The sequence below is a fragment of the Neoarius graeffei genome, chromosome 3, assembly GCF_027579695.1.
Source record: "Neoarius graeffei isolate fNeoGra1 chromosome 3, fNeoGra1.pri, whole genome shotgun sequence".
Classification (NCBI taxonomy): Eukaryota; Metazoa; Chordata; class Actinopteri; order Siluriformes; family Ariidae; genus Neoarius; species Neoarius graeffei.
The window spans coordinates 14,910,661-14,982,749 of record NC_083571.1 but is presented as its reverse complement, the minus strand read 5'-3'; positions in this window follow the sequence as shown (position 1 = coordinate 14,982,749).

Here is a 72,089-nt window from a genome sequence, read left to right as displayed (position 1 = left end):
AGGAGCCTGGTGAGGGACTTTGCTGTGTGGTGCAACAGGAACCATCTGCAGCTCAACACCTCGAAGACCAAGGAGCTGGTCACTGACTTTGGGAGGTCCAGACCAAGGTCACGACCAGTTCTGATCGAGGGAGTCGAGGTGGAGGCTGTGGATTCCTACAAGTACCTCGGGCTGTGGCTGGACAGCAAGCCGGACTGGACTTGCAACACCAATCACTTGTACAGGAAGGGACAGAGCAGGCTATACTTCCTTAGGAGGCTGCGGTCCTTTAACATCTGCAGGAAACTCCTGTGGATGTTCTATCAGTCTGTGGTCGCCAGTGTCCTGTTTTACAGCGTGGTGTGCTGGGGGGGCAGCACACCACATCCAAGAAGGACACATCCAGGCTGGACAAACTGATCAGGCGGGCCGGCTCTGTGGTCGGCATGAAGCTGGACTCTTTGGTGACAGTGGCAGAGAAGAGGTCTATGGACAAACTATTGAACATCATGGACGATGCCAGTCACCCTCTGCACACCGTCATCAGCAACCAGAGGAGCCTGTTCAGTGACAGAATGCTCCTTCCCAAGTGCAGGATGAACAGACTCAAAAACTCCTTTGTCCCTCATGCCATCAGACTGTACAACTCCTCTCTGGGGGGGAGGGGTAACAGGAGGACAGAGGACGGGAAGGAGCAGTAGCCTAGCCTAACAATAAGCAATACTGGACAATGAGCAATATAAAGTTCAATATCTGTCCTGCTGCCCCCCTTCTCCTCCCTTTTTCCCCCTCCTCTCTCGCCCCCTTCCTCTCTTCCCCATATCTTATTCTTTTTATATTTGTATACGTAAATACTTAATTTATTTTAATTTATCTAGAAGTTTTCTCTATTTCTTTTCTCTGTTTATCTGTAATGATGCTGCTGGAATCTTAATTTCCCTGAGGGAACCCTCCCAAAGGGATCAATAAAGTTTTATCTAATTTAATCTAATCTAATCTAAACTCTCTAGCTGAGTGTGACACCAGCCTTCCCTTATTTCACTATTATTAAGGATAGGTTGTACCGAGTGACGCAGGACACTCAAACTGGAGAACAGATAACTCAATTGTTGATCCCAAAGAGCCGCAGGGAACTCGTATTCCATGCGGCTCAATTTAGTCCCATGGCTGGACACTTGGGGCAAGATAAAACACTAGCCTGAATAATGGCCCAGTTCTATTGGCCAGGGATTCACAAGGATGTCCGTCGGGGGTGTGCGGCATGCCGTGAATGCCAATTAGTAAATCCCACGGCCACTCCAAAAGCGCCTTTGTGCCCTCTCCCTCTAATTGAGACCCCGTTTAGGGAAATTGGGATGAATCTCGTGGGGCCATTAGATCGGTCAGCACGAGGATATTGCTTTATTTTAGTTCTGGTGGACTATGCAACATGATATCTGGAAGCAGTGCCTCTCTGTAATATCTCAGCACACAGTATTGCAGATGTGCCCTTCCATATTATCTCCCAGGTCGGGATTCCGAAAGAAATCCTGACAGACCAAGGCACTACATTTATGTCATGCACACTATGCGAACTGTATGGGTTATTGGGGATTAAGTCTATTCACACCAGTGTCTATCACCCACAAATGGATGGCTTAGTGGAGCGTTTTAATCAAACACTCAAAAACATAATTCGGAAGTTTGTAAATGAGGATGCACGTAATTGGGATAAATTGCTTGAGCCCCTGTTATTTGCAGTACGAGAGGTCCCGCAAGCCTCCACGGGGTTTTCTCCATTTAAATTATTATATGGGCGTAAGCCGCATGGCATTTTGGATGTGCTACGAGGAAATTGGGCGGAGGGACCTTTGCCAAGCAAAAATGAAATTCAGTATGTTCTTGACTTGCACGCAAAACTCCACACCCTCACACATTTAACCCAGGAGAATTTGTGGCAAGCACAAGAACATCAAATCCGGCTGTATGATAGGGGCACGTGCCTTAGAGAATTCACGCCAGGAGACAAAGTGCTCGTATTATTGCCCACGTCGAGTTCTAAATTAATCGCCAAGTGGCAAGGGCCCTTCGAGGTCACACGGGGATTCGGGGATGTCGACCATGAGGTGAGGTGAATGGATAGGGGCGGGCCATTGCAAACCTACCACCTCAACCTTTTAAAACGCTGAAATGAGGGGGTCCCCGTGGCATTGGCGTTGGTAGTTCCAGAGAAAGTGGAGCTGGGGCTGGAGGTAAAAAAGGTAACATATCAAAACACTCCGGTCCCCTGTGGAGACCACCTCTCACCGACCCAATTCATGGAGGTAGCCAAGTTGCAGGAGGAATTTTCCGACGTGTTCTCGCCCCTATCCGGCCGCACCCACCTCATAGAACACCACATTGAGATGCCCCCAGGGTGGTGGTGCATAGCCGCCTTTACCACCTACTCGAACACAAAAAAAGGTGGTTCAGGAGGAACTCAAGGCCATGCTCGAGATGGGCATAATCGAGGAGTCCCACAGTGACTGGAGCAGCCCAGTGGTCCTGGTTCCCAAGACCGGCGGGTCGGTTTGGTTCTGTGTGGAATATAGAAAGGTCAATGCGGTGTCTAAATTTGATGCATACCCAATACCTCACATTGATGATTTGCTCGATTGGTTAGGCTCTGCTCGCTTTTATTTGACACTGGATTGAACAAAGGGATATTGGCAGATCCCCTTGACTCCTCTATCCCAAAAGAAAATTGCCTTTTCCACACCATTTGGATTACACCAATTTGTCATGCTCCCTTTTGGGTTATTTGGGGTGCCCGCTACATTCCAGCGGCTCATGGACAGGGTCCTCCGCCCTCACACTGCCTATGCGGCCACATATCTCAATGATATAATAATCTACAGCCATGATTGGCCGTGGCATTTGGAACATCTGAGGGCCATTCTAAAGTCACTGAGGCGTGCGGGCCTCACAGCTAACCCAAAAAAGTGTGCAATTGGGCGGGTGGAAGTACGGCATCTGGGGTTCCACTTGGGTCATGGGCAGGTGCATCCCCAAATTAACAAGACTGTAGCGATTGCGGCCTGCCTGAGGCCCAAGACCAAAAAGGGGGTGAGACAGTTCCTGGGGCTGGCTGGCTATTGTCGTAGGTTTATACCTAATTATTCGGATGTCACCAGCCCTTTAATCAATCTCACTAAAAAGGGGGCTCCAGGTCTGGTCCAGTGGACAGAGCAGTGCCAACAGGCGTTCTCTAAGGTAAAAGCTGCATTGTGTGGGGGGCCACTTTTGCACTTCCCTGACTTCTCTCTCCCCTTTATTTTACAGACAGACGCATCGGACAGAGGGCTGGGGGACATTTTGTCCCAGAAGGTGGAGGGCGAGGAGCGCCCCGTGCTGTACATCAGCGCCCCGTGCTGTACATCAGCCGTAAACTCTCGATGCATGAAAGCAAGTACAGCACCATCAAAAAAGAGTGCCTTGCCATCAAGTGGGTGGTCCTCGCCCTCTGATACTACCTGCCGGGGCACCCTTTTACCCTCTGTTCGGACCATGTGCCCCTCCAGTGGCTCCACCGCATGAAGGATGCCAATGCGCAGATCACCTGTTGGTATCTTGCCCTCCAGCCATTTAAGTTTGAGGTGGTCCACAGGCCGGGGGTGCAGATGGTGGTGGCAGACTTCCTGTCCTGTCGGGGGGGAGAGTCTGCTTCAGGCCAGACGGCTCCCTGGTCTGAGTCGGGCAGTGGGGGTATGTGGCAATGGGGGCGTGGCCAAGCGGCAGTTTGTGAATGGAGGGCGAGGTCGGGGAAGGTAAGTGGCTAAGTCATTACACCTGGTGTCAATTAATGTGTGTGCGTGTGTGTTTGTTTGTTTGTTTGTTTGTTTGTTTTAGGGATGGAGCATAAAAGGAGGGGGAGAGCAGAGAAGAGTCTCTCTCCCCAACCACAACGTATGTACAGTATATGTGTTGCGTGTGTGACTGAGTGAATGAAGCTGAAAAGCTAAAATAAGGAAAATAAAGAGTGTGTATGTGAACATCAACTCTTGCCTGCCGTGCATCTGTGTTCCACCCACATCAGGAACTGCTACACCCCATTAAAATGATAGGTTTTTCTGATGTAAAAAAAAAAGAGACCATGTGTAGCAACTCGGTTGGGTGGGTGGAGCACAGAAGGACGGCAGGCCAGAACTGAGTTCACAAAGACGTTTATTAAAGCTTTTCAGCCTTAACTATACTTCGATCCACATATACACATACGACACACACACACGTGTTCTGGTCAGGAGAGAGCCCGCTCTGCTCTCGCTCTCTTCCTTAAATAGGGCGCGGCTCCTGGGAAGACACACAAACACAGGTTAATTCACATCAGGTGTAGTGATTCTGCCACTTACCTTCCCTGACTCCGCCCTCCGGTCACAGACCGACGCTTGACCATGCCCCCACTGCCACATACCCCCACCGCCCGACTCAGGCCGGGCAGCCATCCGGCCCACAGCTGACTCCCCCCCCTTGACAGGAGAGGAAGTCCACCACAACCATCTGCGCCCCCGGCCTGTGGACCACCTTGAAGTTAAAGGGTTGGAGTGCCAGATACCAACGGGTGATCCGCACTTTGGCATCCTTCATGCAGTGGAGCCACTGGAGGGGTGCATGGTCCGAACAGAGGGTGAAAGGGCGTCCCAGCAGGTAGTAACGGAGGGCAAGGACCGCCCACTTGATGGCCAGGCACTCCTTCTCTATGGTGCTGTAGCGCCCCTCACGCACCAACAGCTTCCGACTTATATACAGCACTGGGCGATCCTCCCCCTCCACCTCCTGGGACAAAACAGCCCCCAGCCCTCTGTCCGACGTGTCCGTCTGCAATATAAAAGGGAGAGAAAAGTCAGGGGAGTGTAACAGTGGCCCCCCACACAGTGCAGCCTTTACCTCAGAAAAAGCCCGCTGGCACTGCTCCGTCCACTGGACCGGATCTGGTGCCCCCTTTTTAGTCAGATCAGTCAGCGGGCTGGTGACGTCCGAATAGTTAGGTATAAACCTATGATAATAGCCAGCCAGCCCCAGGAACTGTCTCACCCCCTTTTTGGTCTTGGGCCTCGGGCAGGCTGCAATTGCCGCTGTCTTGTTAATTTGGGGACGCACCTGCCCGTTGCCCAAGTGGAAGCCCAGATACCGTACTTCCACCCACCCAATCGCACACTTCTTCGGGTTGGCTGTGAGGCCCGCCCACCTCAGCGACCTAAGGACGGCCCTCAGATGTTGGAGGTGCCTCGGCCAGTCATTACTATAGATAATGATATCGTTGAGATAGGCGGCCGCATAGGCGGCATGGGGCGAAGGACCCTATCCATCAGCCGCTGAAACGTACTGGTAGCGGGCACCCCAAACAGCCCAAAAGGAAGTGTGACAAACTGGTGTAAGCCGAACGGTGTGGAAAAGGCCGTTTTTTCTCGGGATAATGGAGTCAAGGGGATCTGCCAATAACCCTTTGTTAAATCCAGTGTCGAGTAAAAGCGAGCCATGCCTAGTCGATCGAGCAACTCATCAATACGAGGCATTGGGTACGTGTCGAATTTAGACACCGCGTTGACCTTCCTATAGTCAACACAGAACCGGACCGACCCGTCGGCCTTGGGAACCAAGACCACCGGGCTGCTCCAGTCACTGTAGGACTTCTCGACAATGCCCATTTCGAGCATGGTCTCGAGTTCTTCCCGAACCACCTTTTTCTTGTGTTCGGGCAGTCTGTAAGGGCGGCTGCGCACTACCACCCCCGGGGGCGTCTCAATGTGATGTTCTGTGAGGTGGGTGCGGCCGGGCAGGGGTGAGAACATGTCAGAAAATTCTGTTTGCAACCAGCTCCGCCTCCTCAGGAACCACCGACACCAGCGCCACGGGGACCTCCTCGCTCCAACATTTTAACAGATTGAGGTGGTATACCTGTAACGCCCCACCCCTGTCCGTTCGCCTCACCTCATAGTCGACGTCCCCGACTCGCCGTGTGACCTCAAAGGGTCCTTGCCACCTGGCGATTAATTTTGAGCTTGGCGTGGGCAAAAGTATGAGTACTTTATCTCCCGGTGCAAACTCCCTGAGGCGCGTACCCTTGTTGTACAGGCGGGTTTGTCGTTCTTGGGCCTGACGCAAATTCTCCTGGGTTAGGTGGGCAAGTGTGTGGAGTTTTGCGCGCAGGTCAATAATGTATTGGATTTCATTTTTACTTTGTGAAGGTCCCTCCTCCCAATTTTCCTGCAGCACATCTAGAATGCCGCATGGCTTACGCCCGTATAACAATTCAAATGGGGAGAACCCCGTGGAGGCTTGTGGGACCTCTTGCACTGAAAACAACAAGGGTTCGAGCCATCTATCCCAATTACATGCGTCCTCACTTATGAATTTTTAAATTATATTTTTGAGGGTGCGATTGAACCGTTCAACTAAACCGTCCGTTTGTGGGTGATACATGCTGGTGCGGATCGGCTTAATACCCAAGAACTTATACAGTTCGTTCAGTGTACGTGACATAAATGCGGTGCCTTGGTCAGTCAGACTCTCTTTCGGGATTCCAACTCAGGAGATAACGCGGAACAGCGTCTCTGCAATACTGCGTGCTGAGATATTGCGAAGAGGCACTGCTTCTGGGTATCGCATTGCATAGTCCACCAGAACTAATATAAAGCGGTACCCTCGTGCTGACAGATCTAATGGCCCGACGAGATCCATCCCAATTCTTTTGAACGGGGTCTCGATTAATGGTAGAGGCCGCAAAGGCGCTTTTGTAATGGCCGCTGGATTTATTAACTGGCATTCGCGGCACGCCGTACACCACCTACGGACATTGCCACGAATCCCTGGCCAGTAGAACCGGGCCATTATTCGGGCTAGTGTTTTATCCTGCCCTAAGTGTCCAGCCATGGGATTAAAGTGAGCCACCTGGAATACCAATTCCCGGCAGCTCTTCGGAATCAAAAGCTGCGTGACTCGCTCTTTAGTTTGAGTGTCCTGTGTCACTCGGTATAATCTATCCTTCATAATCGCGAAGTAGGGGAAGGACGGGGTGGCGTTCGGCTGGAGCATTTGACCATCGATTACTCTCACTTGGTCAAATGCATGCCGCAGAGTCTCGTCTCGCGACTGCTCTAACAGGAAATCCACGAGGGATTCCCTGAGAGAGAGAGGAGGGGCCGGCAGCTCCTCACTCCAACACGGAGCTGACGTAGACAGCTCTGTGACAGCTGCTCCCGCCAACGCGACACCGGGACCTCCCCCTGTTAAAGTATGGCAGGACCCACTCTTCACTAAATGACTCATTAATTCCCAAAATCCCGGCCAATCAGTCCCCAAAATTATAGAGTGCGTGAGGCGAGGATTAACCGCCGCCTTTACTATAAATTTCTCCCCTCGAAACAGAATGTGAACTGACACTAAAGGGTAGCTGTGAATATCCCTGTGCAAACACAACACCTTCACCAATTGTGCTCCCCCCAATGCCTCTTCTTGCACCAGGCTTTGGTGGATTGAGGTCTGATTACAACCAGAATCCACCAACACCTGATACGTATCCCCTTGGATACTCACTGGTATGCGATACGCTCCGGCCCGATTGAGGGTGGCTCCTGGCGCGTCAGGGATCCGAACCACCGCGCCCATCTCCATTACCGAGCACTGCTGTTGGAGGTGGCCCGGCTCCCCGCAGCGCCAGCAAACCGGCCCGGGCTCCCTCTCTGCACTGGTGCTCTGGGGCTCACTCACCTGAGGGGGGGGGGAGAGACAGACACAGACGGGAGGAACGGGAGGGCACCGTGGGTGCGGCGGGCCGGCTGGGGTGGGGCCGGCCCCCGCCTCTGCGGTGGGGGAATGGGGTGAGGACAAGACACAGGAGGAGAGGGGGAGAGAGAGAGAGAGGAGAGGGTAGAAGTGGTTGTTTGCTGTCCTGCCATCGGGACAGCCGCCAAATGGTCCTCCGCCAGCTCGATTGCCTGATCCAGCGATGCCGGGCGGTAGCACTGGACCCACTCTGCAGCTCCGGCTGGTAGACGCGCAATGAACTGCTCCAGCGCCACCTGGTCGATGATCCGCTTGGCGTCGCGGTTGTCGGCCCTCAACCACCACCCGCAGGTGTCCCGGAGTTGCTGGCCAAACGCGAATGGCCGGCCAACTTCCTCCAAGCACAATGCGCGGCAGCACTGCCATTGTTGCTCGGGGGTGCACCCCACACGCTGGAGGACGGCCCGGCGAAGGTCCGCGTAGGCCAGCCGGCGGTCGGCGGGGAGCTGTAGCGCGGCCAGCTGCGCCTCTCCTGTTAGCAGGAGGAGGAGGCGCGCCGCACACTGTTCCATCGGCCACCCCGAGCGTGAGGAAGGCCTCGGGGTCATCCTGTGGGCCCATCTTCATCAGGGTGAAGGGGGCTGGTCCCACGGCGGTGGACCCCGCCGACGTGAAGAGGTGCCAGAACGCCTGTCGCTCCTCCTGTTGAGCCAGCATCAGGGCCTCGAACCGCTGTTCCTGTTCCCTCCAGAGGGCGACTAGTGCCTGGTGCTGGCTTTGCTGGGCCGTGGAGAGGGCGTGGACCAGCTCGGCGAAAGGGGAGGACTCCATGGGGCTGTTTTCTCCTGCGCTCCGTCCCAGGTTTCGGCACCACTGTAGTAACTCGGATGGGTGGGTGGAGCACAGAAGGACGGCAGGCCAGAACTGAATTCACAAAGACGTTTATTAAAGCTTTTCAGCCTTAACTATACTTCGATCCACATATACACATACGACACACACACACGTGTTCTGGTCGGGAGAGAGCCCGCTCTGCTCTCGCTCTCTTCCTTAAATAGGGCGCGGCTCCTGGGAAGACACACAAACACAGGTTAATTCACATCAGGTGTAGTGATTCTGCCACTTACCTTCACTGACTCTGCCCTCCGGTCACAGACCAACGCTTGACCACGCCCCCACTGCCACACGATGATAAATAATTTCAAAACTTTTCGCACCTTTAATATGGCCTATAACCTGCACAATTCAATTGAAAAATATACAAATCTCTTAGGGGGAAAAACATAACAAATAAAAAAATGTATAATAAGCTGGTTGCATAAGTGTGCACACCAGGGCTTTACATTAACTTTTTTGCTCGCCGGGCACTGTGGCTAGTGGTTTTCCCGAGTCACTAGCCATTCAGCCTTTTCACTAGCCACAATTTTGTTGCCAGGAAATTGCATTTTTTTCTTCACCATGATACATTAAAGTTTGGAAGATCTAGATTTAATTATGAATGGCAGTGTATTATGTATCTCTACAGTAGCACTCAAGTATTCAGTGCTGTGAAGGTAGCTCCCTATATGAAAACATGCAACCAATTCAGACAAAAATATAAACAGAGTATTCTGTTTATTGAACTCAAATTCAAGCCACTTACAATATGAAATATCGTATAATATGAAAAATAATAGGGCGGCACGGTGGTGTAGTGGTTAGCGCTGTCACCTCACAGCAAGAAGGTCCTGGGTTCAAGCCCCAGGGCCAGCGAGGGCCTTTCTGTGTGGAGTTTGCATGTTCTCCCCGTGTCCGCGTGGGTTTCCTCCGGGTGCTCCGGTTTCCCCCACAGTCCAAAGACATGCAGGTTAGGTTAACTGGTGACTCTAAATTGACCGTAGGTGTGAGTGTGAATGGTTGTCTGTGTCTATGTGTCAGCCCTGTGATGACCTGGCGACTTGTCCAGGGTGTACCCCGCCTTACGCCCGTAGTCAGCTGGGATAGGCTCCAGCTTGCTTGCGACCCTGTAGAAGGATAAAGCGGCTACAGATGATGAGATGAAAAATAATATTCAGTACAACTGAACAGATTCTAATATTAAAAGTCCAATTCAAAACATTTATAATTGAAAAACATTTGACGTTTTGATATGCAAGTATTATGTGTATTATCAAGTATTATTATGTATATTATGTATTATCTATTAATAGTGTGTGTGTGTGTGTGTGTGTGTGTGTGTGTGTGTGTGTGAACATGTGTAGAGAGAGACATTAAATGTCTTCATTACATTCATCATCAGAGGAGTCTGAATGGTCCATGAAAAATGGTCTTCGTGACCTGAGGCTGTCTGTGTCTATGTGTCAGCCCTGTGATGACCTGGCGACTTGTCCAGGGTGTACCCCGCCTTTCGCCCGTAGTCAGCTGGGATAGGCTCCAGCTTGCCTGCGACCCTGTAGAAGGATAAAGCGGCTAGAGATAATGAGATGAGATGAGATGAGACCTGAGGCTTCCAGCAGGCCATAAGGTGATAGCTGGGGCAAGATCAACTTCTTTCCAATCACATGAACGTTTCTAAACAGCAGCTCCATCCTCTCCAGCTCAGCCAATTTCATGACAGCCAGGGACTTGAAAGCAATGCTATCCTGTAGTGAACCAGCTGTCTTTGCCTGTTTTGATGTTATACTACCGATGTGTGCATGTGACTTTTCGTGGTCCTTTATAGTTTCGAGTTTAAAATTGCTGATGCCTGTCTTTGCCAGACTTTCTACAGTCTTCACAGTACATGGTATTTTCGGTTTTGCTATGAACTAGCCAATCTCGCCCTAACTTCCATTTGTCATTGAACTGTCTTATCTTCCTATTAACGTCTTGTTCATCTCCATGGCCGTAGCCAGCTATGAGGCCCCCGAGGTCCGGACCTCGGTCATTTTTAAGAGCTGAAAATACATTTGTATGCTAAATATTCAACTGGATAAAAAAAATAAAGAATAACATTAAAACGTCTCCGTAAAAAGTGCATTGTTAATTATTTTCAATGTTGATTCTATCTTCTGTGTGTGTTTGGTGCACACAGCTCTGAGACCAAGAAAAACGAATGAGCGCGCGACTCGGGGGAGGAACGCAGTGCAGGAGACACAGGGTTTTCATGGTCACCATTAGCACACTTTCATGAAGCTTTTAAATTGACATTTTCGAAGCAGCGCAGTTGTAGCCTGCCCTGTTTGTGATTTAAAAAATAAATCATTCGATAAGCCAAAGCAATAGAGTGGAAAGTTTCAATTTATGTTTGCCTTGATTAACTTTGCCTAAAACATGGTGGTGTATACTGATTTTTTTTTCCCAGAATTTTTTTTTTGTGTGTGTGGAGGTGTAACGGATGCCAGATTGTTAATGAATCTCAGTTCCATAGGCTGCATGGTTAGGGTATCTTTTGTCCTCATTGCTTGGGCCAGATCAAACCATTAAACAAGCTTAAATTATTCTTACTCTTGCTACATACATTTTTTTTTTCAAAACTGATGATATTCAGTTCAAACACCATTAAAAGTAATTTCAGGAATAGATCTCTTGTGTGATGTGTAATTCACCCCTCTCATTTAAATATGGTGAACATTTTTCAGTGCACGCTTTGCACATCATGGACCCCGGTGATTTTAAAATGCTGCTCCGGCCCTGCTCATCTCTGGCCCTTTTTCCTGAGCAGCAGGGTTTGAAACTCCAGCTATATGCCGCCACATAGTGTACTTGTCAGTAACTTTGTTACTTCGTTCATTAACCACAGGTTACCGTATCATTGATTTTATCTGAGACGTTAACGAATGTTCTAAACAATTCTAACATGTTGTCAGAATGTTTATGTAGGTGCTCATGGGAGTTGTAGGCGCGTAATATTACATTGCAATGCGTTTATTATATCAGACGCCTTCAGAGAAAGCTACAATTAAAATATATTGTCATACCACAGAATAAACCACCCACCAAAGTGGCTAGTGGGACTAAAGTCATTACCCGCCAAAGCCGAATTTTACCTGCATTTGGCGGGTGGGCGGGTGCTAATGTAAAGCCCTGGTGCACACCCTTAAACTAATACTTTGTTGAAGCACATTTAGATTTACAACCCTGATTCCAAAAAAGTTGGGACAAAGTACAAATTGTAAATAAAAACAGAATGCAATGATGTGGAAGTTTCAAAATTCCATATTTTATTCAGAATAGAACATAGATGACATATCAAATGTTTAAACTGAGAAAATGTATCATTTAAAGAGAAAAATTAGGTGATTTTAAATTTCATGACAACAACACATCTCAAAAAAATTGGGACAAGGCCATGTTTACCACTGTGAGACTTCCCCTTTTCTCTTTACAACAGTCTGTAAACATCTGGGGACTGAGGAGACAAGTTGCTCAAGTTTAAGGATAGGAATGTTAACCCATTCTTGTCTAATGTAGGATTCTAGTTGCTCAACTGTCTTAGGTCTTTTTTGTCGTATCTTCCGTTTTATGATGCGGCAAATGTTTTCTATGGGTGAAAGATCTGGACTGCAGGCTGGCCAGTTCAGTACCCAGACCCTTCTTCTACACAGCCATGATGCTGTAATTGATGCAGTATGTGGTTTGGCATTGTCATGTTGGAAAATGCAAGGTCTTCCCTGAAAGAGACGTCATCTGGATGGGAGCATATGTTGCTCTAGAACCTGGATATACCTTTCAGCATTGATGGTGTCTTTCCAGATGTGTAAGCTGCCCATGCCACACGCACTAATGCAACCCCACACCATCAGAGATGCAGGCTTCTGAACTGAGTGCTGATAACAACTTGGGTTGTCCTTCTCCTCTTTAGTCCGAATGACATGGCGTCCCTGATTTCCATAAAGAACTTCAAATTTTGATTCGTCTGACCACAGAACAGTTTTCCACTTTGCCACAGTCCATTTTAAATGAGCCTTGGCCCAGAGAAGACGTCTGCGCTTCTGGATCATGTTTAGATATGGCTTCTTCTTTGAACTATAGAGTTTTAGCTGGTAACAGCGGATGGCACGGTGAATTGTGTTCACAGATAATGTTCTCTGAAAATATTCCTGAGCCCATTTTGTGATTTCCAATACAGAAGCATGCCTGTATGTGATGCAGTGCCGTCTAAGGGCCCGAAGATCACAGGCACCCAGTATGGTTTTCCGGCCTTGACCATTACGCACAGAGATTCTTGCAGATTCTCTGAATCTTTTGATGATATTATACACTGTAGATGGTGATATGTTCAAACTCTTTGCAATTTTACACTGTCGAACTCCTTTCTGATATTGCTCTACTATTTGTCGGCGCAGAATTAGGGGGATTGGTGATCCTCTTCCCATCTTTACTTCTGAGAGCCGCTGCCACTCCAAGATGCTCTTTTTATACCCAGTCATGTTAATGACCAATTGACCTAATGAGTTGCAATTTGGTCCTCCAGCTGTTCCTTTTTTGTACCTTTAACTTTTCCAGCCTCTTATTGCCCCGTCCCAACTTTTTTGAGATGTGTTGCTGTCATGAAATTTCAAATGAGCCAATATTTGGCATGAAATTTCAAAATGTCTCACTTTCAACATTTGATATGTTGTCTATGTTCTACTGTGAATACAATATCAGTTTTTGAGATTTGTAAATTATTGCATTCCGTTTTTATTTATAATTTGTACTTTGTCCCAACTTTTTTGGAATCGGGGTTGTAATTACAGCATTCAGCCTTTTTGGGTAGGAAACTATCAGCCTTCTCCTGACTGATACCTTTCAGCAATGAGATCCCTTTGATGCTTTGTAAGCTCTCTGCGAACCATGTCTTTTTCTGGAGGATGCAACTGAGTAAATGTCTGAACTTTATTTGGGGTTAATCAGTCATTTTAATTGATGGCAGGTATGAACCCAAAAAGACTGAATGCTGTGATTTAATTCAAAAGATGCTTCAACAAAGTATTAGTTTAAGGGTATGCACACTTATGCAACAAGCTTATTGTATGTTTTTTTATTTTTTATGTTTTTCCCCTTAACAGATTTGTTTGTTTTTCAGTTGAATTGTACAGGTTATAGGTCACATTAAAGGAGGGAAAAGTTTTTAAATTTGTTATTGTGGTCTCATTTTTTTATATCAGAAAAACCTATAATTTTAATGGGGTGTGTACACTTTTTATATACACTGTACTTCTGCCCCCCTGTGCCGAAAATAGCTGACGCAAGGTCAGAAGTGCGAATCCAACAGTGTTCACTGATTATGTTGTATGTTTAGAACTAAAAGAGGTAGGTGGTATTCACCTGTCAAAAGTGATAGACTACCACATGAATCAGTAGAGTTAAGAAGTATGTACCTAGTGTCTCCACTCCTCCAGCATGAGCTTGACTGCCAGCAGCTCCCAGTTACCAATATCATAGTTTTGTTCAGTGGGCAAGAGTTTCCTGGAGAAGAAAGCCACAAGGCAGCACGGTGGTGTAGTTGTTAGCACTGTCGCCACACAGCAAGAAGGTTCTGGGTTTGAGCCCCGTGGCCAACGGGGCCTTTCTGTGTGGAGTTTGCATATTCTCCCCATGTCTGCTAGGTGCTCCCATTTCCCCCACAGTTCAAAGACATGTGGTTAGGTTAACATGGGGTGGCTAACACTGGGCTAACATGCCCTTAAAGGAGATGTGCAGAACCTTTATTTTTAAATACATTGTTCAGTGGATAGTATCTCCATCCTTGACTCTTGTATGCTGCATAAATGGGAATTTAAAAAAATATTTTTGAGAGTTGAAATTGACTGCAAAGTTGGCATTTGAGTTGCCCTGCTGAGCCAGCCAGCCCTGAGTGTGTGACGTCACAGCAGGAACCGGTTTTAAAGTGCATATCACGGGTAAATTCAGGAGCAAGATCAATGTAATTCTCCTACAACCCCAATTCCAAAAAAGTTGGGACAAAGTACAAATTGTAAATAAAAATGGAATGCAATAATTTACAAATCTCAGAAACTGATATTGTATTCACAATAAAACATAGACAACATATCAAATGTCGAAAGTGAGACATTTTGAAATTTCATGCCAAATATTGGCTCATTTGAAATTTCATGACAGCAACACAACTCAAAAAAGTTGGGACAGGGGCAATAAGAGGCTGGAAAAGTTAAAGGTACAAAAAAGGAACAGCTGGAGGACCAAATTGCAACTCATTAGGTCAGTTGGCAATAGGTCATTAACATGACTGGGCATAAAAAGAGCATCTTGGAGTGGCAGAGGCTCTCAGAAGTAAAGATGGGAAGAGGATCACCAATCCCCCTAATTCTGCACCGACAAATAGTGGAGCAATATCAGAAAGGAGTTCGACAATGAAAATTGCAAAGAGTTTGAACATATCATCATCTACAGTGCATAATATCATCAAAAGATTCAGAGAATCTGGAAGAATCTCTGTGCATAAGGGTCAAGGCCGGAAAACCATACTGGGTGCCCGTGATCTTCGGGCCCTTAGATGGCACTGCGTCACATACAGGCATGCTTCTGTATTGGAAATCACAAAATGGGCTCAGGAATATTTCCAGAGAACATTATCTGTGAACACAATTCACCGTGCCATCCGCTGTTACCAGCTAAAACTCTATAGTTCAAAGAAGAAGCCGTATCTAAACATGATCCAGAAGCGCAGACGTCTTCTCTGGGCCAAGGCTCATTTAAAATGGACTGTAGCAAAGTGGAAAACTGTTCTGTGGTCAGACGAATCAAAATTTGAAGTTCTTTATGGAAATCAGGGACGCCATGTCATTCGGACTAAAGAGGAGAAGGACAACCCAAGTTGTTATCAGCGCTCAGTTCAGAAGCCTGCATCTCTGATGGTATGGGGTTGCATTAGTGCGTGTGGCATGGGCAGCTTACACATCTGGAAAGACACCATCAATGCTGAAAGGTATATCCAGGTTCTAGAGCAACATATGCTCCCATCCAGACAACATCTCTTTCAGGGAAGACCTTGCATTTTCCAACATGACAATGCCAAACCACATACTGCATTAATTACAGCATCATGGCTGCGTAGAAGAAGAGTCCGGGTACTGAACTGGCCAGCCTGCAGTCCAGATCTTTCACCCATAGAAAACATTTGCCGCATCATAAAACGGAAGATACGACAAAAAAGACCTAAGACAGTTGAGCAACTAGAATCCTACATTAGACAAGAATGGGTTAACATTCCTATCTCTAAACTTGAGCAACTTGTCTCCTCAGTCCCCAGACGTTTACAGACTGTTGTAAAGAGAAAAGGGGATGTCTCACAGTGGTAAACATGGCCTTGTCCCAACTTTTTTGAGATGTGTTGTTGTCATGAAATTTAAAATCACCTAATTTTTCTCTTTAAATGATACATTTTCTCAGTTTAAACCAGGGGTGTCCAAATTGATCCATAAAGGGCCGTGTGGCTGCAGGTTTTCATTCCAGCCATGCAGCAGCACACCTGACTTGGCTCATTCAATCAACTGAACTGTCTTCACACAGTCAAATACTTGCAGCCACACCCACCCTTGATTAAAGGGTGGGTGTGTCAGTTGATTGAATAAGCCAAATGAGGTGTGCTGCTGCATGGCTGGAATGAAAACCTGCAGCCACACGGCCCTTTATGGATCAATTTGGACACCCCTGGTTTAAACATTTGATATGTCATCCTATGTTCTATTCTGAATAAAATATGGAATTTTGAAACTTCCACATCATTGCATTCCGTTTTTATTTACAATTTGTACTTTGTCCCATAATTGGGGTTGTATTTTATATTAAACTTTGGTCAAATATCTGTCACATTTTGCATTTTGTGCAATTTTTTTACCTTGCGCAATACCAGAAAAATTCAGTTGAAATCAAGCCAGTTGAGGCGAATTCGTCCGCCTCTGAAAAAACTTGCCATTTGGATTTCCCGGGAAACATTGATTTTCGTGACATCGCATGCAGGATGCTTCCTTCTGAATCCTACATCAGCGCTGGTTTGTTTATGAGAAAACGACCTGGTGGTTTTCCGCAAATTTCTTCAACGTTATCACATCATTATTAAAATGGTTAACAGATGTATTGTAGGAGGGTGTAGCAATACCAATTTTGATGGGATTAGTACCCATCATTTTCCAAAAGACCGGACAATGAGAGAGAAATGGGAGCGCTTGGTCTACACAGACTGTGCACTGAAACCATGCAAGCTCTCGCAGCCTGCTGGCGCTTCCACAGGTAACGTCATGAATATGGCTCCAGACTTCCTTGGGATTTTTCCAGACGTGTTTTGTTATTTTTATTTTTTTGCTGTAGACAGATGGCCTTGTGCAAAATTACCCTTCTGGATGAGTGTGTAAAGGGACATACTTTCATATAAAAAAAAACGAAATTGGTCCAGGATATGCACGTTAAGGCCAAGGCCTTTGACAGCTATAGACCAAAGTCATATAAATAAAAATTTACGGTGAAAGTAAGAAATAGCATTACCGACTTGTTCAACTAAGACTGATTTGACTTCATTGATTGTGGGTTGACTCTCATTAAAACAGGATAGGTGTTATAATTATTATTATTATTATTATTATTATTATAATAAACTTTATTTGCCAGGTATGTGAACACACACGAGGAATTTGACTCCGGTTTCACTTAGCTCTCTTAGTGCAAACAGATAAAAAGTGTAGAAAAAACAAAAACAAAAAGCTATGTACATGTAGAAGGGTAAATATATGTATAGACAGCATAATGCAAGGATGAATTAGTAAATATAAATATACAGTGTGCATAGAATGACGGTATGAGTGTGCAGATATTTCACAGTTGATGTTACTGATATTTGAGTCCGGTTTTAGCTGTTCATCACAGAGACAGCCTGAGGGAAAAAACTGTTCTTGTGTCTGGTTGTTTTTGCGTACAGTGTTCTGTAGCATCTCCCAGAGGGGACAAGTTTAAACAGTTTGTGACCAGGGTGTGATGGGTCTGCAGAGATGTTACCTGCCTGTTTCCTGACTCTGGACAGGTACAGGTCTTGGACGGAGGGCAGGCTGACACCAATAATTTTCTCTGCAGACCTTATTGTCTGTTGCAGTCTGTTCTTGTCCTGTTTGGTGACCGATCCAAACCAAACAGTGATGGAAGAGCAGAGAACAGACTGAACGATGGCAGAGTAGAATTGTGTCAGCAGCTCCTTAGACAGGTTGAGCTTCCTGAGCTGGTGCAGAAAGTACAACCTCTGCTGGGCCTTTTTGATGATGGTGACTGTGTTGGTCTCCCACTTCAGGTCCCGGGAGATTGTGGAACCCAGAAACCTGAAGGTTTCAACAGCAGTCGCAATGTTGTTGGTGATGGTGATGGGCGGCAAGGTGGGGGGGGGGCTCCTCCTAAAGTCCACTGTCATCTCCACAGTTTTGAGCATGTTCAGCTCCAGATTGTTCTCACCGCACCAACAGACCAGCCATTCAACCTCCCGTCTGTATGCAGACTTGTCACCACCTCAGCTGAGACCGATGACCATTGTGTCATCTGCAAATTTCAGGAGTTTAACAGACAGGTATCTTGAGATGCAGTCGTTGGTGTAAAAGGAGAAGAGCATAACTTATAACTTATGCAACATACATGTACATGCATGTATTTTCACTGATAAAACATTAAAGGCTAATTAAATAATCAGATGAACTGAGACAATCATATTCAGAAGCAAATTAAATAATCTTATACCGGTCACTTAAATACACAATACAAATTACATGTGTTAATCTAAATGCAGGTAAACAACAAGTGTTGTTTTTGTTGTTTTGGATCCAAATGAGAGTCACTTCTTACCCATCTGTGTTCTCGCTTCTTGAAGGCCGATCTTGTGGCCAATTGTTTTTAAACAATCTGACTTTCAGTTGTTCATTCAGTTCTCTGTTAATTCGCTTCTTCCACGTAAGGGTGAGATATTGCTGCTGAGGCAAGCATATTCAGCGGAGAAATCAGATGGCTGGTCCACTCATTCTCCATTTTCTCCATTCTGAGTACACCGCCATTACTGCTCTGCTCAGGCAATTACAAAAACCCGGGACGGGATGTCACCGGTTTTAGCAACAACTATGGGGAGGTCACTGCCCGAGCAATAATATGTCATGTCCTGTCCTGTCCTGTCCCGGGTTTTAGCCACAACCCTTGGCTCACACTCCAGGAGAACTGGTGCAACTGAACTTACTTTCCTTTTCTTGTAGTTTTCTTTTCCTTTAATTGTTGGCACTGCACCCTCTTTCAATACGGGCTTATAGCCAATGCTCCTCAACAGATCAGAGGTCTCGTACGAGTCTTCAGTAAAATGTGCAGAGCAGAGAAGAGACTGCTTCGTAGGCGCCCAATGTGCCCGTGAACTTGCAAAATGCGTCCAAATCTTTGCAGTTTGAACATTCTTGGGCCATGAATGCAACATAAATCCACCTTCTGTCATGTTGCTGCACCCACCAGCAATACATCTACGTGGCATGGCGATAAATTAGCTCAAAATGGAAGCTCAAAGTTGCAGTCAGCTCTGTGTTTTAGTATAGCAGAAATGGCAATGAGACCGATAACCTTCCTGCGGTGACATCACAGATGTCAAGGTCGTTCACTCAGACTGCTACCTATATGAATCATTTTAATCATAAAAATTACTATATTAGATTTATTGTTAATGCTTAAAACTAATTCCTATGCCATTCTTGAGGTCTCAAGGCATTTATAAACAAAAAGTGAGGCCATGGTTCTGTGTATCTCCTTTAAGCAAGACACCTTACCCCCAACTGCTCCCTGGGCACTGTAGCTTAGCTGCTTACTGCTTTGGGTATGTGTGTGTGCTTATTGTTCATGTATGTGTGTGTTCCCTGCTTCAGAGAGGAATTTCCTTTTGCTTAAGTGTATGTGTGATAAATAAAGTTCTTCTTTGGCTTCTCACTGGAGCGCTGTGACAGATAATTCGCATGGGCTCTGGTTTCAGTTTTCGTCTTGCAGTCATTTGTCCAGGCAGATGGCTGGGTTGATGAGTGAGTTGAGAGTTGCTTCATTGTCTCAACATGGTAGCTCAATGAAGATGATGTTCTTCAGTCCCTGATGGAATGCAGATTTCAGTTCTAGCATGTTCCAGGCTCTCTCCACTGCCAGTATGCAAAACTGCAAAGCATACTTGGCTTCCCTTCTCCTGCCTTGCTTCATAGCCAGCAATCTTTCACCAACCTCCTTACCCTCTGTGGCACGGTCAAACACTCTGTGAAACAGAGCTATGAAGCAGTCATATGAAGCCAGAGGTGAACAAGCTGAAGAAGGACGCGATCTTAGACTGGTCAGAGATGCCCTCCTGCACAGTGAAATACAGTTGGCAGTGGAGTAAGAAACCCAGAAATACTGTGAGGGATCCTTTGCGAACTTGTCCGTGGCAGACACTGGAGTGGATGTTATTATTATTATTATTACAAATTATACAAAAATTTTATCTGTCCATCCATAATTGCTTATCCTGTGCAGGATCACAGGCAAGCTGGAGCCTATCCAAGCTGACTATGGGCAAGAGGTGGGGTACACCCTGGACAAGTCAGCAAATCATCACAGGGCTGACACATAGAGACAAACAGCCATTCACACTCACACCTACAGTTAATTTAGAGCCACTAATTAACCTAGCCTGCATGTCTTTGGACTGTGGGGGAAATTAGAGCACCCAGAAGAAACCCACATAGACAGGAGGAGAACATGCAATCTCCACACAGAAAGGCTCCTGTCGGCCACTGGGTTCAAACCCAGAACCTTCTTTCTGTGAGATGACAGTGCTGACTAGTACGCCGCCTACAAAAAAATTGTAATGCAAAATATTATTTGTATATTGCATGATGGAATAATAACTCCCTTAAATTCTTAATGTAAACACTTTATTATTTTATTTTTTATTTATTATTTTAGATTAAAAGGTGCAGGCTATCTGCTGGTACCTCATATAGTGAGGGGGCATCAGGGGGCAGAGCCTTTTCTTACAAAACCCCACAGTTATGGAATAGCCTTCCAAGTAGTGTTCAGGACTCAGAGACAGTCTCAGTGTTTAAGTCTAGGCTGAAAACATGTCTTTTTAGTCAAGCTTTTTGTTACTAGTTTTTATGAGGTAAAGGAGTAGATCTGGAGCGTCATCAGGCATAGAGTATTTTGGTAAACTGGGATGTATGGATGCTGCCCCCCCCCAATCTCACTTGCTCACTTGGGTTTGTTGACTGTGTAGTGGCTGGCTACTTTATGTCCCAGGGCTCCCTCATGTCTGTGTTCCCTTCTGGCTCTCCCCTTTTAGTCATGCTGTCATGGTTAGTCTTGCCAGAGTCCCTGCTTGCACTCAGTGCAAAATGTATCCTGTTTTTACTCTTTAGGTGACACTGGGCCTAACAACCTGTGTTTTCTCTCTCTCTCTTCCCCCTCCTGTCTCTTCCCTCTGTCTGTTACATGTCAATCCTGAGACACCAGTGATGCTGACTTCTTCTGCTCCTCGGACTCATCTAATCCATCCTGATGTCTTAAGTCTGGCTGGAGTCTCATCTCATCACTCCTGTGGAGGATGGCCCCATATGGACAGTTGAAATTCGCACTTGGAAGATGGCTCTGGACACTTAAAGTAATACACTTATGCCTGAGGACTACAGTTGACTTGCAAACTTTAGGACTGCAGTTGTCATGAACAGTTTTGCACTCAAGTTTTCATCAGTGAACAGTTGATCCATCCATCCATTTTGGCATATCACTACAGTGACATGGCCGCTCTGACAGCTTCAGCCATCAAAGTGTCTAGGGAACATTACAGTAGTGGTTTCCCATTGCCTTATACTGGATTATTATAGAGGTTTTCTCCTGAACAGTTGATAACTTCAACAAAACAGACTTCATGTTAAAACTATAATGAATTACCTGGTTACACAGTTATACTTTGTGACTATAGGACACTGTTATTGAAGCAATTTATTTATAATCACATTGTATGTTATCACCCAAATGAGGATGGGTTCCCTTTTGAGTCTGGTTCCTCCTGAGGTTTCTTCCTCATGTCATCTGAGGGAGTTTTTCCTTGCCAGCATCGCCACATGCGTGTTCATTGGGGATAAATTAGGGATAAAATTAGCTCATGTTTAAAGTCTTTAATTTTCTGTTAAGCTGCTTTGTGACAATGTCTGTTGTTAAAAGTGCTATACAAATAAACTTGACTTGATTATTTATTGATGTGTATAAGGTAGTGCATGTTTGAATGTAGTGCATTCATCATTAGGAAAACATTAAATAAGTATTAATATATTGCTTATTTGTGAACCTTATAGGAGTTTTACCAGAAATATATGAGCATTTCTCTTGGATTTCATCGACGAGTTTGTTGAAAATGTCACTGCTTTCAAAAATAAGGACAAAACTTGTGTGAACAATAGAATAGGTTACTCAGCAAGACCATTTTCTGCACTTTTTTTTAGTTTTTTCTTATTGAGGAAAATGAAAATCTGATCTAAATTTTTCAGTCTGGGTGTAAATGTCACAGCGCTACCTCTGACTCCCACATGTTGCATTAAAAGAAGAGACATGCCATAATAGCAGCTGCATAATGGCAAGGAAACAGCATTACTCCGCTTTGTATCTAAGGCCATGCTGTTAAGTGCTGTTTCACACAGTGGAAACGCAGTACACATGTAGAAGCTGTCTGCCCTCTGAATGTTGCACAGCCATTATATCAGGAAGGGCTATTCAGGGCAGCTTGAAAAAAGAAAAGACCTGCAGCTGGGTGCACTGAAAAGAATCAGAGAGGCAAACAACCCTCACTGACTCAAACCCATGCCTCCAATGTGAATGTAAACAAGCTCCTGCATGCAAAACACACCTCTGCTGTCAAACTCAACACCTTTTCTCTTACTTATTTTGGCTGGACTAGTAAAGATGGCTCCCTGTGTATTAATGAAGATAGCTGAGCGGGAAGGCTCCACAGTGCCTTGTGCCTGATTGCTAATGGAATTGATGGTGACAGCATTTTGACCGGCCAGATAATTACAGGCTCTCAGCACTGACTGTGTACAGTTTCTCTCGAGCTCCAGTCCCTTAACACAGGCTTTGCTGTCTTCATCAACTCACACCACAAGCACGTAAGACTAGCTGGAAGCAGTGTGAAAAGTCACCTAGAAGGAACAATCACTGAGAGCATCGTAATTGATTCTACATGGCTTTATCAAACTTTAATCATTGTGATGAGTCATTTTATTATCAGATCCTTGACATAATAGCAGCAGTCTTTTCCAGGCCTTACAGCACTGCCACTATGATTGCACCATGATTGCAGCACTGTTTAACCCTTTTAAAAAGATATTTTTGTAACACTGGATTTAAGAAAACATGTTTACAAGATTTCTTTGATTTAAAAAAAATGGCCCCCATTTTGCTTTTAAACAGGGCTGGTTTTATTTATTTATTTATTTATTTATTTATTTTTTAAGCATAGAGTTCGTAAATACACAGAAGGTGGAAACTAGCATCCAAGATAATGATATATGAATGTTAAGGATGTTTAATGAATTACAATTTTTTTTATCATTCAGATTATTTTTCCACCGTATTGATTGGCTGAGTGAACAGTAAATAACTGCCCTACAAAGAAAGAAAGAAAGCACAACTTTATTCATCACACGCTTGTGAAATTTCTTCTCTGCATTTAATCCATCTGAAGCAGTGAACACACACATGCACAATGAGCACGCACATACCCAGAGCAGTGGGCAGCCATGCTAACAGCACCCGGGGAGCAGTTGGGAGTTAGGTGTCTCGCTCAAGGGCACCTCAGCCCAAGGCCGTCCCATATTAACCTAACCACATGTCTTTGAACTGTGGGGGAAACCAGAGCACCCAGAGGAAACCCACGCAGACATGGGGAGAACATGCAAACTCCACACAGGAAGGCCCTCGCCGGCTGTTGGGTTCGAACCCAGAACCTTCTTGCTGTGAGGCAACTGTGCTAACCACTACACCACCGTGCCGCCCACAAATAACTCATAGTGCTTATGCACAGTTACTTCTCACTTTTGTCAACATGGCTCACTTCCCTCAATTGGCAATCACTGTGTCTGAAATCACTCACTACTCACTATATAGTGGACTATATAGTGAGTTCACCATTTTGTAGTGCTTGCATTTGTACATGCAAGGATTCTGTGTTTGCCTCATGAAAGTGATGAGTAGATCATCCTTGTCTTCGTCTACCTCTAGCACACTTCCTATATACTAGACCTGGTCATAGACAGCTGCCTCATATGCACCAGGCTTGTATTCTTGGATATCATGATGTGCAGTAGAATGTGCTAGAGTCCCACTTGTCATGGAAATATCTGCAGAGATCCTGTACATTCTCAGGTTAGGCCCATCAGGTATGAAGCTGTGATGGCTTCTAATGCCAGGCACCTTCTTTGTTTCTTTGTACCGTTCTTCTTGGGCCTGTGATGCTTCTGCCACATCTTCCTTAGAGACATACAAGAACTTGATACCTTGGATTTCCCTGACAGCCCATTCATAGAGCGCAATAGGAGACAGAATGTGGTTACTTGTTGTAGCTTGGAGACTTGCCTGAGCAGCAAGCCTTTTTACAGTGCCCCCAATGCCATCACATGGCGATTTGCTGTGACTACATGCTTTATTTCAACCTAGAAGCCACTATAAAGACTATATTGTTTGAAGATTTAAAACCCTCATGTGACCTTGAAAATAAGGTCAAGGTCAAGTAGGTCATATGGGTCAAAAGGTCTTGTCAAAGTCTATTAAATCATATCACAAAGTAAATGCAACTTGAAAAGGCCACTGAAATACAGGCCCAAATCCTCCCCATTGGGAATGCATGTAAATTGCCCCAAAAACAACAAACTTTGGCCTATAAAGTCAGTAAAATAAGTCACAGTGACCTAGTTTTTCATGAGCTAGGTTGTGGTCACCCAAGGTATATTCAGGCCATATATGAGCCTCCTAGTTCTTACGGTGTCAAAACGTGCCCTGCTAACAGACAGACAGACGGATGGATGGACGGACAGACAGACGCCGGACTAAGTTATTTGAACAGCTTTGCTGCTGAAATCAGCAACGCTAAAAATAAATTACCACTAATTTAGATCCTAGATTATCATAAATAACAATTTATGCAAGGTCAAAGTTGGCTCAGAAGAGAAAATTAGCATTTTTTTGTGCATAAATGATGCCAATATTTTTCTAAGAAGGAAAGATATTACATACCTAATTATTATTATATATTATTTGATATTATTAACCTACTTTAAATATATAAAATACCAGCTATGTACTATCTGTCCCTCCCTGGATTTTGACCCACTAAAATAAGGGATAATTTCGCATTTTCATTCTGGGTCAAGTTTGCATGTTCCTTCCTTTAAGATGTATAACATCTACAGCCATGCAAATACATGAAGGGCATAAGAAGTTGGTCCACAATAGTACAGTGTTAAAGATTATGGACAGCTGTGGTGTAGGTTTTTTTTTTTCATAATAAGCACTCTAACTTACTAGAAAATGCAATCATGACTGGGTAAATTGTTATTTTTTCTATTTTTAACATGCTGCCCTTCATACATATGTTCAAAGCTGATGATAATGATGCTCAAATCCTAAAATATACCTTCCAAACTTACAGTACAAGCAAAATAATGAAGATATGGCCATCATAAATGTCTTTTTTATAGCCCTAATTTTGCTCCAGATTATAGGTGAAAATTGTAATTTTCAGCCCCACCCCCCGCAAACTGGGCTGAAATGAGCTAATAGATCATCACAGAGACCTAATATTTGGGCTTTGGTCATATATGTGTATCTATCACTGGAAGAAAAATTATCAAAATAAAAAAAAATTGAGGCGGGAAAACCTTTGAATTTTGGTTTATTTGACATGGAATGACCCTATTATTAAAAATAAAGAAGAATGAGAATTTCTCCTCATGATCTTCAGGAAATTTGGACAATGCAATTTCCTACTGAATACTGGAATATTGCAAATATTTCTAAGGGTTGAATGGGTTCAGGTAATCAGGTTGAGTGAATTTTATGGGGCAGAATTCAAATTTATATTTTTCAGAACTGATAATTACAGTTTCACTGAAGGGCAAGTCACAACCACAAATGGGAAAACATGACAACAAATCACAAAACACAACAACGTTAACTTCTACTGGAAATAGTAGGAACGTGCTATTGACAAGGAACATCATTGATTGAACAAAAGCAACCAGGATGCAGGATCAAGGAACACTGACAAAGAAGTTAGAGGCTACTCTTTGATATTGAGATGTATCTCAATGTATTCTTTGACAGTATTCCTTCTTCCCATGTCCTGGTTGCTTTACTGTTTGCGAGGCCTGGGACCAAATGGCACAGGTGGCACATTTCTTTCTGATTAAAAAGATGGACAGTGCGTTCATCCAATCAGTGACGATCCTCATTAATAGCATGTTCCTACTATTTCTGGTAGAAGTTAATATCATTGTGTTTTCTGCTTTTTGGTTGTGTTTTCAGTTTTGTTGTTGTGTTTTGATATTTGCTGTTTTGATTACCTATTTGTCGCTGTGTTTTGTGATTTGTTGTCGTGTTTTCCCATTTGTGGCTGTGATTTGCCCTTCAGGGCCACTACAGATAATGAATGACACGTGGACAAATTCACACATAAATCCAAAAAAAAAAGATGTTCATAGTATATTTAACAGTTATTCCACAAAATTGAGTCATACATGAACTGATAGGCTATAAGCCATGTACAACAAGATTGAGTGGAATAACTGTTTTATTCTGTCCACATTCACTGGATTTTGAGAAACAGAGCATTTTTATTTTTATTTTTTGCAAATTCAATAAATAAAATATTTATACAAAATGTCGGACAAAATAATTTCCACTTAGAATGTAAACAAACTGCTGAAATGACAGAAGCAATTTGTGGAAAATGGTATAATAATAACTATTGAAAAATCAAAAAAAGATACGTTCTTCGCATCAAATACTTTCATTACATATTTTGTTGCTTTTTTTGTATTTTGGGGGGTTTTGTTTTCAAGTAGAGTTTTTATTTCATCCTCGGTTGGTTCAACAACACGCTCCACCATTTTGTTTTTCTCTACTCACGGTATATGAGCTGATAGCCTAGTAGTAAAGTAGCCAATCAAAGTGCATCATTGCTCATATCTAGTGAATGTCAATAGAGTGATAATAATTATATTTAATAGCTATATGTTAGGGGATTTTGTGTATTTTCATGTTCTTTTCTGAAATGGCGTAATGTTTTGATATTGTAAATTTTATTTATTGAGCACGTTTAAAACCTGGTGGAGATAATTCCACCCTGAAGAAGAGCAAAGAGGAACATGATGAGTCTGAAAACCCAACCAAAAAGGTGCTTTTCATGCATTACAGGCATTTAACAGATGCCCTTATGAAAATTGATGTACAATGAGCACACATACATACCTAGCACCTGGGGAACAGTTGGGGGTTAGGTGCCTTGCTCAAGGGCACTTCAGCCATGGATTTTTTCCTGTAGGTCCAGGGTATCAAATCAGCAACCCTTTGGGCCTGATGCTCCTTCCATTACTAGTTCCATTACTCTGTAAAGCGTCCTTGGCTTGGTGAAAGGTGCTATATAAATAAAACCTGTTGTTATTGTTGTTGTTGTTGTTGTAGTAATATGAGATGTTAATAAGATATATTAATAAGAGAGAGGATCAACTATAAGTAAAATTGTGACTTTACCAAAACCAAAGTGCAAGCAGATAAATAACACTGAAATATATAAGAAACAAACCAAATAAATTATCTCCCAAGTCTTTATTTAGGGTAATGTATCCTTGAGGGAATATTATTTGGACATATGGTACCTAAATGCACTTTGTTATTTTGTAGGATTGGAGATTTGGGGATGATTTTGAACACAAGATATGTCAGATTAGATTAGATTGAAAATCTAATCTGACATAATGTAGGGTGATACAGTGGTACAGTGGTTAGCACTGTCACTTCAGAACAAGATAGTTCTGGGTTTGAGCCCCGTGGCTGACTGGGGGCCTTCCTGTGTGGAGTTTGCATGTTCTTTCCGTGCCTTCATGGGTTTTCTCCAACAGTCTAAAGAAATAAAGATTAGTTCAATTGGCTACTCTAATCTTCATATGAGTGGCTGTCTGTTTCTATCTGTGTTAGCCCTGTGATGGATTGGCGACCTGTCTGGAGTGTAATATGAATTAGTTCATATGTTTAAAGTCTTTATTATTCTGTAAAGCTGCTTTGCAACAATGTCAATGTCTGTTGTCAAAAGAGCTCTACAAATAAACTGCCCTGACTTGGCTTGTACCTTGTCTCTCGCCCAATGTCAGGTGGGATTGGCTCCAGCTTCACCGCGACCTGCAATGGATAAGCGGTATAGAAAATGAAATATCCATTCATCCATTATCTGTAGCCACTTATCCTGTTCTACAGGGTCGCAGGCAAGCTGGAGCCTATCCCAGCTGACTATGCACGAGAGGTGGGGTACACCCTGGACAAGTCGCCAGGTCATTGCAGGGCTGACACATAGACCCAAACAACCATTCACACTCATATTCACACCTATGGTCAATTTAGAGCCACCAATTAGCTTAACCTGCATGTCTTTGGACTGTGGGGGAAACCAGAGCACCCGGTGGAAACCCACGCAAACATGGGGAGAGCATGCCAACTCCACACAGAAAGGCCCTCGTTGGCCGCTGGGCTCGAACCCAGGACCTTCTCACTGTGAGGCGACAGTGCTAACCACTACGCCACCATGCCGCCCAGGAAATGAAATAATATAATCAAAATATAATATAAAAAAACGCTGTTCAGAAGTTACAAAAGAGGATGGGGACAGTTTTAAAAGCAAAGAGCTACAAGTTATTAGAGAATGTTATATACTCTGTTCCTAAAGCAAAAGTCTTGCTTTTGAACTGTTATTGCTTGATATTTACCTCTGCCAAATTTGTTGGATGAGGTTATGTTCTTGCCTTCATTTGTTTGTTCCCAGCATAACTCAAAATAAAGTGAACAGATTTTAATGAAATTTGGAGGAAAGCTGGGCCAAGGAACAATTGATTAGATTTTGATGCAAATCCGAATATGTGGCCTGGCAGAGGTATGCACTCGACCAAGTGCCCTTCTAGTTTTTTTTTTTTAATGTAACTACTTCCATATTTCCATCTGTCAATCCTCCATCCATTATCCATAACCAATTATCCTGTGCAGGGTCTCAGGCAAGCTGGAGCCTATCCCAGCTAGAGTGACCACCTGCTCATAAGCCCAAGGGGGGACAAGGGGTATGTTTTTGAGGGACAATGTGGGACGCCGCCCCCACTGCGCCGCGCCGGCCGCTGGAAGACTCACAGATAGTGGTTTACCCATTTCTAGCACATACTACCTTGCATGGTATATCAATAATACCCTATTCTGCTGTTATTGGTGATGTATGGTCATGAACAGGCCACCAAATGTGGTTTTTTTTTAAATAAACATAATATTTTGACCATTCAATGACTTGACAGACACACTTCTACTTATGATTTACTGAAGCTACTCAATTTTATTTATTTTCCATTACAATTCATTCACTTTAAATCAATCATAATATAATATTGAGTCTGAGGCTTTGCAGTGCATCAGAACAGCAGGAATAGTGACAAGTCTCCATTTAGTTTTCAGTGGATTAACAGGAATTGTAGTGGCTCAGCACCACAGAAACAGTAGAAAAAAAGTCTCTTAACTCACAACCGCAGTCACTTTGTCAGCTAGAGAGTCGTTTTTAGGTCGGAGGAAAGACGTTTTTTTTCTCTTGCACACGTTTCTTGTGAGTCTCCGCGAGCCTGTGTCGTTTCACATCGTATTCCCCGCCATGTCCGACTGAGAAAGATGTTTTGCAAAAGTCACAAAAAGCCCTCTCGGTATCCCCCTCAACCCCTTTCAGCCACAAATATTCATTTCCCCACTCTTTCCTGTACATACACCTTCTCTTTTTAACTGGAGGTGGCGGTGCCTCACCTGCCATATCCCCGGTACCTTTCTCCATTTTTTAATATGAAAGCAATGCATGCGTTGCACCTGCGTCCCTCGTCACTGTCTGTGCACGTGACTGCGGTGTCATGGCAACAACAAAAAGTTGACAACAACCAGTCAGTTGTGAGGGGTGTGTGTGTGGTTTTGTTCTACAGTCTATAGTGGCGACGGTGGTGTGCTGAAATGTCAAGTAATATTCGTTTGGCTGCCTGGGTGGCCCGGGGAGAGCGACATCCCCCTCAGCAAGCATCGATTAAGCGGGACACGTTCTGAATTTGCGGGACGCATAAATTCGGCTTCAAATGCTGTACGCGCACGCGCTATGCGGGACAGGTGGTCACCCTAATCCCAGCTGACTATGGGCGAAAGGCGGGGTACACCCTGGACAAGTCGCCAGGTCATCACAGGGCTGACACATAGAGACAAACAACCATTCACACTCACATTCAGACCTACGGTCAATTTAGAGTCACCAATTAACCTAACCTGCATGTCTTTGGACTGTTGGGGAAACCAGAGCATCCAGAGGAAATCCACACAGACACAGGGAGAACATGCAAATTCCACACAGAAAGGCCCCCGTCGACCACTGGGCTCGAATCCAGAACCTTCTTGCTGTGAGGTGACAGTGCTAACCACTACACCACTGTGCCGCCAGCATACGAAGATAATAAACAAAAGTGTGAAGAAAATAAATAAAGCATTGTGATAATCAGACATTGTATACACACAGAATGAAGCGTTCCTGCAGTTCGATATGGTTGGTCTATTCTGGAGCTGTGTTTCTGCCAGTTCACAGGACAAAAGGTAGAAAAAAAGAGCAGACTTGGCGAGCAGTGTGTACTTGCATCTTCTCGTAGTCTCTTATCCTCTGGAAAGCGAATGCCAGAACACAAAAGTCCAATCCTGATCTATTGTATCTGCTCTTTCATGAAAGATGCCTCTCTCTACTCCCCGGAGTCATGCATGACATTTTATTCTACACCTCTTTGTATAAAGTTGTTACCATGAACGCCAAAATGCACAAAAACTTTATGATTGACAGACAGTAACACATTACAGCATAACAGTCTGATTTAGTGTTCCTCCTAAAAAGACATGAAATAATAAAAAAGCTGTCTGGTGTTCAATATCAACTTTATTCACAGAAGAATCAGCTCTTACAATAATCACATCGTATGGTAAGCATATAGCAAAATTACTTTATCTAATCTTTGTCCATGAGATAAAGATTTTCCTGATGCGTCCATCATTCCATCGTCTATGAGTGAAGCTTTGATGATATTCTGCTTGTTCTTCTGCCATATTGTGAAAATGTCCAGAAATATTGTCTGGAAAAAAAATACACCACTTACTGAATACAAGCACAAGTTTCAACTTTCAACAATAACACAGCTATCTGTGGCTAAGGGCCAAGTGAGCAAAACTGGCCAACACATTCTACCTTGTCACTCACAATGATACTAGCCAATTGTAGGCATCCATGAAGTCATGTATGCAGAAGAAGGCAGATTGCGCTTTCCTCCAAGTGTACCACACTGCCTTGTGACACAGCATGAGCAGCTAGGCATGTCTTGGAGGAAGCATGTGTTAATTTGTACTTCTGCATTAACGAACATTTGCATCTTTGTGCAGTGGTGTATTCGAGTCACTAAACCTTGAGTCCGAGTCCAGTGTCGAGTCCCCAGTGTTCAAGTCCGAGTCATTAAAGAAAATTGAGTCGAGTCAGAGTCGAGTCCACTACTGATCAGAGTTGAGTCCGACACAAGCCCCACTATCAACAGGGCAAATAACATGAGAGAGGGTTAACACTAGCTAGTTCATCAGTCAGCAAGCAAGCCCCACTATCAACAAAGCAATGAACACAGCATGTTCGTTACTTCTCTGGGTGGAGTCTTGCCAAATGATGATTGAAGTTCGAGATTGTCCGCGTCATCTCCTCGATAGTTCTTCTACATATGAAACACATAGCAGTGCATTTTTCCCACTGCACGAGAAGTCTGTACTGTACAAGCAAAGTGGACAATCCTAGGGCCATTCACTCCAGGCATTTTAGCGCCATTAACGTTAGTTTGTTCCTGAACATGACGTATGAACAGGTGAATGTACAGTCTCTTGCATGAAATTAGTATAAAAATTAATGTTGATATAAATGTCTTATGCCAAATTATTATGGCATGTTACAAAAAATAAATGAGTCCTCGTCTCACGAGTCCTTAAAATTAGGGCATGAGTCGGACTCGAGTCCGAGTTCTGGACTTGAGTACTACAAGTCTGTCTTTGCGTCACGATGCAGAGAGAGGGATCATGAGTAAACTCAGAGCCATGCTAACATGTAGCACTCTCATAAATCAGGCAAATAATGATTGGTTGGCTGGCACGTGTGTCTGATTGTGTACATGAAAATGGTTTGATGAGAAGTCTTAGGTGGGTTTAATCAGATTCAGATGAATGTTGCTTAAATCAGTGTATTACTGTCTCTCTATACAAGTACTCTATATGAGCAGTGAGTGCACACAATAAAATCCTAAAAAAATAAAGTGTCAACAATACATTTTCCCTTGTCACATCCAGAACTTTTCTCTTCTTTTGACAAACTCATGCTCCAAAACTGCTTTCTGAAAGCATGGTCTGTTTAAAAAAAAAAAAAAACTTACAACTTACAACAGCTCATCACAGAAGCAGATTTATTTTTTTAAACCCTCACTGTAAAAAAAATAATGATTAACTAGATTCAGGCTGTTAGTTTCCAGTGTCTTTTAAAAAAGGTTCTCCTCTATAATGAAACTCTCGCACAGAACACCAAGTATAAATGAACACAAGTGGGATTTTCCCTCTGTTTCATGTTTTCTTCACACATTATCTGATATGATATGATCACATGAATGAATGAATGAATGAATGAATGAATGAACCCTTTATTGTCACTAGTCACAAGTACCAGTGAAATTAGCCATCAACCCATCCGTACATATACATACATACAATTGACGCGGGTAGACAGGACAGGAAGACAGGGATGAAAAATACAGAATAACATGAGGGGAGAGGAGGAGAAAAAAAGACAGCCCCCACACTATGCTTCTGTGGGAAGTACAGTGTGGGAACATAAAAAAAAACACCTCAGCACATAAGCACAAAAAGCACAATACCCTTTTACAACATGAAAACTCAGGACTCGAGGGGGAAGGGAGTGAGGGAGGGGGCAATCATGGGAGGGGGTAAGGGGGGAGGGGGGCAGAGGTATAGGTAACCCAGCACAAATAAGCAGTCCGGTCCTGCAGCCAGACGGCGCTTACCCACTTGTCACAGTGGGGGTAAAAACGGCGACCGTGGGAAGTGGGGGGAGGAATACAGAGAGAGTCTGACTGCAGTGATCTTCAGGGGGAGTTGTTGTCCTAGCAACGGCCTTGGCTAAGGCATTGCTGGCTGAGGGAGCCGAAGATAAGATTGGAATTTGTTTGGTCTTGGGACGAGTAAAGGCATTCTTTTCATGACTACCCTGCTTGTCCATGGTCTCCGCATCAGTCCATGTCCCTTTGCAAAGCCAACAGCTTCTCCAAGATGGTATCCACGTTGCGGTTCAAGTTCTGAATAGCCACAGTCTGAGTGCCAACAGCTCTGCCTTCCGCTTCAATCATGTTGGGCAGCTTTATGGGGCTTTGGACAGCTGTCACCATTTTCTGATTTCCTCGATAAACCAGGGCAATGCCTAATCCAATCAGCAAAAGTCCTGTAATCATGGTTCCGAATAGGTAAATGTCTTCCACAGAAAGAACCGCCAGGCACATGACCCGCCACCTCTCCCACGCGTCCATCGTATAGCCAGCTGTGAACATTCCGGCAGGACAGGCTGGTTCCCCCGAACGCAGGCTCCTCGTCGAGAAAATAGTGTCAATTGCGTGAAGAGACCAGTTTATCAATTCCATGATTTATAGTTTGGAGAGAGTCTCTCAAAAGCATAGACAATAGACAGATGAGACAGCAGAAGCAGGAAAGATAAGGGGAGGGAGAGGCAGAGAAATGCAACCGCCTTCCGTGGAAGCACGGAGAGAATCACATTGTTGAATAATGGATTTACGTACTTATGGAAAACTGCAATCATGACATTGCCTTAATATAAATATTGTACATACACTCACCAGCCACGTTAATAGGAACTTGTTCTTGATTCTAAGATTCCTGTTCTTGGCTGCAGGAGTGGAACCCAATGTGGTCTTCTGCTATTGCTTTTCTGCTGAGGTGCTTTTCTGCTCACCACGGTTGTACAGAGTTGCTATGAGTCACTACAGTGTCTTGCAAAAGTATTCATCCCCCTTCGTGTTTGTCCTTTTTTTTTTTTTGCATTACAAATTGGAAATAAAATGGATTTTGGGGGAGTTAGCACCATTTGATTTACACAACATGCCTACCACTTTAAAGGTGAAAATTGTTATTTTATTGTGACACAAACAATAACTAAGATGAAAAAAAACAGAAATCTGGAGTGTGCATAGGCATTCAGCACCCAAAGTCAATATTTTGTAGAGCCACCTTTTGCTGCAATTATATGGAATCAATTTTGTGCCAAAATGTTCATACAATACTTTTGAAATATCAAACAAAAACGACAAATCAAAATACAAAAAAAAAAGTCAATTTTTTTAGACTGGCAAACAAATTATTCGTGTAATCGTGCAAAATATCAGTCTATTACTCTTCAGAAACCTTTTATTTTTGTTCCACGTCTTTCTCAGTTTTGTTTGACGTAATTTATTTTGGTTGAAATTCCAGCTTTCTCGTTTGCGCTCCCTGACTTTTTGCTTGCAGTTTTGGCACAAACTTCACGGGTGGGTGGGCTGTCCAGGAATGCATTCCCATTGGGTAACTTGTGTTTGACTGACAGCTACACTCAGCGATTCCCCCGGAGGCTGTTGCGGCCATTTCCTACTCGGATTTTGGCGGACTGTTTGACGAGTGACCGATCCATTGATGGTAAACAAGGATCGAGTGGACTTCAGTGGCGACTATGATATTGAATTAATTCAACAAAGTGTAAGTACGGGACAAATGTGTTGTATGTGTTGCAGTAGTACACATTATGCAGGTGTTTCATGGCAAGTCAAATGTTAGACTTAGCTCCACTACCCAATATAATAGCTGTCTTGCTAACGTTAAACACACCTGCATAATGTGTACTACTGCAACACATACAACACATTTGTCCCGTACTTACACTTTGTTGAATTAATTCAATATCATAGTCGCCACTGAAGTCCACTCGATCCTTGTTTACCGTCAATGGATCGGTCACTCGTCAAACAGTCCGCCAAAATCCGAGTAGGAAATGGCCGCAACAGCCTCCGGGGGAATCGCTGAGCATAGCTGTCAGTCAAACACAAGTTACCCAATGGGAATGCATTCCTGGACAACCCACCCACACATGAAGTTTGTGCCAAAACTGCAAGCAAAAAGTCAGGGAATGCAAACGAGAAAGCTGGAATCTCAACCAAAATAAATTACGTCAAACAAAACTGAGAAAGACACGTAACAAAAATAAAAGGTTTCTGAAGAGTAATCGACTGATATTTTGCACAATTACACGAATAATTTGTTTGCCAGTCTAAAAAAAATTGACTTTTTTTTTGTATTTTGATTTGTCATTTTTGTTTGATATTTCAAATGTATTGTATGAACATTTTGGCACAAAATTGATTCCATACAATTACAGCTGCATGTCTCTTGGGGTATGTCTCTATTAGCTTAGCACATCTAGCCACTGGGATTTTTACCCAGCTCCTTCAGTGTTCTCATTGGTGATCTTTATTGCATCTCTGATTAATTTCCTCCTTGCCCGGTCTGTGAGTTTTGGTGAGTGGCCTTCTCTTATCAGATATACTTCTCCACAACTTTGTCTCTGACCTGTTTGGAGCACTCCTTGGTTTTCATGTTCCTTGCTTAGTAGTGTTGCAGAGTCAGGGTCCTTCCAGAGCAGGTTGATTTATACAGACATCATATGACACTTTGATTGCACACAGGTGGCTCTTAATCAAATAATTATGTAACTTTTGAAATGAATTGGTTGGTCAAGTCAAAGTCAAAGAGTCCCATATACGTTTTCGTACGTATGTTGGGGAGTGCCTGTTAGAGAGCACACTTGTCCTGGGCCGTCGGCATGGTGAGGTAGGGTGGCCAGTTCCTTTCCTCGCCGCCTTAACTTCCCCAGTGTTTCCACCAGGTCCCCATTCACTGCTGGGTGGACAGGAGGCAAGCCCCAGATCACCGTCTGAGACGAGGCTGGAACCGGGGACCATTCGCTTAGCGGCCAAGCACTCTAACCACTTGGCCACCTCCCCTCTACGCTCCTATTTCAGGGTTTCATACGAAAGGGGGTGAATACCTATGCACACTCCAGATTTCTGTTTTTTCATCCTAATTATTGTTTGTATCACAATAAAACAACAATTTGCACCTTTAAAGTGCTAGGCATGTTGTGCAAATCAAATGGTGCTAACCCTCCAAAAATCCATTTTAATTCCATCTTGTAATGCGACAAAACAGGACAAACACCAAGGGGGATGAATACTTTTGCAAGGCACTGTATCCTTCCTGGCAGCTCAAACCAATCTGTCCATTTTCCTCTAACCTCATTTATCAACAAGGCATTTGTTTCCACCCACAGAACTGTCACTCACTCAATTTCTTTTGTTTGTTTTTCACACCATTCTGTGTAATCTCTAGAGACTGTTGTGTGTGAAAAGCCCAGGAGATCAGCAGTTTCTGAAATACTCAAACCAGTCCATCTGGCTCAAACCAACACCCATGCCACAGTAAAAATCACACTTTGAGGTGACAATTTTTTTTCCATTCTGATGTTTGAGGTGAACATGAACTCAAGCCCTTGATTTATATCTGCATGATTTTATGCATTGTGCTGCTGTCAAGGGATTGGCTGATTAGATAACTGCATAAAACAGCAGGCGGATGGGTGTTCCTAATAAAGTGATTGATAGAATTGTGGATTTAATCATTAGTTTCTTGAGACAACTTCGTATGTCTCAATTCCTTTCAATGAGAAATGCTTTCAATAAGAATTCGTTTGATTTATATCAGTTGAGGATTCTTTTCCCAGCACTTTTCAAAACAAAATTATGTTATTTTCTATTTCAGTGGTCGAAATACTTTTTTCCAGTGTTCTGCAATATTGCAGAATGTCAAAATTTTGTTCTGCAATTTGGAAATATTTTCTGCAAATACACAACCCTCCATACTACACCCTTCTCAACCTAATAATGCCTATAATTACATCATATCTAGCTTTACAACTCATAGCATTACTGTAATTCTTTATTCTCTCACTCTATTTTTAATTTCAGTCTTCACAGATCCTTCTCTGCAGCAAAGTTATCATTCCATGATACCGCCACAGGTCTTTCATCCCCCTCGCCCTGACACTACAGGCTACCACAACTTGAAGTATACCAACTAATTCATAAATGTACTAGTTATCACACCCACACATTATCCTTCCACACAACATACTAATAAAGGTATCACCACAATAAAAAATAGAACACAACTGTTCTTCAAGAAACAGAACATTCATTTTCATGTTACACGTCATGTTACATTTTGTCAAGATTAAGTTTCTAGCTTGAACAATAGATTGTTACGCAAAATGTACTTCATTCACAGTGTTTGCATCTGCAACCTGTAGTTTTAAATTGAAAGCAAGGTTTAAATTCTACACTCTGTTACATCTTACGATGATGCAAAGAATTGATGCCATTAAGGAATAAAACCCAACTGGCAAATGGAAAGACGTTTGGGTTCATTGTGTTTGCCTGGCTTCTAAAGTGCAAGGTCATGAACTGAACTGAGAACTACTGCAGGGGCTTCACTGTTCTAAACTAACAACAGAGAACTGGTACAAACTAATCATGGCAGAACTGAGAGCTACAGAACTGAGCTTTGTCTTACAGGGCAACTGTTTTACTTTGTGCTAGTCTGCACCACAGGCAAGACAGCACTAGTAAAAAAAAATAGAACATGTACACAAAACATATATTAGTGTAGCTTGGTATGAGAAAACAAAATATTCAAAAGTATCTATAATTAAAGGTAAAATACTGTTGCTGTCTTCAAAAGGGATATAATATCAGTATAATTTTGCATGATTCAACAATGCAATATATACAAACCTATACAATTTACCAATATAGATGTATGCAAGATAAGAACTTGTCAGCAGCGACCGTCTTCATTTTTGTCACCCTTGCGGACGCGCGATCTGTCGCTGTTGTTGTTGGAGTCATGCTGGCTGCCGGTTTTGCCGAGATACAACAAAATCGTCCTTGTTTTCTTGGCGTTTTTGTCGGACTCTTGCCCCGAAGAAACAATCCTCTTCTTGGGAGCCATGTTTGTTGTGCCGCATTGAATTCTGGGAGCTGCATGGCGGAAACTGCCGAACACTGCCAAGGTAGTTGTTGGGTCCTCCTGGCGGGTATTAAAAGTGATGAAATCTTACATCGGAGAATGGCAACTGTTTGGTTGTCGTCGCCTTTCGTAGGTATTACGTAAATATTGCTCAACTTTGACCTGGAAAACGCCGTCAGGTTCGCGCGGCACAGGTTTCAGTTTATTTACAGCGCTGCTAGTTTGCTAAATTGAGAACCATTGAATCCCGAGCCTGATTTTTTCATTCTGCAAAATTGCAGGTTGTTTAATTTTTTCTTCTGCAATCTTGAAAATCATTCTGCAAAATGCAGACTGCAGATGGGTATTTTGAACACTGTATTTCCATAAAGTGAAACACAGAACTGGCATTCTTTTTCCAGTTGTGTGGTTCAGGCAACAGTGCCACCTTGAGGATGCGCTCATATTATGTGCAAGTATGAATACTTTGCCCTATGTGAACATCCGCACATGACATCCTGATGTTCACCTGGAGACGTGCACACAGACATTTAGATCAACTTCACTTTTGACTTCACCCTCCCCAGGTTGTACTCGTTGTATTTGAAAAGAGGGTGAGAATTGGGTAAGACAAGATTGTTGAGAACATGAGGGTAAGGGGCAGGGTGAAGAGAGTCATTACAAAGAAACTGATTGGTGTTTAATAAGGACTTTATGTATTGAAGACTACTGAAGACTACTACCAAGGACTGTTACCTTGTTGTGGTGTAGTAGCTTGCGTGTCCCTAGGACCCAAGGGGCTCATGCCGGCGAGGGTCCTCATACCCTCGGCAGGTTCAACCATGCCGGATTTGGCCCTTGGTGAGAGACCTGACTAAAGACAGTCCAAACCCTATAGTGTGTTGGGCATCTCATCTTCAGGGCGGAAGGGATTAGCAAACGTGTGTTTTTTTCTCAATGGCCAAGATGCCTGGGTCAGTACTTGTCAAAGGTCAGCTCCTGACCCCACCCAATAATGACCGGCCAGGACTGGGTCAGCTTAGGTGATTTGTGCTGCTATATGCTTCCACCCTCTGCACCCCCCAGCTCTGGAACGCAAGCACGGATGAGGGCAGCCTGCTTGCCCACTGGACTCAGGCCAGCACCCTGATCCAAGTGGCACTGTAAACCCGCTAAAGACTTTGTATCATCAATAACACATACCTCTCGACAGGTGCGTGGATCGCGACCTCGCACGCATGACGGTCCGGGAGTAAAGCCCAAGGGACCTTTTGGACCCGATAGATCTAGACCCACCCGCCGCAACATCTGCACACAGGTCAAACTGGCCTCGTGGAATGTACGAACGCTATCAGATGTCAACACCAACAGACAAACACCCGAGAGATGCACAGCTCTGGTAGCAGAAGAACTTAGGCGTCTCAACATTGACATTGCCAGACTTAGTGAATGCCGAGTTCCCAGCACAGGCGAGTTCATTGACGGTGACTACAACTTTCTGTACTCTGGCCGTCCGGAAGATCAACCCAAATAAGAGAGAGTTACTATTGCCATACGATCAAGACTTAGATCTTGTATTCTAAGCTGGAAAGGAATATCATCCAGGGTAATGACAGCTCGTATAGCCCTCACTAAGAAATGTCACGCCACTATAATAAGCATCTATGCCCCAACCTTCAAGCGCCCTTTGGAAGAAAAGACTCAGTTTTATGACCAATTGGCTGAAGCTCTCTCTGACATCCCAAGAGGCGACCGCACTTTCCTGGTTGGCGATTTCAATGCTAGAGTCAGCTCAGATGCTGAAATATGGCCAGAGATTCTTGGCACACACGGTCTCGGTGCATGTAATGAGCAAGGAGAGATGTTCCTACAGCTTTGTGCCCGTTTTGGCCTTACAATTGCCAACACTCTCTTCCAACACCCTGATATTCATAAAGGTACATGGCAACATCCGCACTCAAAGACCTGGCACATGATAGACCACATCATCGTAAGCCAACACTACAAGTCCGAGATCATTGACTGCCATGTTAGAAGAAGTGCTGACTGCTGGACAGATCATAAAATGATGTGCACCAGACTGAATCTACGCTTTCACGCCTCCAAGCAGAAACGCTTGCAGAAGAAGACTAAACGCCTTAACACTGCCTCCCTCTGCAATGAAGACATACAGAAACAGCTAGCAGAAAAACTTTGAGTCCCTCCAACCACTCCAAGGCTCAGTCGAGGAAAAATGGCAGACTCTGAGAAACACCACCTATTCATCTGCGGCAGAAGTACTGGGCTACAGAACAAGAAAACATCAAGATTGGTTTGATGACAACAACATGGCAATAAAAGACCTCCTTGCTTCTAAGCATGCTTCCTTTTAGACACTAATGCAGCAAGAGACCCCAGCAAACAGAAATCGCTATCATGATGCCAGAAATAGATGTCAATGGGAAATTTGCAAGATGAAAAACAACTGGTGGTCACAACGAGCTGCTGAGATCGAAGAACATGCCAACAAGAAAAATCCTAGACAAATGTTCGAAGGTATCAAATTTACCTCAAGTCGTAAAAGCACTGGCCTGGACCCCATAAACTCGGCCGACGGTGTGTGCCTTACTTGAAAAGAAGATATTCTGTGTCGATGGAAAGAACACTTCTCATTACTACTCAACCAACACAGCAATGCTGACTTCACTGTCCTCTATGATATTCCACAAGAAGAAATCGATCATTCGCTCGAAGTTATTCCATCAAGGGACGAAGTGGAGAAAGCCTTGACTCAACTATCTACAGGTAAAGCCCCTGGCACTGATGCCTTACCAGCTGAAGTGCTTAAACATGGTGGCCCAGAGCTCATCTCCAGCCTCCACACATCTGGAAATCAGAAACAACACCCCAGGACTTCAGAGATGGCATATTAGTGAAGCTTTTCAAGAAGAAGTGTAGGCTCACATGCGGAAACTACTGTGGTATCACCCTTTTGTCAATCGCGGGGAAACTTGTAGCCAAGATTATACTCAACTGTATCTGGCCAATTATTGAACAACATCTTCCAGAAGCCCACTGTAGTTTTAGGAGTGGGAGAGCTACTGTAGACATGATGTTTGTTCTCAGACAATTACAAGAGAAGTGCAAGGAACAATGTAGGTGGAATTGGGATTAATTAAATTATTATGTAATAATTGATAATTGAATTAAATCAATTTATAATTAAAGATCAGTCTCATAAAATCTTAAATTATTAATCTTAATATTCACCGTGAATGGTTACATTCAAGATTAATGGTAGCTCTGCATTAGATGGGAAACCCAGTTGTATACAAAAGCTAAATTTGAAAGGAAAAGGAGTTCTAAATAGTTGACCTTGTGAATAAACAACAGGAACAAGTAAAATGTAATTCAATTTGATTAGCTTTTATTTGTCTACTACTCACTAATAAGAATCTCACAAAATACATTCAATGTCGGGCAAAGTTAATAACAAGGCACAACAATGGAACAATTACACCTGGGCCATAGGTTTGGGGCAGGAGAGAAGGGGAGAGAGAGAGAAAGAGAGAGATAGGAAAAGAGAATCCTTGTGTGTGCGTGTGCGTGTGTGTGTGTCTAGGGAAAGCCGATGCGTGCGTGTGTGTAGGTGTGTGTGTGTGTATCTGTGGGCAGATGCTAACGACTAGCCACTCTAGCAATGCTTAAGCAAAATGGCGGTCAATGCCTAGATGTCATAAACTAGTGGCCCTTTTCCACTACCCTTTTTCAGCTCACTTCAGCTCACTTCAGCTCACTTCAGCCCGACACGGCTCACGTTTCGACTATCTAAGAACAGCACGACTCAGCTCGATTCAGCCCTGCTCAGCCCCCAAAACTCGCACGGTTTTGGAGTGGGGCTGAAGCGAGCCAAACCGAGCTGAGTGAGGCTAGGGGCGTGAGGAGACACTCCCCTGTGCACTGATTGGTGAGGAGGAGTGTCCTCACATGCCCACACACGCCCCACGCGCAAGCTGGGATCTGTAAACACCGTAAACCCAGAAGAAGGAGAATTACGAATTACGAGAATTATGAAGCCTTATGCGCCTCGCCTCATCTATACGCTCTTGCCAATATCTGTTGGCATTGTCTGTGACAACAAGCCACAGCACCAAGACCAGCAACACTAATGACTCCATGTGTATCCGGGTTGTGAGACTACCACTTAAAAGATCACTGATGTCACTGTTTGCGCCACCTAACGACATCACCTGACGTCCACCCACTTTCGCTAACTCCACCCAATGTGTCCACCCACTTCCAGCCAGCACAGTTCAGCGCGGGTGTAGTCGAAACGCAACTCCAACAGCCCCACTCAGCTCGACTCAGCCCAACTCAGCACAGCACGGCTCAGCCCAACTCAGCTGCGTTGGTAGTGGAAAAGCGGCATAGGTGACGTATCACAGGTAGCTCAATGAGGGAGGTACCAAAATGGCGTCGGGGAATATGGCGCCTGCAGGCCTAGTCGAGAACACAAGCCTACCAGCTAGCGTATCACCCTGAGGTAGCTAGCAATGAGTTGCTAATGAGAATCTAGCCACGTTACAGCTAGATCCAAACATTGTGCTTAACAACAATTTCCAACAGACTATCTAGGCAAAGAACTCAATGCGAGGGAGAGAGAGAGATATATAGAGAGAGGAAGAGTAATAGGTGTTGGATGGAGAGGACTAGGCCTTGTAGCGGTCCAGCCTCAGGGCTTAAAATAACAAACTTGTCGCTGCACTGCTAATCAGATAGGGAAGCTAGCAATGGAGTTAAGGAAAGACATAAACATGCAAGATACCCTGTTTAACAAGTTCAAAGAAAAACAGAACCAAAACAAACAATAAAAAAAACACCTTCCATTTCTGAGCGGGAATGCTAAACAGCTGTAAGCTTAAACATGACCCTAACAACCATCTGAATAAGCTACAAATTACTAAAATTTGCCCAAGTGCCTACTCAATGCAATGGAAGTTCGTTCTCCGATGTCCGCGCTGAGGATCGCGGTCCGAGGAGAGGAGGTTAGCGGCGAGTTGCGTCCAACTGCGGCTAAACGAAGCAGGGAGATGGAGGCCTAGCTGGTCCACGGTGCTTCGGGAGAAACCTCCGGTGATGCGTTGACGAGAAAAAGGCTGAGAGGAGCGAAGCTGTCCGCAAATGCCTCTTAGCGTGGAAAACTACTTAACTGTAGTTAAACTTTGCAAAGGTTTAGAATCAAAACCACTATATCACTGAAACCTAGCGGGTCGTTCAAAAGTTCGGCTGAAACTAATTTGAACAGGCTGTTCTCAGACAATAGCGGTTAGTCTCAACACTGTAGCGAGCGTGCCTACAGTCCGTCCGACCACTCCAGTAGTCAGAACATGAGAGCGTGAATCGAGGTGCTCTCGGTACAGTTAAAGCAGTTCCACTTTACGTCACATCCGGGTGGAGCGCGCAAGGAATTGTGGGATCGTTATGGGGCGCTGGCAAGTTACCAACATTCCCCCCTTGGCCATAGGCGCTGAAAGGAGTGATACCCTATGGGCACATGGTGTTTAGTCCGCGACCCACGGTCCCTAGTAATCCACAACGGTAGTTCCACAATGAGGTAGTTCCACAATGAGGTAGTTCCAAGGGTCCTTTCTGTGAAAAGTCTTTCAGACACAGTTCAACAGTTCAGTACATTTCAGACAGCCCATAAGATGCATAGGCACTTGGGCATGAAGCATAGGCACTTGGACATGAAAACAATTACACTATGGCTACTTAACTACCTTCTACATACAACATTTCACACAGCAAACAAAGAAATAATCAAAACTCCATAAAAGAAAATGGAAGAGAGGGGTTAGTTAGCGTGTTAGCAAGCCTACTCTTCAAGAAAGTTAGTGGAGGCCTTAGGCCTGATGGAGAATCGGACAATGCCACGATCTAATTTCTCAGGTGCGTAGATCGTTTTGTCCAGTTTGCGGTGTAGTGTCAGTATGTACCTATGTAGAGTGATGGCTATGAAGACTGTGATAACCCAACCGCTAGCTAGAAATCCCAGCGCAATTCGGCTCATTAAAGATCCTTGATCGGAAGAGGGGTTTGCGCGGTAATTCAAGAAAGTGGTAGTGATGCCAGTGGGCTTAAGATTGAATTGGACGGTTTTGGTCCCTTCCAGCAGTAGTTGTGTTTGGAGGGTGGAGTTTATCTCAAGTTTGTGACCTGGGAAGGCATCAGGCATTTCTATCTCGGTCTCATACTGGTCAGCGCTAAGGTGATGGAGGGTGAAGTCATCGTGATAGGCTATGGTGGGAGGTGTCTGCAAACGTACGTGTACGTCATTGTTCCAGAAACCTACATTAAGGACAGATTTGATTCTGTATATGTTTTGCCGTTCAATAACGGGGAGATTGAGGATGAAGCCTATTTCTAGGTTTTGAGGGTTCACAAAAATGGGAATAGCACTGCCAAGACTATAAGCCAGATGAATCTGTGATGAGTAAATGTTAGTCGTGGTAGTAGATCGTAGTATGCTGTCAACCATGCTGAGGGGTATCAAATATGGTGGGATTTTACCTCCACCCAGGGTGCTGAGAGAGCTACTTACTTCTCTCATCAGGTCCTGCATTAGGTCTCAGATTACTCGGACGTACTTGACTTCACTTCTCATGATTGTCGCTAGCCTGTCTACGGCATGCACTGTGTTCTTGATTAATGTAGAATGCATGTTAACGGTTAGTATGGTTCCCTGCAGGGTTTTGCCTAGGTCCTGCAGCTCCTCCTGTTGAGTTAGTAGTCTACCCTGGATTTCTGGCATTTCTTCCTTAAGAATGTTCATTTCTCGTTTGACCGCGGCGAGCGACACGGCGCAGACGCCCGTGGCTTTGGTGGGGCTCTGTGGTTGTTCGGCTGACAGTAGCCGGTGGCTCTTCTGCACAAAGACAGGGGAAGGAGTGCTCTGACGCACTATGTTGAACCACGTTTGGCTGATGGCTGACTTCTCTGACCAAAGCGCTAACCTGACGCCCGGTGCCGTGACGCCGTTGACGGTAATGTTGCCAGATATCCAGGGGTAGTACCTGGTTGGGGCAGATTCGCCAAGAAAGCAAAGGAAAGACGGGTGGCCATCGAGCGTGTTGCGGTTGAGAAGAGTGTCGGTTGAGTTTGGCGCTTCTTGACTCGGCTCAGGGTGGAGCGGAGTGGTCTTGAGGTTCTTGGGGAACTGCCCTGACTCAGCTATCAGTGGAGTAGCATCCACGCTAACTTCATCGCAACGGGCTCGGTCATGACGACGAGGATCTGGGGTCTGTGGGGACGCGACCTGGGCCCACAGTTGCCCACGACAACAGTCAATGAGGGGCGCTAGCCTATCTAGTAGGTCTTGGCCAATGAGGAACGGTTCTACCCCAACAGAGCAGATGTAAGTGGGGTGAGTAATGGACATGCCCTGGAACACGAGTTCCAACCATGCGATGGTTGTTACTGGGGCTTGATTCTGGGTGAAGCTAACCAAGTTGATGTCACAGCGTTCGGTTCTGATGGGTCTACCTTGCACGCGCCGCGCATCAGAAACCTCTGCGAAGACTTTGGAACACATCAGGGTGATTTCCAACCCAGTATCCAAGAGAGCTTGGAGGGAAACGTTGCCTTCTACCACCACTGGGGTATAGATACGCTTGGCGTTGCCTTTCCTAACCAAATCTCCAAGAAACTGCGTCAGGGGTGCATCCTGCGCGTCAGGCTTCACCACCGGAGGGGGTTGTTTCACCTCATCGCTGCCTATGGGGCAGGGGTCCTTTCCCCACCCCACGAGGTAGACACGTGGTGGTGGTGGGGATGGGTCCTGGCCTAGTCATGCTGACGGGTTGTCCCTGTCCTTGCTCGGCTTACCCTTCTTTTTCTTATCGCTCAGCAGTTGTTTAATCTGTGCTAGTTTGGCCCTCAGTTCTGCCATCCCAAGCGGCTCTTGGTTGGCTTGTTTAGCGGTAGCTGGCTTAGGGCTCTGCTCCCTTCGAGAGGAGTTGCGATGGGGCCCTGACTGTCCGCTATTCTGAGATTTAGGGCCGTGACTGCCAGGTTTGCGGTTACCTTGCCCTTTGGCATTGCGGCCCTGTTCCCCCTTGGCTCCAGCTTGTCGGCCTTTCCAGTTACCTTTGGGTTGACTCGACGTCTGGTGGCCGGGGTTTGGGTTTGCCCAAGGGGGTCCGCTGTTTGGGGCTTCATCCCCTTCTAGGCCTAAGGACTGACCTTCCTGCTCATGTAGGCTGAGGACTCTGGGATCGTCCTCGTGGCGGTCCGTGGGTCGGACGAACGTCTCCCACGTTAGTTGTGCGGTGCGACGCATTTCTCTCATAGTATGGGGGTGCTGGCGACACGCGAGTGTTACTTGGTTACAGATGCACGGGTGAAGGTTATGGAGAAAGAGGGACTTGAAGTTGCGATCTTCCTCTAGCCCGGGCTCACTTCTGCCCTGAAAGTACGCTGCGCGGAGCCGATGGTAGTACTCGCGAGGGTGTTCGCTTCGTTTCTGTCTGATTTGAATGGCACCCATCATTACAGCAGTCTCGTCCTCATACAACGAGTATTCCTCTTTCAAGTACTTACGTATTTTCTTGTAGTTGTCAAGGACTGACTGTGGTAGGGTCTCAACGAATGCTCGTATGCCACTACCTAAAGTTTTCCAGACTAGTCTGGCCTTTTCACGCGACGTAGCCTCTGGCAGGTCCAGGAGGCTACGTTCGATTTCCCGGAAATAATCATTAACGCTTCAGTGTCTATGATTTTCTGGCTCAAAATGCTCTATGTCTTTAGCAAGGATGTCGATTTGGCGGATCCTAGTATTGCGTTCTGTGACGAGGCATTTTGATTTTGACCCGTAGGGGTCCTCGATGTCTTCGCTATTTGAGCTGCTCTCATATCGCCTATGTCTGCGTTTCGGCTTGTAGGCGGCCTCTCCGTCAGAGGAGTCTGAGGGTACGTAGTGCGGCATTTTCTGCATGCTAGAGGCTGCAGCGATATTGAAGCGCGACGGGGTGTAGTAGGGAGTAAAGTAAAAACTCCCAGCGCCACGAGATGGCGATCGCATGGCTTTCACGCAAGTTGAGCTTGGGTGCGGTGTCTGATCTACCATTCTAAGCTCAGGTTCTTCCTCCTCCAGAGCGGAACTCTGTTCTTGGGAGGGTTTGGCCGATCCCTCATCTGAGCGACGTGCTTGTGTCACTTCTTCTCTGAGGCATTCTATTTCGCGCTTTAGTTCATCTTGTGTGGCTCTCATGCCCACAAGGCTACTCTCCGCGCTTTCTGCTCTCCTTTGAGCTTTGGCCAGTTGTCGTTTTAGTGTTCTTTTCTCTTGTTCGATGGTCATACACACATGTTCCATTTCCTTATAGTAGATCATGAACAATTTGGGTAGCCCTTCTGGGAGAGTCATCGTACGCTCCTTAAGCTCCCTAACGGCTATGTGTATTTCATCAAAGCGAGCCTTTTGGTCCAGATCACAGAAGTAATTTCTCCTATCCTCCGGGACTTGGCCTAAATCGGCTACAACGTCGAAAAGAGAGAGGAGGGGCTCTTCTGACTCACTTGCTGGGGAATGCGACATTTCGTTCGAAATGTATTAATTAACTTAAAGGAAATTAATGCTAGGTGTTGATTAGGTTAGAATTTAATTTAATCCAAGTTGCTAAATAATTGATTTGTGGTTTCTTAGCTACTTTGTTTTTCACTAATGTTTCACTTGTATTAATTAGCTCAATTAATAATATTAGTTAACAATAATGATTATTATTAATAATATTAATTAAGTACTTGGATTAGATATTACTCTAATGTACTAATCAATTAAACCGGTTTATCAGCTAACTGTGGTTGACAGCTGAATTTCAGTTCTGTGATTAAGACACTGTTAAAGATTCACCATTAAAGTCACCTGTATTATACCTTGGCAGTTGTCTTTGGGTAGACAGCAGTTTACAAGTTATTGTTGAGAAATTCACAAGGTCATTAAACTATTCCTCACACGGGGCACCAATTTATGTAGGTGGAATTGGGATTAATTAAATTATAAATTATGTAATAATTGATAATTGAATTAATCAATTTATAATTAAAGATCAGTCTCATAAAATCTTAAATTATTAATCTTAATATTCACCGTGAATGGTTACATTCAAGATTAATGGTAGCTCTGCATTAGATGGGAAACCCAGGTGTATACAAAAGCTAAATTTGAAGGAAAAAGGAGTTCTAAATAGTTGACCTTGTGAATAAACAACAGGAACAAGTAAAATGTAATTCAATTTGATTAGCTTTTATTTGTCTACTACTCACTAATAAGAATCTCACAAAATACATTCAATGTCGGGCAAAGGTAATAACAAGGCACAACAATGGAACAATTACACCTGGGCCATAGGTTTGGGGCAGGAGAGAGGGGGAGAGAGAGAGAAAGAGAGAGATAGGAAAAGAGAATCCCTTGTGTGTGCGCGTGTGTGTGTGTGTGAGACTAGGGAAAGCCGATGCGTGCGTGTGTGTAGGTGTGTGTGTGTGTGTGTATCTGTGGGCAGATGCTAACGACTAGCCACTCTAGCAATGCTTAAGTAAAATGGCGGTCAATGCCTAGATGTCGTAAACTAGGTGACGTATCACGGGTAGCTCAATGAGGGAGGTACCAAAATGGCGTCGGGGAATATGGTGCCTGCAGGCCTAGTCGAGAACACAAGCCTACCAGCTAGCGTATCACCCTGAGGTAGCTAGCAATGAGTTGCTAATGAGAATCTGGCCATGTTACAGCTGGATCCAAACACTGTGCTTAACAACAATTTCCAACAGACTATCTAGGCAAAGAACTCAACGCGAGGGAGAGAGAGAGAGAGAGAGAGAGGGGAAGAGTAATAGGTGTTGGATGGAGAGGACTAGGCCTTGTAGCGGTCCAGCCTCGGGGCTTAAAATAACAAACTTGTCGCTGCGCTGCTAATCAGATAGGGAAGCTAGCAATGGAGTTAAGGAAAGACATAAACATGCAAGATACCCTGTTTAACAAGTTCAAAGAAAAACAGAACCAAAACAAACAATAAAAAAAAACACCTTCCGTGTCTGAGCAGGTATGCTAAACAGCTCAAAGCTTAAACATGACCCTAACAACCATCTGAATAAGCTACAAATTACTAAAATTTGCCCAAGTGCCTACTCAATGTGATGGAAGTTCGTTCTCCGATGTCCGCGCTGAGGATCGCGGTCCGAGGAGAGGAGGTTAGTGGCGAGTTGCGTCCAACCGCGGCTAAACGAAGCAGGGAGATGGAGGCCTAGCTGGTCCACGGTGCTTCGGGAGAAACCTCTGGTGATGCGTCGATGAGAAAAAGGCTGAGAGGAGTGAAGCTGTCCGCAAATGCCTCTTAGCATGGAAAACTACTTAACTGTAGTTAAACTTTGCAAAGGTTTAGAATCTCATCTCATCTCATTATCTCTAGCCGCTTTATCCTTCTACAGGGTCGCAGGCAAGCTGGAGCCTATCCCAGCTGACTACGGGCGAAAGGCGGGGTACACCCTGGACAAGTCGCCAGGTCATCACAGGGCTGACACATAGACACAGACAACCATTCACACTCACATTCACACCTACGGTCAATTTAGAGTCACCAGTTAACCTAACCTGCATGTCTTTGGACTGTGGGGGAAACCGGAGCACCCGGAGGAAACCCACGCGGACACGGGGAGAACATGCAAACTCCACACAGAAAGGCCCTCGCCGGACCCGGGGTTCGAACCCAGGACCTTCTTGCTGTGAGGCGACAGTGCTAACCACTACACCACCGTGCCGCCAGGTTTAGAATCAAAACCACTATATCACTGAAACCTAGTGGGTCGTTCAAAAGTTCGGCCGAAACTAATTTGAACAGGCTGTTCTCAGACAATAGCGGTTAGTCTCAACACTGTAGCGAGCGTGCCTACAGTCCGTCCGACCACTCCAGTAGTCAGAACATGAGAGCGTGAATCGAGGCACTCTCGATACAGTTAAAGCAGTTCCACTTTACTTCACATCCGGGTGGAGCACACAAGGAATTGTGGGATCATTATGGGGCGCTGGCAAGTTACCAAGAAACAACAACAAGAGCTCCATATCATTTTTGTAGACCTTGTGAAGGCCTTTGACACTGTCAATCGTGAAATCATGTGGCAGCTTCTGGGGGAAATAGGCATCCCTCCCAAAATAGTGAATATCATCAGAAGTTTGCATGATGGCATGCGTGCAACAGTCCAAGTGGGAAGCGAAAGCACTGACGAGTTTGAAGTTACCTGTGGGCTTTGCAAAGGATGTATACTCGCCCCCTCCTTGTTTGTACTTTTCTTTGCTTTTGTTGTGCATCATGCCACGAAGAACTTGCCTGTGGACAATGGCATCAGCATCAAATACAGAACGGATGGTGACTTTTTTAACATCAAATGGCTCCGTACAAAGAAAGCCACTACAACTATAATAGATGAGCTTCTTTATGCAGACGATGCTGCCTTTGGCCGGCACACAACAACAGACTTACAGCGGCTGACAGACAACCTGAACACATCATGCAAGAAATGGGGTCTGACCATCAGCCAGGAAAGAAATGAAGTTTTCCATCAGCAATGTGATGCTGCTCTACCTGTGACCCTGGAGGGCAAGGACTTAACTGCGGCACACAAGTTTTGCTACCTCGGTGGCGCAGTGAGTGATGACTGTCAGCTTGACAAGGAGATCTGTCAACGCGTGTCCAAAGCTAGCCAAGCATTCTACTCTCTTAGATCAAAGGTCTGGAACAGGAATGGCATCACCTTGAGAACACAACTTCTTGTGTACCATTCAGTCATCACACCTACGTACTCTGTTATACGGCAGTGAAACCTGGACAACATATGTTTGACACCTCCGGAAGATCGAGCACTTCCAGCAAAGGTGTCTACGTCAACTGCTGGGTATCAGGTGGCAGGACAAAATTTCCAATGTTGAGACACAAAAGAGAGCTCAGGCAGTTTCTACTGAAGTGGCAATTAGAAAGAACAGACTACATTGGTTGAGCCACATATGCCGCATGCCTGATCACTGTGCTCCAATACAAGTTCTCTTCAGTGAGCTCACAAACAGCACCAGAAAATGAGGATGACCACACAAGTGATGGAAAGACTGCGCCAAAGAAGATCTAAAGCTCTTCCAAATGGGTGATGTCTGGCAGTCTTCTGTCCTTGACCGCAAGAAATGGAGGCGCCTCCTATACAATGGAGAAAAGGTGGCTGCCCTGGATGAGCGTGCTCGGCAATGGACCATACGCCGCCATGAGAGGAAGAAACAAGGTCCCCATCGTCAAACATGATGGGGATATCCACATATCCAGGTATGTATTGAAGAATCAGAGCCTTTTTCATTTTTCTTCAATTCTCACTTTTATCCTGCAATATGTGGTGACGAAGGGGCAAATTGTTTGATCGATTGCTTTATCTTGATGTTAGAAAACTAATTTCACTCAGTAGAGTATTCAGCTGAGTCCTGTTTCTGGAGATGATATTTCCCTATCCCTATCATTGTCTAATGCTGTTTTTATGATCTTTCCTTGTAGCAATTTCTGCAATCTTCTTCAGACATGAGAATCTCAAGTGGCAGACTGCAAACACAACAATAACTTCTAATTTTATCTAATAGCATTTCTTGTTCATCAGTATATTCCACTATTCCTACAGTTATGGAAGCTGATTATTCATACAATAATGTCATTAACACATGAAGGATTGAGACATACGATGCTGTCTCAAGAAATGTGACATGAAACATTGGGACTGTGAATAAACTGCATTTTGTTCTGGTTTACAAGGGCTTTGTTATATAACTACAGGTTGCACAATGATAAAATGATAATGTCACAGCTGGGATGTGGCCAAGTGAGTGACTACATGTATTGTTGAATGATCAAATCAGAAGGTGAGGATTTGTTTCCTATTACATCTTTATCGAAGAATCAGAGCCTTATAGCATTTTTCTTCAATTCTCACTCTGACTCAGTGTGTCTGCTGCTGCTCGCTTCTGACAGTGACAGCAGCATGGGTAGTTGGATTGATGATATTAGGCAGTGCCCCCATTTAGTGATGAAGGTATCTTTCTGGATGGCTATCTTAACGTTGTTCAAATTGCACATATTAGTTAGGCATTATAACAATAGTCAGAAATAGGGACTGGAGAAATAAAGAAAAATGGACCACTTAACCATCTACCATATTTCAGAATATGGCCATTTATGTCTGTAAATGGCTGTGTGATGCACCTATGCCGCTTTTCCACTACAAACGCGGCTGAGCCGTGCCGTGCCGAGTCGAGCTGAGTCGAGCTGAGCGGGGCTGTTGGAGTTGCATTTCGACTACAACCGCGCTGAACCGTGCTGGCTGGAAGTGGGTGGACACATTGGGTGGAGTTAGCGAAAGTGGGTGGACGTCATGTGATGTCGTTAAGCAGCGCAAACAGTGACATCAGTGACAGTGGCGGAACAAGTCAGAGCCGGGCCGGGGGCGGGGCAAATGACCGGGCCCTTTATTAAAGCTTATCATAACATCATTTTAGGCTACAAAATGTCCGCAACTGCGGTGTTTACCAATTTCAACACTACCGGGTGCAACTATGTTATTTAGTACATCAAGTCCTTCAAACGAACATGTAACTCAGAAACAAAAAACATTAGGATACTGTATATGGCTCATAATAAAACATCAATAGCCTATACTGCGCACATTATTTGAAGGGCATACGAATGAGCGCTCAGAGGTTGCAACGGTGACAGGAAGAGTCAGAAATAAAAGGAGGGCGGTGCAAACCTCACTGAATGCACTGTGTTTACCAATTTCAACACTCCGGGGTGCAACTATGTTATTTTGTACATTAAGTCCTTCAAACGAACATGTAACTCAGAAACAAAAAAAACATTCGGCGACATACTGTACATGGCTCATAATAAAACATCAACAGCCTACTGCGCGCATTATTTGAAGGGCATACAGCGAGCCTTGCGCTCCGCGAACTCGTCCACGATGCTCTGTATGTCACTGATTCAGTGATCTTTTCAGCGGTAGTCTCACGACCCGAATAGTAAACAATAAACATGGAGGACATGGAGTTGTTAGTGTTGCTGGTCTTGGTGCTGTGGCTTGTTGTCACCGACAACGCAGACAGATACTGGCAAGAGCGTATAGATGAGGCGAGGCGCATAAGGCTTCAGAAATTCTCGTAATTCATAATTATTCTCCTTCCGGGTTTGCGGTGTTTACAGATCCCAGCGCGCTCGCGGGGCGTGTGTGGGCATGTGAGGACACTCCTCCTCACCAATCAGTGCACAGGGGAGTGTCTGCTCACGCCCCCAGCCTCACTCGGCACGGCTTGGCTCGCTTCAGCCCCGCTCCAAAACGGTGCGAGTTTTAGGGGCTAAGCAGGGCTGAAACGAGCTGAGTCGTGCTGGTTTTTGGTAGTCGAAACGCGAGCCGTGTCGGGCTGAAGTGAGCTGAACCGAGCTGAAGTGAGCTGAAAAAGGGTAGTGGAAAAGGGCCACTAGTGTGTAGGCTAAATGTCTGTGTGCTCATTACCTCTTGCCTGCAGCCTCACCACTGGCTAGCAGTACTGCTCCATAGCACTGTGAAAAGTGAGTTGAGTACGTAAGTCTCTCCTGCCAGTACATAGCCTCTCCAAAGCAAGTCCCATGCAGTGCCTCCACATGGCTACAGACAGGAACTGGGCACCATAAGGCCCCAGGCTAAACTGCCAGGAGCTCGGAGGAGGTCTGCCCCCCAGACATGCAGAATGCATGGCCCACCAGTGTGTGGACACACCCTGATGCCCATGAACCAGACCACCAGCTATGGGTAAATAGCACTTGCGTAGATGGAACTCAGTAGCCCTGGCAGGTAATCCATCTAGGACAAGGACAGTCTGATGTAAAACCTACGACTCAAGGATCTCACTGCTGTCATCCCAGCTTGCTGGGCCAAGGCAGATGAACCTTGGGTGTAAAGGGTGGGGTCAGTATAGCATACACCAGACTCCAGCATGGGTAGTTGGAATGATGATATTAGGCAATGCCCCCATTTAATGATGACGGTTTCTTTCCGGATGGCTATCTTAACATTATTCAAATTGTACATTACAACAATAATCAGAATTACAGAATGGATAAATAAAGAAAAACCTGCTGGATCACTTAACCATCCACCATATTTCAAGCGATGATGTATAATATACTGTACTAACATCACTCTACTTCGACTAGATCACTAGCTTATCATTCATGAAATGAAACTAGAAAGGCACTCATAGAGTGCATACCTTTGCCAAGTCACATACAGTATTATCAACATCAAAATCAAATCACTTGAACCTAGTTTTTCCATTTTTCTGGTTGAGAGTACATTGTGCGCATTCTGGCTGCCACTTCTCACCAGAGCTTTTTTATTTTATTTTCTCTCCTTTTTTATTTTTTTGTGCTTGTGTAGTTTGATGTTTCTTTTTGTTTGAGTGTTTTTGTCCGCCGGTGGTGGTGTAGCTCCAGATCCAGTTTTGGGTGTTGGTTCCCTCCAGGCCTTGGTTCACTGTGGGTGATGCCTGTGCTCCTAGCTATGGACTGCAGTGAGCTCGTTGCTCATTTTAACATCGTAGTTGTCCAGCTCTTTGTGCTTTAGTGCTTGGCATGATGTTCTGAGCGATGTTGATCGGTGGCGTCGCAGCGGCTGTGCAGGCGGTTTGGGACATACCAGCACTCTGCATGACAGTGCTTCTGTGCTCGCTTTGTGGATCCATGGCATGGTGTTCCAAGTGATGTTGCCCGGCGGTGGCTCGGCAGCTGTGCTGGCGGTGTGGGACTTGTTTTCATGTGCCTTTTGGTGGGACTGTGGCTACTTCACCATTGGAATGACAGCCTGACCTCTATTTGGTGGACTTTTTTTTTCTCCCTATAATTGGAAAGTGACCTTGGGTTTTGAGAAAGGCACTATATACAGGTAGTCATCGACTTACAACCTATGCGACTTACGACCGATCGACTTTACGACCGTCTGGTTATGACTGGCAAGTGTTTCCCAGCTGAGCTAGCTGAGCGTATGACAGTTTCCACCCCAGCTCCCGGCTGCGCCTCTCGCCGCATACAACAGTTTCCGCCCCAGCTCCAGGCACATGCGCAGTCTCTCTCGCGTGCCCTCATGCACTCCATCATACAGTTTCCACCCCAGCTCCAGGCACATGCACAGTCTCTCTCATGTGCCCTCGCGCACTCCGTCATACAGTTTCTGCCCCAGCTCCTGGTTTATGAAACGAGCAAATGCTACCGCCAGCCCGAGCACTGCAACAGCTGATGATGACGTAGACGACCCACAGCCAAGCACCAGTGATGCCAGCGGTCACTAAATTTTGTATTTTGCTATGTTTTACATTTGTATTTTGGTATGTTTCGTATTTTTTGTTTTGCACATATTAAACGAATTGTACTGTACGCAGTGTAGTATGCAGTGTTTGACTTAAACCAAATAATGAGCCAAGGTAATGAAATAAGACAATGTTGATAAAATAAGACTTTAAGATGATTACAATATCATTACACATCACAATATACTTACGTTCATTTAACATAGGCCGACTTACGACCAGATCGGTTTACGACCGGTCAGTCGTAACCAAACGCAGTCGTAAGTCGACGACTACCTGTAAATTGAAATTATTATTATTATTATTATTATTATTATTATTATTATTCAGATAATACTAAAGCTTGACACAACATTTCATCAAAGTCCGTTCACTACTTTTTGAGTTATGTTGGGAACAGACAAAAAAATCCTGGATCCACATACATATCTGGATTTGCATCAAAATCTCATCAATTGTTCCTGGGCCCATGGCCCCCTTTTCCTCCACATTTCATCAAAATCCATTCACTACTTTTTGAGTTACTTTGGGAACAGGCAAACAAACAAACAGAGGCGAAAACATAACCTCCTCTAACAAAGTTCGCAAAGGTAAAAAAATATAGATAGATAGATAGATAGATAGATAGATAGATAGATAGATAGATAGATAGATAGATAGATAGATAGATAGATAGATGTGCATTTATTCGTTTTTTTACAGGTATGCAAGATTATTTTGTTAATTGCCTTGCATGTGATGAACCACTTCTGGTGAACATCTTGGTCCTCTACACACCCAGGGAATCTATGTGAAGTGTATGGTCTCAGACAGGGCACTTGTCATGAAGTAAAGGTTCGTGTATGTCATATTTTCCAAAGTTGAAGTTTGTCACTACTGTTGCAGCAGCTGAGAATTGTGCAGGTTTAAGAAAGTATTTTAGAATATTGGTTTAATACGAAGATCAATGTCATGAGTATAAATACGCAGGTAATTACAAGAAATTGCACTTGTTGATTGATTGAGAAATTCAGACTATTTCTCGATAATCACCTCGAGTGACTTGGCAAAATGGAGGCCAATCGTTTCATCACCATAAATGATGAAGAATTACAAATGATGAAAGAAAATGCTGCTTCTAAAAGCACTAAAGATGTGACGAAGATTGGTCTAAAACTATTCAAAGGTAAGGTGGAATTGTGATTTATTTTATTAATTTCAACACAAAGTATTTTATGTGGCTCAGCGTAGATAAGTGACACAAATCTGCTCCACACCTTTATTACATTTGCATGCCACTTTTGAAGTTTGAAATAAATTATTTTTTGAATATGGTTTATGTTTTTTAAATAATCACCTGTGTATTTATACTAAAACAATTATCCACCTCAGGCTCAATGAATATCATTGAATAATAACTCAACTTCATCTTGGTTATTATTCACTGATATTTACTTCAACTTCGGCTAATAATTGTTTATTAGACGTTGGTTGATTAATGGCGGCACAATGGTGTAGTGGTGAGCACTGTCGCCTCACAGCAAGAAGGTTCTGGGTTCAAGCCCAGTGGCTGACAGGGGCCTTTCTGTGTGGAGTTTGCATGTTCTCCCCATGTCTGTGTGGGTTTCCTCTGGGTGCTCAGGTTTCCCCCAGAGTCCAAAGACATGCAGGTTAGGCTAATTGGTGGCTCTAAATTGACTGTAGATGTGAGTGTGAGTGGTTGTTTGTCTCTATGTGTCAGCCCTGTGATGATTTGGTGACTTGTCTAGGGTGTACCCCGCCTCTCGCCTATAGTCAGCTGGGATAGGCTCCAGCTTGCCTGCCACCCTGTACAGGATAAGCGGGTATGGATAATGGATGGTTGATTAATGCTCAATATATAGCTAACATGGAGTATTCAACTATCAGACTTCTCTGGACGAAGCCCAATACAGTAGCTGTTTGGGCAAATACTGTGGTACAAATTAATGAGCTCATTAGAGATCAGTAGTGCATGTCTCTGTAATTTTTTTTGTTTATTTCCTTATTTTAAGATCCATCTCTTTTTGTTGTTGTTGTTGTTGTTGTTCTTGTATTTAATTTAATGGAGTGTGCAACTGTTTCCTTAGTATTTTCTTGTCCTTAGTGTGATGACGATGTATGTTTTTGTGTTCTGTTCATCTTCCAAAATCTTAATAAAAAGTTAATCACCAAAAAAGAACTGCACAGGTTCTTCCTGATTTCCTGGGCATCACTGTCAAAAGTAATGTTGCAAAGAAAGTAAAAAAAAAACTGTACACTTCTGAGGACAGCTTGCATTCACATGCATGCATATTATAGAGGGACACCACTGCAGTCATGGCAACTTGTTTACTTTCAGTACTTCTCCGGATTCATCTGTAACTTAACCTATAACAGGAACTTGTGATGTGATGTTCATGAATAAAGAAAAAATTATAATCGTAGACAAATCCAAAATAATCTATTTAGAAGTAAAGTGGATATATCTCAGGCACTTATGGTCCATTTTACACACACAAGTAGAAATGTGTGTTAAAAAAAAAAAGCTCAGCAAGAAGCTGAACTGTGTATTCATCCATGTCTTATACGCAGTCTGTATGAACTGAAATGCTTCTCTAAATGAAAGTTTTAGGGGGGAAAAACATATTGTGTGAATTGCCCCAAAGTGTTGTAATTTCACAATTTGTGATTCCTAAAACATGATATTTGCAGCTACAGCAAATAAACTGTGTATAAAATGCTTTGAATCTCAAGATGCCCAAAACTTTGTCGACAGTAATACACAGTATATTTATATTCATTTCTCACATTTCTCCCACCTGCATTGTATGCATACATGATAAACAGTGCACTGATTTCAGCTCCTGCCTTGTCTGTTTTTGCAGCCATGTCTCTTGAGATGGGATTTCTTGACCATCTCATTGTCCTGGTTTTGAGGATTTGTTGCCGATTCGCTTCTTTTTCCTTCCAGCATTTGAGCCTATAGCAGAATCCTTCCTAGAATTATTGAAAAAAAAACTCTCATTGTGGCTTTTAAGACTTCTTGGATCATTGTCTTTCTGTAGATTATAAATTACTGTGAATTGAAGACCTTGTATTTACTGCTGTAGAATGTGGAATAGAGGCAAATCTTTGCTCCATAGCTTTCTCTGTATAAGGTTGTTGTCTTGAACCCCATGATGTGTAAAACTTTATGATTGACATGCACTGACATATCACAGCCTGATTGTACTGAATGGTGAATGATTGGCAAGTTCAGAACAACAGCATTGATGGTAAATTATTGAGCATTCCTCCTAAAATGACATGAAATAACAAAGAAGCTGAGTGGTGTTAGTCAAGGACTTTATTCAGAGATGAATAATGTCTTATAGCAATCAAGGGCTACATTATCATCCATTTCTGTCTGCTATTCAGAAGTAATAGCAAACAATTTTATCTAGTGCTTGGTCCATGGAATAAAGATTTCCGAGCTGTGTCCATGACTCCATTGTCCAATGGTTCACACTTTGATGGATATTTTACTTGTTCTTCCTCCAAATTGTGACAATATGGACTGTGGGTGAAACCAGAGCACCTGGAGGAAACCCACACAGACACAGGGAAAATATGCAAACTCCACCCAGAAAGGCCCCCATCAGCTGTGAGGTTCAAACTCTTGCTGTGAAGCAACAGAGTTAACCACTGCCCCACCAAATGTGCTGGCTTCATGTATCTTGGAGGAAGCACGTATCATCCTTCATCCTCCCTGGTTGGTAGCTGTTATATGATTGGTGATAGCTGACTGGTGGGTGGTAATTGGCAGTAGAAAGGGGGAAGCCATGGTCTCATGGTTAGACACAGGTTCTGGACCAAAAGGTTGTTGGTTTGATTCTCTGGACCAGCAGGAATGGCTGAAGTGCCCTTGAGCAAGGTACCTAACCCCCAACTGCTCCCCAGGCTTGTACTGGGTATGTTGTACATCACTCTAGATAAGTGCATCTGCTAAATGCCTGTAATGTAATGTAAAACTGGGAAAAGTCTTAAAAGGAAGAAAGAATGAAAGAAATGATAAAGTACCCAAAGCTAGTATTCATCCCTACTTTAGGCACTGTATGAGCACACTAGATGTCTCATGTGTCTTGACCTGAGTGGAGGTCACTCCTCAAAATCCCACTGTGTTATTATTCTCTCAGAATGAGCTGAGCAGATGTGCTCCCACCTCTCTCATCAGAATCAAATGGCCTACAATGAAGATCCTGACCTTTGATGAGAATGTAATAGTTCAATTCAGCCTCCAATTAAAGAACCAGAGTGCCAAAGAGATAGCATGTGGCTATCTAGTCAACCTCCATCTGATCCGCCTGATAGACTCCAGCAGCTCTCCGTTCAACTCTGAACATTTTCCACTTATGAAATAATTTTTTTGCCACTAAACGGGAGTCATGGAGTTGAAGGAGTGTTGTTTCCAGTTCCAAATCTCTCAGACTTGGTCCAGGTTATGTTTAGCATGATCTGAGCACTCAGGTGATGGTAATGAGCATGGCTCACAGACGGAACAGAAAATTACTTTGGCCTGTTGTATGTGAGGAAATTGCTTCAAACTCCAGAGGGTGGACAAAGAATGTAATCGATTGTCATATACACTAATATGTCTCATTGATGCCTTTCAAAAGATATTAATATAATGCCTTCTGATGTGAATTATTCTGAAATTGCTTTGGTTACATCATGAATTATTATGAATGGTCGAGCACATGAAGTTAAATTAGATCTTGAATTGACAGATTGAGGAGAAAAAAGTGGCATTACTCAGTGTGGACTCCTGTTGAGAACAAGCCATAACAATCGCGTTGTCTTTCACAATCAGCCCAAATAACACACAAATGTCTAACAAACGTATATAGTGTATGTCTCAACAGCATAGCATAAAAGCTGTTTTCTAAGGAAGAAGACATAACCACAACGTTGTTGGGTGCAATTTGTGTCCTAAATATGCATGTAAAGAGAAAAAAACATTTTAAACACATGACAATCTATTTGTACAGTTCAGATAATTTATTTAAAATTTTCATGAAATCCTATTTATATCAAATAACACTTGTTCCAGTTCTAGCCCCCCATTGCTACAACCTATATTATTACAGTGCCTTGCAAAAGTATTCATCCCCCTTGGTGTTTGTCCTGTTTTGTTGCATTACAAGCTGGAATTAAAATGGATTTGGGGGAGTTAGCACCATTTGATTTACACAACATGCCTACCACTATAAATGTGCGCATTGATTTTTTTTATTGTGACACAAACAATAATTAAGATGAAAAAACAGAAATCTGGAGTGTGCATAGGTATTCACCCCCCCAAAGTCAATACTTTATAGAGCCACCTTTTGTTACAGTTACAGCTGCAAGTCTCTTGGGGTATGTCTCTATTAGCTTAGCACATCTAGTCACTGGGATTTTTGCCCATTCCTCAAGGCAAAACAGCTCCAACTCTTTCAAGTTAGATGGATTGCGTTGGTGTACAGCAATCTTCAAGTTATGCCACAGATTTTCAATTGGATTAAGGTTGGGGCTTTGATTAGGCCATTCTAAGACATTTAAATGTTTTCCTCTAAACCACTCCAGCGTAGCTTTAGCCGTGAACCTTCGTACCAGTCTCAAACCTCTGGTTGACTCAAACGGGTTTTCTTCCAGAATTGCCCTGTATTTAGTGCCATCCATTTTTCCTTCAGTCCTGACCAGCTTTCCTGTCCCTGCAGATGAAAAACATCCACACAGCATGATGCTGCCACCACCATGCTTCATTGTAGGGATGGTGTTCTCAGGGCGTTGGGTTTGCGCCACACATGGCATTTCCCATGATGGCCAAACAGTTCAATTTTTGTCTCATTTGACCAGAGAATCTTCTTCCATGTTGTGGCAGCGGGGGTGTGGCCGAGCGTCGGTTTATGAATGGAGGGCAGAGTCAAGGAAGGTGAGTGGCCAAATCGCTACACCTGTTGTCAATTAATGTGTGTCTGTGTGTCTCTTGCAGTGACAGCGCTACATAAAAGGAGTGAGAGAGCAGAGGAGTGGTGATTTGGGACCAGAACACAATGGTGTGTGTGTGTCTGTCCCAGTTGGGAAAGTGGTGCTGAAAAACATAATAAAAAAGTGTATCTAAACGCTAACAATAGCCTGCCGTACTTCTGTGCTCCATCCACATCCAGGCAGCTTCTACAGTGGTGCCAAAACCCAGGAGTGCAGAAAGGAGCCCCTCCATGGAGTCCTCGCCCTTCAAAGACCTAATTCATGCCCTCGCCATGGCACAGCAGAACCAGCATCAAGCACTGATTGCCCTCCGAAAGGAGTAGGAACAACGCTTCGAAGCCTTGATGCTGGCCCAACAAGAAGACTGCCAGGCATTCCAGCACCTGCTCGTGTTGGCGGGGTCCTCGACCGCCACTGCAGCGGACCCTTCCCACCTCACCCTAACAAAGATGGGTCCGCACGGTGATCCAGAAGCCTTCCTCGTGCTCTTTGAGCAAGCAGCCAAGGCGTGGGGTTTGCCGGTCGAGCAGTGTGCAGCGTGCCTGCTTCCCCTGCTGACCGGTGAGGTGCAGCTCGCCGCACTGCAGCTCCCCACCGACAGCCGGCTCATATACACGGACTTAAAGAGAGCCATTCTCCAGCATGTCAGCTGCTCCCCGGAACAACAGTGTCAGTGCTTCTGCACGCTGTGCTTGAAGGAGGTTGGATGCCCGTTTGTGTTTGGCCAACAGCTCCGGGATGCCTGCCGGCAGTGGCTGAGGGCAGACAACTGTGACGCCAAGGGAATTATCGACCTGGTGGCACTGGAACAGTTCATTGTGGAACTTCCAAAAGGAACAGAGGAGTGGGTCCAGTGTCATCGCCTGGCATTGCTGGATCAAGCCATCGAGCTGGCAGAGGACCACATGGCAGTGATTCCAACGGCAGGACAACATGCTTCCCTTCTCCTCTTTCCTCTCTCTCTCTCTCTCCTTCTCCCTCTGCTTCCCGTCCTTGCCCTGTTCCCCCACCACTGAGGCAGGGGCCAGCTCCCCCCCAGCCGGCCCGATGCACCTGTGGTGTCCTCCTGTTTTCCCCTTCCTTGTCTGAGTCTTCTCCCCCCCAGGTGAGTGATGTCTGTAATGCCAGTGCAGAAGGAGAGCCTGGGCCGGTGTGCTGGCGCTGCAGGGAGCTGGGACATCTCTAAAATCAGTGCTCCGCAATGGAGGTGGGCACGGTGGTCCAGGTCCCCGATGCACCAGAAACTGTCCTTGATTGGGCCGGAGCGTATCACATACCGGTAAGTGTACAAGGGGATACATATCAGGCCTTGGTGGATTCCGGTTGTAACCAGACCTCAATCCACGAAAGTCTGGTGCAAGGTGAGGCATTGGGGGGAGCACAAGTGGTGAAGGTATTGTGTGTGCACAGGGATGTTCACAACTACCCTTTAGTGTCCGTCCACATTCTATTTTGGGGAGAAAAGCATAGTGTAAAGGCGGCGGTTAATCCTCATCTCACCCACTCACTGATTTTGGGGACTGATTAGCCAGGATTTAAAGAGTTAAATGGAACACATAGGAAGTGGGTCCTGCAGTAATATGTCTCGGGAAGATCCCGGACTAGCATTGGTTGGAGAAGCTGTCACAGAGCCATCTACGTCAGCACCACGTCAGGGCGATACAGGAAGCGAGGAACACCCCACCCCTCCTCCCTCTCTCGGGGATTCCCTTGAGGATTTCCCATTAGAGCAGTCGCGAGGCGAGACTCTGCGGCATGCATTTGACCAAGTGAGAGTAATCAATGGTCAAATTCTCCAACCAAATATGACTCCGGCCTTCCCCTATTTTGCTATTATTAAGGATAGGTTATATTGACCGACGCAGGCCACTCAGACTGGTGAAAAGATAATGCAGTTATTAATCCCAAAGAGCCATAGGGAACACATATTCCATGTGGCTCACTTTAATCCGATGGCCAGACACTGAGGGCAGGATAAAACACTAGCCCGAATAATGGCCCGGTTCTATTGGCCAGAGATTCGCGGGGATGTCCGTTGGTGGTGTGCAGCATGCCGCAAATGCCAATTAGTAAATCCTGCGGCCACTCCAAAAGCGCCTTTGCGCCCTCTCCCTTTGATCAAGACCACTTTTGAAAGAATCGGGATGGATCTCATCGGGCCATTAGATCAGTCAGTATGGGGATATCGCTTTATTTTAGTTCTGGTGGACTATGCAATGCGATATCTGGAAGCAGTGCCTCTCTGCAGTATTGCGGAAGCGCTTTTCCGTATTGTCTCTCAGGTGGGGGTTCCAAAAGAAATCCTGACAGACCAAGGCACTACATTTATGTCATGCACACTACACGAACTGTATGGGTTATTGGGGATTAAGTCTATCCACACCAGTGTCTATCACCCACAAACGAATGGCTTAGTGGAGCGTTTTAATCAAACACTCAAAAACATAATTCAGAAGTTTGTAAGTGAGGATGCACATAATTGGGATAAATGGCTCGAGCCCCTTTTATTTGCAGTTTGAGAGGTCCCACAAGCCTCCACAGGGTTTTCAACATTTGAATTATTATATGGGCATAAGCCGCATGGCATTTTGGACGTGCTACATGAAAATTGGGAGGAGGGACCTTCACCTAGTAAGAAAGAAATTCAATATGTTCTCGACCTGTGCACAAAACTCCACACACTCACTCACTTAACCCAGGAGAATTTACGGCAGGCCCAAGAACGTCAAGTCCAACTGTATGGCAGGGCCACGCACCTTAGAGAGTTCATACCAGAAGACAAAGTGCTTGTGTTCTTGCCCACGTCGAGCTCCAAATTAACCGGCAAGTGGCAAGGGCCCTTTGAGGTCACACGGCAAGTCAGGGATGTCGACTATGAGGTGAGGCAAATGCCAGGGGTGGGGCATTGCAAATTTACCACCTCAATCTGTTAAAACACTGGAATGAGGAGGTCTCTGTGTGCTCATATTATTGCCCACATCGAGCTCCAAATTAATCGGCAAGTGGCAAGGGCCCTTTGAGGTCACACAGGAAGTCGGGGACGTCGACTATGAGGTGAGGCGAACACCATGGGTGGGGCATTGCAAATTTACCACCTCAATCTGTTAAAACACTGGAATGAGGAGGTCCCTGTGGCGTTGGTGTCAGAAGTCCAAGAGAAGGCAGAGCTGGGGCCAAAGGTACAAAAAAAATTGACATTTCCAACCACTCTGGTCCCTTGTGGAGACCACCTCTCACCGGCCCAACTCACAGAGGTGGCCCAGTTGCAGAAGGAATTTTCCGACGTGTTTTTGCCCCTACCCGGCTGCACCCACCTCACAGAACACTACACTGAGATGCCCCTGGGGGTGGTGGTGCACAGCTGCCCTTACCGCCTGCCCAAACACAAAAAAAAAGGTGGTTCAGGATGAACTCAAGGCCATGCTCAAAATGAGCATAACCGAGGAGTCCCACGGTGACTGCAGCAGCCCGGTGGTCCTGGTTCCCAAGACCGATGGGTCGGTCTGGTTCTGTGTGGACTATAGAAAGGTCAATGCGGTGTCTAAATTCGACCCATACCCAATGCCTCACATTGATGAGCTGCTCGATCGATTAGGCACTGCTCATTTTTACTCGACACTGGATATAACAAAGGGATATTGGCAGATCCCTTTGACTCCTCTATCCCGAGAGAAAATGTCCTTTTCCACACCTTTTGAGTTACACCAATTTGTCACACTTCCTTTTGGGTTGTTTGGGGCTCCTGCTACATTCCAGCAGCTCATGGACATGGTTCTCCGCCCTCATGCGGCCTACGTAGCCACATACCTAGACAATGTTATCATCTGTAGCAACGATTGGCCACAACACCTCGAACACCTTAGGGCCATCCTAAAGTCGCTGAGGCGTGTGGATCTCACAGCTAACCCAAAAAAGTGTGCAATTGGGCGGGTGGGTTTCCACTTGGGTCATGGGCAGGTGCGTCCCCAGATTAACAAAACTGCAGCAATTGCAGCCTGCCTGAGGCCCAAGATCAAAAAGGGGGTGAGACAGTTCCTGGGGCTGGCTGGCTACTATCATAGGTTCATACCTACAGTAATTATTCGGATGTCACCAGCCCGCTGACTGATCTCACTAAAAAGGGAGCACCAGATCCAGTCCAGTGGACGGAGCAATGCCAACAGGCTTTCTCTGGGGTAAAGGCTGAAATGTGTGGGGGGCCACTTTTACACTCCCCTGACTTTTCTCTCCCCTTTATTTTACAGACAGACGCATCGGACAGGGGGCTGGGGGCTGTTCTGTCCCAGAAGGTGAAGGGGGAGGAACGCCCTGTGTTGTACATTAGCCAGAAGTTGTCAATACCTGAAAGCAAGTACAGCACGATAGAGAAAGAGTGCCTGGCTATCAAGTGGGCAGTCCTCACCCTCTGGTACTACCTACTGGGATGCCCTTTCACCCTCTGTTTAGACCATGCGCCCCTCCAGTGGCTCCACCGCATGAAGGATGCCAATGCACAGATCACCCATTGGTATCTCACTCTCCAGCTGTTCAAATTCAAGGTGGTCTACAGGCCGGGGGCGCAGATGGTGGTGGACTTCCTGTCCCATTGGGGGGGGGGGGAGTCCCCTGCAGGCCAGACGGCACCCCGGCCTGAGTCGGGCGGTGAAGGGTATGTGACAGTGGGGGTGTGGCCAAGCATCAGTTTGTGAATGGAGGGCGGAGTCGGGGAAGGTAAGTGGCCAAATTGCTACACCTATGGTCAATTAATGTGTGTCTGTGTGTCTCTTGCAGTGACGGCGCTGCATAAAAGGAGTGAGAGAGCAGAGGAGTGGTGATTTGGGACCAGAACACGACAGTGTGTGCATGTGTCTATGTGTGTAGGTGACTGTCCCAGTTGGGAAAGTGGTGCTGAAAATCATAAGAAAAAAAGTATATCTAAATGCTAACAATAGCCTGCCGTACTTCTGTGCTCCACCCACATCCAGGCAGCTTCTACACGTGTTAGGGGAGTCTGCCACATGCTGTTTGGCAAATTCCAAACATGATTTTTTAAGCAATGACTTTTTTCTTGCCATTATTCCATAAAGCCCCATTCTGTGGAGTGTATGGCTTAAAGTGGTCCTATGGACAGATACGCCCATCTCTGCTGTGGATCTTTGCAGCTCCTTCAGTGTTATCTTTGGTGTCTTTATTGCATCTCTGATTAATTTCCTCCTTGCCCGGTCTGTGAGTTTTGGTGGGTGGCCTTCTCTTGTCAGGCTTGTACTGGTGACATATTCTTTCCATTTTGCTATAATGGATTTAATGGTGCTCCCTGGGATTCAACATTTGGGATATATTTATTATGACCCAACCCTGATCTATACTTCTCCACAACTTTGTCTCTGACCTGTTTGGAGTGCTCCTTGGTTTTCATGTTGCTTGCTTAGTAGTGTTGCAGAGTCAGGGTCCTTCCAGAACAGGTTGATTTATACAGACACCATGTGACACTTTGATTGCACACAGGTGGATCTTAATCAACTAATTATGTGACTTATGAAGTGAATTGGTTGGATCAGCTCCTATTTCAGGGTTTCATATGAAAGGGGGTGAATACCTATGCACACTCCAGATTTCTGTTTTTTTTTCATCTTATTGTTTGTGTCACAATAAAACAACAATGTGCACCTTTAAAGTGGTAGACATGTTGTGTAAATCAAATGGTGCTAACACTCCAAAAATCCATTTTAATTCCAGCTTATAATGCAACAAAACAGGACAAACACCAAGGGGGATGAATACTTTTGAAAGGCACAGTATATCCACATTCACTGGATATGAGCAATCGCATGCTCTGATTGGCAACTTTACTACTAGGCTATCAGCTCATATACCGTGAGTAGAGAAAAACAAAATGGCGCAGCATGTTGCTGAACCAACTGAGGACGAAATAAAAACTCTATTTGAAAACAAAACCCAAAAAAATACAAAAAAGCAACAAAATATGGAATGAAAGTCTCATCTCATTTCATTGTCTCTAGCCACTTTATCCTGTTCTACAGGGTCGCAGGCAAACTGGAGCCTATCCCAGCTGACTACGGGCGAAAGGCGGGGTAAGAACATATCTTTTTTTTTTTCAAGAATTATTATTATTATTGAATTTTTCACAAACTGCTACTGTCATTTCACCAGTTTGTTTACATTCTTCATCTTTAAAGCTAGACTGCCTTTCAATTTCAAAAAATCGGTGAAATTTGGTCGTTGTGATATATGTTTATTTCTGTAATATCTAAAAAAAAAAACAGGCCATTCTGTGGCTGGGAAGTTATTTAATTTGAGGGGATTCCCTAGCAAATAATGTGCATGAAATCGTTCGCTTCGCACAGTCAAGCACACAGAGGAAGTCCTTGTGCGCATGCACAGGTTTACTTTTGACCATACCCTGACAGTTACATCATTCTGTCACTAAAAGATCAGCTGATCACACTGAGGTGCTTGCTGACTACCGATATTTATTAGTTTGGTCCTGCATTTCCTTTCCTTCACAACATTACATCTTTTCTTCTCGCTTTCTGTTACTGTAGTTGGTCTTCCACATTTCATTCGCACACTCATGTCTTCCATTTTTCTCTCCTGTTTGAAATTTGTATCCCACAATGCCTTGCACGAACAGAGAAAGCCCACCACGTGATGCGTGACATAGTATCTTGAATTGGGTCATGGTGAAGGAGGAAAAAATAGCAGAGAATTTAGGGCCACGTGGCCCTAAATTCATTAATTGTTCTATTTTAAAAAAAAACTAATAAAATTGGAAGTCTTTGATTTGAATTAAGTAGCTTTCAGTCCATTAAACACAAATAATTGGGTGTCAGGAAAAATTCTTTTTATGACCTACACTTGAAAAATCTGAAAGGCAGTCTACTTTTAAGCATGAAAATTTGTTGAATTTTTTTAGACTGGTTCAAAAGCAAAGAAGTCTGAAAATTACAGAACTGAAATGTCCAAGGAAGAATTAAATAAATTAATAATGCTATTCTATACCTCGGCATGACAGTAAGAAGGCACAAAGTTTTTATTTATCAAATTTGCAAAAAATAAAAATGCTCTGTTTCTCAAAATCCAGTGAATGTGGATAGAATAAAAAAGTTATTCCACTCAATCTTATCATACATGGCTTAAAGCCAACTCGGTGCTATATGCCTCATTGGCTATCAGCTCATGTACAACTCAATTTTGTGGAATAATTGTTAAAGATGCCTTCAAATCTAATCACTTACTTACTAGGTCAGCCTCAGACAGGTCCCAATGTCATCATCCATATTTGGGCCTTACTATGCTAGTTGTTAGTGCCAGTGGCACCTGAGTGTAGGGGTTGCAACTCATCCAATGCTGATGGATGGCCAGTGGTCACCTATGGGTTGATCTAATTGACCTAATCTGCATGTCTTTGGACTGTGGGATGAAACCAGAACACCTGGAGGAAACCCACACAGCTACGGGGAGAACATGCAAACTCCACACAGAAAGGTCCCAGTCAGCCACGAGGCTCAAACCCAGGACCTTCTTGCTGTGAGGTAACAGTGCAAACCACTGCACCACTGTGCCGCCCAAACCTAATCACTAAAATCCTTAATATATATTTATTGATCATCATGAGAAAATTAAAGTGTCTCATTCTCATTCATTTTCATTTAATTTAATTATATTGTGATATTGATTATCAAGGGCAGTGTAAAAGTAGAAGCCTGTTAATCAATCATTATAATGTCTTCATGCTAGTTAAACACATTTTGTGCATTTGATAATGCCACGCTAAAAGAATTTGCATGGTGTTGGTCATTTAAGAGTAAAATGCTGCTATTATCAGAAAAAAAATTATAAAAAATGAGATTGTAACCGATGATGGGTTAACACTTTTTTAAATGGTTGAATGCAGGTTTTCTTAGATTCAATGTTTAAAAATTATTTTAAAAAAGCATAGTTAAATGAGCTAAACAAGGGTTTTTTTAGACCTAAAAAGCTAAATGCCACTGCAGTCATAGATTACCAGTTTGATCCATGCTCAGGCATCTTCTAAATACAGTAAGTATTCCTTTCTTGCTTAGACAAATAAAAAATATTCATTCAAACTCAATGAACAACATCCAATCAGCTCGGGACAGAAACTATGGGAATTTTAAATCACAAGAAGGAATGTCATTAGTCAGCTGTTACTGATGATCAAAAAACAACTTTGCAGCAATGAGCTTGAAATTAGAAAAAAAAAGCATCTTACTTTGCTGAGACGTAAATAGCACACATTATGTCAATGGCAATGTGCTATCTGGTGGTACAGCCATTTGTCGTATCCAAATCTGTCATATTCACAAGACAAAACAAATCATTAAATACTTAGATGAAAGCAAAACATCGTTAAAAGGAGCAAGCCATATTGTTCGTGAGTGCCATATATTTCCTGTTTCCACTCCATTAGAAGGATACAACAGTCAAAAGAACTTCCACTTGCAGCGATTACTGTTGTCAGGGTTTCTAAAAGCAGTAGTTCATGTACAACCCCGATTCCAAAAAAGTTGGGACAAAGTACAAATTGTAAATAAAAACGGAATGCAATGATGTGGAAGTTTCAAAATTCCATATTTTATTCAGAATAGAACATAGATGACATATCAAATGTTTAAACTGAGAAAATCTTTCATTTAAAGAGAAAAATGAGGTGATTTTAAATTTCATGACAACAACACATCTCAAAAAAGTTGGGACAAGGCCATGTTTACCACTGTGAGACATCCCCTTTTCTCTTTACAACAGTTTGTAAACGTCTGGGGACTGAGGAGACAAGTTGCTCAAGTTTAGGGATAGGAATGTTAACCCATTCTTGTCTAATGTAGAATTCTAGTTGCTCAACTCTCTTAGGTCTTTTTTGTCGTATCTTCCGTTTTATGATGCGCTAAATGTTTTCTATGGGTGAAAGATCTGGACTGCAGGCTGGCCAGTTCAGTACCCGGACGCTTCTTCTACGCAGCCATGATGCTGTAATTGATGCAGTATGTAGTTTGGCATTGTCATGTTGGAAAATGCAAGGTCTTCCCTGAAAGAAACGTCACCTGGATGGGAGCATATGTTGCTCTAGAACCTGGATATACCTTTCAGCATTGATGGTGTCTTTCCAGGTGTGTAAGCTGCCCATGCTACACGCACTAATGCAACCCCATACCATCAGAGATGCAGGCTTCTGAACTGAGCGCTGATAACAACTTGGGTCGTCCTTCTCCTCTTTAGTCCGAATGACACAACGTCCCTGATTTCCATAAAGAACTTCAAATCTTGATTCGTCTGACCACAGAACAGTTTTCCACTTTGCCACAGTCCATTTTAAATGAGCCTTGGCCCAGAGAAGACGTCTGCGCTTCTGGATCATGTTTAGATACGGCTTCTTCTTTGAACTATAGAGTTTTAGCTGGCAACGGCGGATGGCACGGTGAATTGTGTTCACAGATAATGTTCTCTGGAAATATTCCTGAGCCCATTTTGTGATTTCCAATACAGAAGCATGCCTGTATGTGATTCAGTGCCATCTAAGGGCCCGAAGATCACGGGCACCCAGTATGGTTTTCCGGCCTTGACCCTTACGCACAGAGATTCTTCCAGATTCTCTGAATCTTTTGATGATATTTTGCACTGTAGATGATGATATGTTCAAACTCTTTGCAATTTTACACTGTCGAACTCCTTTCTGATATTGCTCCACTATTTGTCGGCGCAGAATTAGGGGGATTGGTGATCCTCTTCCCATCTTTACTTCTGAGAGCCGCTGCCACTCCAAGATGTTCTTTTTATACCCAGTTATGTTAATGACCTATTGCCAACTGACCTAATGAGTTGCAATTTGGTCCTCCAGCTGTTCCTTTTTTGTACCTTTAGCTTTTCCAGCCTCTTATTGCCCCTGTCCCAACTTTTTTGAGATGTGTTGCTGTCATGAAATTTCAAATGAGCCAATATTTGGCATGAAATTTCAAAATGTCTCACTTTTGACATTTGATATGTTATCTATGTTCTATTGTGAATACAATATCAGTTTTTGAGATTTGTAAATTATTGCATTCCGTTTTTATTTACAATTTGTACTTTGTCCCAACTTTTTTGGAATCGGGGTTGTAAATTGTGGCTCAGATAAGCCATTATGTTCAACTTTTAACTCATGCCAAGTGTTTAGTCCCAAATTTGGGATTTAAAAAAAAAAAAACCTGGGATTGTGTCAGCGTTTCAGTCCAGTATGTGTTCTGCATTAATAATGAATTAAAATCATCAATGAGTGCAACTGTAATTGAACTGTATGGCTTGGTTTTATCTCTAAACTTGAGCCAGTCTGTGGATCATTTCAACCTATTGACAGTAATATGTGAGCCACCAAGGGCGGCACGGTGGTGTAGTGGTTAGCGCTGTCACCTCACAGCAAGAAGGTCCGGGTTCGAGCCCCATGGCCGGCGAGGGCCTTTCTGTGCGGAGTTTGCATGTTCTCCCCGTGTCCGCGTGGGTTTCCTCCGGGTGCTCCGGTTTCCCCCATAGTCCAAAGACATGCAGGTTAGGTTAACTGGTGACTCTAAAT